A 60,948-nucleotide genomic window follows, 5' to 3' on the forward strand; every position below is an offset into this window, starting at 1 on the left:
CTGTGTGGGGCATGCAGGAGGCAGCTGATCAATGATTCTCTCTCATCATTGATGTTTCTATTTCTCTCTCCTTCTCCCTGCCTCACTGAAATCAATAAACACAAAAGCAAACAAAAACCACTGATGGAGGTTCTAGAACCTAAACCTGACAGAGTGCTTGGAAGACTACCAAATATTCAATAAATATTTGTTGCTGTAGGATATAGTAAGCTAGAAAAAGATTTTTCGTTGGGATATAATTTACATATGAAATTCACCATTTTAAAGGGTACATGGTTCAGTGGTTTTTAGTATATTCAGAGTTATAACCAGCACACTATATAATTCCAGAACATTTCTATCACCTCCACAGAGAGTCTCCATACCTATTAACAATCTATATCCCCTACTCCCCTAAGCTACTAGTTAACATTAATCTACTTCATGTCTTTATGGATTTTACCTATTCTGGACATTTCATATAAATGAAGGCATATTATATGTGGCCTTTTGTGCCGGGTTTTTTCCACTTAGCATAATGTTTTCAAGGTCCATCCATATTGTAGCATGTAATAGTAATTCATTGTTTATGGCTGAATAATATTCCATTGTATGGAAATACCACATCTTCTGTTCTTCCATTCACCAATTGATAGACATTTGCATTATTTCCACTTTTTGGCATTATGAATAATGCAGCTAGGAACATTCACATACAAGTTTTGTTGTGAATGTATAGTTTCATTTTTCTTGGATATATACCTAGGAATGGTATTGCTGGGTCACATGGTAATACTATACTTAACTTTTTAAGGAACTGCCAAACTCTTTCCCCAGTATTGTACCATTTTACACTAGCAAGTACATGAGGATTCCAATTTTTCCATATTCTTGCTAACCCTTGTTATTTTTTTTAATTTCTTTATTGAGTAAGGCATTACATATGTGTCCTTATCCCCCCATTGCCCTCCCCAACCCCCCACTCATGCCCTCACTCCCCTGCTGTCTGTGTCCATTGGTTAGGCTTACCTTGTTATTTTTATTGTTAAACTTTTTAATCAATTTTGAGAAAGAGAGAGAGAGAAGTGAGAGAGAAACATCAATCAGTTGCCTCCCACACACACCCAGACTGGGGATCAAACCTGCAACCTGGGTCTGTGCCCTTACCAGGAATTGAACCCACCACCTTTTGGTGTGCAGGACAGTGCTCCAACCAACTGAGCCACATTGGCCATGGTGTTATTTTTATTTTTTTAAAATACAGTGGGGCCCTGACCAGTTTGGCTCAGTGGATAGAGCGTCAGCCTGCTGACTGAAGGGTCCTGGGTTCGATTCTGGTCAAGGGCATGTACCTTGGTTGCGGGCTCGATCTCCAGTAGGGGGCGTGCAGAAGGCAGCTGATGGATGTTTCTCTCTCATCCATATTTCTAACTCTCTGTCCCTCTCCCTTCTGCTCTGTAAAAATTAATAAAATGTATTTTTAAAAAATAAAAATATAGTGTGTATGGAGTGGTACTCATTGTGATTTTCATTTGCATTTTCCTAAAGATTAATGATGTTGAACATCTTTTCATTTCTTTAGAGAAATGTCTATTTAAATCCTTTGCTTAAATTGGGTTATTTGTCTTTTTTTATTATTGAGTTGTAAGAGTTCTTTATGTATTCTGGATACTTGACCCTATCACATATATGGTTTGCAATTTTTTTCTCTCCCATTTTATGAGTTGTCTTTTCACTTTCTTGAGAGTATCCCTTGATACATAAACATCTTAATTTGATCAAGTCCAATTTACCTATTTTTCTTTGGTTGTTTATCTGTTGTCACATCTAGGTCATGCTAATTTTGATAACAAATACAACAGTCGCTTGTGTCTAGTTAGCTGTGGCAGGCAGCATCTAAGATGGCCCCCATGACCCCCACCATCTGACATTCATGCTCTTGTGGAATCCCCTCTCCTTGGTGGCTAGCCCCTATGACAAAAGGGATGGGAGGTCAATGCCAAGGTTAGGTTGCAAAAAGACCAAGCCTTCTATCTAGCTCTTTTGCTCACTCTCTTACTCATGCTGCGGGAGGCTGCTTCCATGCTGGGAGCTGGCCTATGGAGAGGGCCACATGCCAAAGGACTGAGGGAAGCCGCTGGCCAACAGCCAGCAAGGAGCTGAAAGCACCGCCTGGGCTGCACCTAGATTCCAGACCCACAAAAACCGAGTTTCAGGGTAGTTTGCTACAAAGCAATAGGTAACGTGTAGAATAACTTTTTGCAAAGGCAAAATGAGGCAATGTAATAAGCTAAACTAAAGCCTTGACAGCAAACCACTCTTGCCTCTAAAGGTAAATGACTAGAATTCATCTGGCTAACCAAATGGTATTTACTGAGCCATCACAGCACGAGTTGGTTTATTTACTAAAGGAATTTCCAATCAAATAAATGTAATATGTTTAATATGTAGTATATAAGTATACTTATATTTATTTAATACTTATATTTATTTAGAATGTAAATAAAATGGAAATAATATTATGAACTACATAATTAATATTAGATTAAAAACACCTGTGTTGCCCGGCCAGTGGGGGTCAGTGGATTGAGCGTTGTCCTGTACGCCAGAAGGTCAGGTTTCGATTCCTGGTCAGGGCACATGCCCGGGTTTCGGGCTCAATCCCCAATAGGGGGTGTGCAGGAGGCAGCCAATCAATGATTCTCTCTCATCATTGATGTTTCTCTCTCTCTCTCTCCCTCTCCCTTCCTCTGAAATCAATAAAAATATTTTTTAAATAGCTTAGTAGGCTGCAATTAATAAGCAAGTCATAAACTCTCTCTGAAGCCAAGAAAGTTCCAAAACAATGGCAGCAACCTAAGAGGTCCTGTTGGATTTTGCTGAGTCTAAACAAGGATAGTAATCAAAGCGCTTGCCTGACACTGTCTGGAGGAAAAGCCACAGCAGGGTCAAGTCTAGCACACATCCCAGACTGAGGGGTGTTTTGCTCCGAGGAGCTGAGCAGCTGACCGGAGGGAAGAGAGAACCTTTGGTATTCCTGCCCTGGCCAGCACTGTCATTCCTTTCATCTTCTCTCATAAGGCATCTGCTGTGTTGTCCAGTCCTGGTACAAAATACTTATTCCATAAAAGCACATGAGTGTCTGCAATGACAATAAGAAGGGGCCGTTCCCTTTACTTTTTTCTCCTCTGCACTATGCACTCCTTCATGCTTGGGGGTTGGGCCATGGAGAGCCACAAAGAAAAGCAAAGACAAAGAATTAGAGTCTTATGAGTCAATTAATACAATTAATTTACTGCTTTGAAGCCTGAGAGTTATTTAGGGATATTGAAAGGCTCGGTAATGTAGACACAAATTCCATAAATGTGGACTAAATGCAATTTCATTTCAATATGATAAATATTGGCTGGGTGGCTCCAAGGGGGCAGACAGTGCTGGGCACAGGCCTGGACTCACTCTCACTACATTGCTCAGCCTCCAGCCTCAGCGTCTCAGCTGAGCTCCACGTACTCCCGCTTTATACAGGACAGTTGCCCCCCACGTCAGCATGCATCTCCAGAATTAAACTCAGGTTAAGGCACATGGGGGTTGAATAAAGGTATTTGCTTTCCTTGCTTTAAAAAGGTGCAAAGACAGAAGAGTATCAGCTCACCCTGTTGTGAGATGTCCCAGCGGGGCCTCCTTAGGTGGTTTTTCACCCCATTTGAGATCAGGGCAAGACCTGTTTAAGTGGGAATTAAAGAGGAAAAGGTGATAACTCTGCCCCATTCTCCACTCCCAGTGGGCAATAGAAGGCTGAGTACTAAAATAGCTTATCTTAGTCCAGCTGTGAGGTGTGGCCCTTTCTGTAGAGAGGAAATGCTAGAGAAATAGAAAAGTTTAGAAAAGAAGAGTTAATGGCCTTGACAAGGTTTAGGGCTGTGAGGGTGGGTGGGGTAGGGTGGGGTGGGGTGGGTTGGGGATCTGTGAAGAGCACCTCCAGCCCTGGTTGGTTGAAACATTAGAGGAAGACTGGGCAGGTGGTACATAGAGCTTACCCTCCCTCCTTTACCAGCATAGCGCCTCCTAGTGGTGACCCTCCGCCCTGGGGCCCTGGCACTCCAGTCCAGAGGAATCCTGGGGAGCTAAATACTGCAGCTGCAGGCTCCTTACATTACTGAGTGGAGAATGCGTAAAGCTATCATAGACAACTCTCAAAAATGCAAGTGGACAAACTCACACCACCCCTTCCCACAAAAGCCTACCTATACTAGACAAAATTATAAACTTTTGGGTTGGTTTCTGAGACCCTTCATATTCCACTCCTGATTCCAATCTCCCATGGGAGACTATGGCCTTTTCCTTTCCCAGTCTCCACTTTCTTCCATCAAAACCTGCCTGTCCTGTGTCTCATTCCTTCCGGGTTTGCACCCTGCTGCGTAACTACTGAGGCCACCTCAGAGCATCACTAAATAGCACGCTTACATTTTGAGATAGGCCTTCAGTGCCTCCGCTCAAAGGAGTATTGGATGTCAGAATTTTGGATAAGCGCTGTGGCATTTAGGGGTAGGAGACGCAATGTATTAAGATTTGTACCCCCTTCCCTTTCCCCCATCATAATAATATGATCATTTATATTCACCACCCTCTTGAATAATTTGGATCAAAATCTTTCCATTTGACAAAAAACTTAAAATTCCATCCGTTCTGGTGAACGGTGTTCAAAGATATCCAATGTTCCTTAGCTGACCAAAAATGAAATAGTTGGCAGTGACTAGGAAAGGAAGTCTTATGATTTAGCAGCAGGGATGTGACCATCATGAACCCAGGGGATAACTCCAAAGCGTTCCTCAAAGCTGGCCAAGGCCTAAGGGAGAGCAACTAGAAATTGTCAGGGACACCCGTCTTCCTTCACAGGTGTCAGGTAGCTTTAACTATATGGGAGATCAGGCCTACATACAAGTTAAATATATGGCCAGATAATATTTGATACGTGAAGTTCTGCCTTTTTCTCTCTGTAGGGCCCTTTTCTCTTTTTCCATCCCAGCAGGCTCTGTCCTCATTGCTTTGAGGGAGGGATGGAGCAAAGGAGAAGACAGATACAGTTTCAAGCAATTTTGTTCTTTGATCCAAAAGCTTACGCTCTTAGGGAAACCTAGGGGTGGGCCATTGTGAAGGACATTAAAGACAGAAAACTGTGTCGTTCCAGACTGGAAAGAATTTTCCATGGATGGGTGTGAAAGGAGGGGGAAATGAGAGATCATGGATTCCAGGAGCAGAAGAGATCTGTGCTAAGGACAGATCACTACTAAGGACAGAAAATCCCAGAGCGAAAACAGCCGCGTCTAAGTAGATAAGATCAAAGGCAGCCCTGCCAGAGACTCCCACGTTCCAGTCACAGCAGAAAGCTAGAGGACCTGCCGGGAACAGGTCGAGAGAGATAACATGTCTTAGCAGTAACCTCTTCCCCACCCCACCCTCAAGCCCCACCACTCAACATCTTGGCACTTGGGAGGCTCCTGGAACCCCGGAAAGGTGTGAGGTTGTTTTTCCACTGGCTCAAGGTCAGAAAGCAAGCTGAGTTATAGAGAATAAAGACCTGTTTTTATAGACCTGAATTTATGCCCAGGATTCAACGCAGAGAAGCTGGTGAGTGGCATGAAGAAGAAGGTAAGTGGCCCCAGGGGTGGAAGAGAGTGAGGTGTGGCTGTGGAGAGTGAGCTGGAATTCTCCTGGGTCATCATATTTCCACTGCAGGGCTCTGTCTGAGCAAAAGCTATGTGTTCTGAAGAAGTTCAAGGGGTGATTGCGGATGAACGAGATACTAACAATAAGATACTTTGTTAAACACTTTCATATATGTTTGTTGTTGTGATGACCCTGTAGTGAGAACTGCTAAGATACAGTGTTTACTGACTAAATAAACTGAGGGAAATTTGGAACTTTTCCTATAAAGGGTAGAATGTATTCCTTTGAGTAGATTGATTTAAAGTTCATGAAAGTCAACCAAATAAGAAAGTGTATTTTGGCAATGAGTGTGAGACATTTTATTGCTCTCATTTGGTTCTTAATCTTTATGCCCTTGCAAAATAAATAATAAACCTTTAGCCCTGGCCAGTGGCTCAGTGGTTAGTGTCAGCCCCAGGACCAAAGGGTCCCAGGTTTGATTCCTGGTCAAGGGCACATACCTTGGTTGCAGGTTCCTCAGCCCTGGTAGGGGCATGTGCTGGAGGCAACCAATCGATGTGTCTCTCTCACATCGAAGTTTCTCTCTCCTCCCCTACGTCTCTCCCCCCACCTCCCTCTCTAGAAATCAATGGAAAAAATATCCTCGGGTGAGGACTAAATCCTATATAATAAAGAGGTAATATGCAAATTGATTGTCATGCCCGTGCACAAGATGGCCACCCCCATGTGGTTACAAGATGGCTGCCCCCATGTGGTCACATGATGACTGCCACAAGATGGCCAGCAGGGGAGGGCAGTTGTGGGTGATCAGGCCAGCAGGGGAGGGCAGTTAGGGGTGACCAGGTCAGCAGGGGAGGGCAGTTGGGGGCGACCAGGCTGGAAGGGGAGGGCTGTTGGGGGCAATCGGGCCAGCAGGGGAGCAGTTAGGTGTCAATCAGGCTGGCAGGGGAGTGGTTAGGGGGTGATCAGGCTGGCAGGCAGAAGCGATTAGGGGCAATCAGGCAGGCAGGCAGGCGAGCAGTTGGGAGCCAGCAGTCCTGGATTGTGAGAGGGATGTCTGACTGCCCGTTTAGGCCTGATCCTGGATTGGGCCTAAACCCGCAGTTGGACATCCCCCAAGGGGTCCCAGATTGGAGAAGGTGCAGGCTGGGCTGAGAGACACCCCCCCACTCCAGTGCACGATTTTTGTGCACCGGGCCTCTAGTCTATAATAATCTATAATAATAAAAGCATAATATGTAAATCAACTGAATGACCAAACAGCAGAACAACCGTCTGGACGACCACGCTATGACACTCACTGGTGCCAGGCCAGCCAAGGCGGGTGCAATGCAATTGGTCGGGGGCCTGGCCATTGCCCCATGATTGCCCTGCAGAGGGAAACCCAGGCCACCGGTCCTGTGGCAGGTGGGTGGGGCCTCCCTCTGCAGGGGGTGGTGGAGAGGGGTTTGATCCATCTAGGAGCCCTGGCCACGTGGGCAGGGCCTACCTCCTTGGGGCAATTGGACTCTAGTATAATAATAATAATGCACCTTCAGGCTAAATAAACAAGGAGTTAAAAGCCTATTTTAGCCTTATTTGTGTTGGATGATTCAAGGTTTCCCCAAGAATATATTGTGCAGCAATCTCCTCTTCCACCAATTTACTTTTTTTCTTTAATTAATAGACTTATTTTTTAGCAGTTTTATGTTTCTATAAAAATTAACTGGAAAGTAGAGTTCCCATATACCTTCTTACTCCCACCCTCACCCCATTCCCTTTATTACTAATAGCATGCATTAGTGTGGTGCATTTGTTTTCATTGATGAGCCAATACTGAGACATTATTATCAACTAAAGTCCACAATTTACATTAGGGTTCATTCTTTGTGTTGTGAAGCCCATAGGCTTTGACAAGTGTGTAATGACACATATCCACCAATACAGTATCATGCAGAACAGTGTCACTGCCCTTAAAATCCCCTGTGTTCCACCAACTCATCCTCCTCTTCTTTCTCCTCCCAAACCTGCCAGCCACTCCAATTTGCTCTTATTCTTCACACAACAACTCTGGAGAAAATGAGGGATCCAATGAATATAAGCATGATTTACATCAGTTTAAGTTAAGTCTCCATCTTATATCAGTAGACAAGTTTAGATTTTTTTCCCATAGCTATTATAATAACTGTGTGTACTATTTTGAATTCTAATTGTTTTCAATCAACATTATTTCATAGAGTTATTCCCATGTACAAGCAGAGTCCATAGACTTCTCATCTCTAATCTTGCCTTAGTTTTTAAGGCTAGATTACCTTATAGTTACCATAATATTTCAGAATGAATTGCCACTATTTGAGCTATTTACACATTCTAGCTCTTCTACACAAACAATTGCCATTGAATTGCAATTTGTTGTGAACTAAATGGTATCTAGCTTTCATCCACCCCATTCTACAGAGGGCTATATTTTACTTAAGAACAAGTTTTTAGAGATCTTGTATAATTCAAGATTCATTTTCCCATTGAACAAATAAAGAGTATAAGGGCCGCATTCCTGGAGTACAAAAATCCATAACTATTGAATAGAGCACAATTTTACTTTAAAATTGCTATTGATTTTTTAAGCATTATTTAAACATTTTCCCTTAGGGCTGTCTCCTAGATTAATAGCACAGTCTTAATGTGGTTGATTGGCCCTTATTTATACCACTTTTATCATATCTAACCATGGTGAGCAGTCAGACAGACTTGAGCAGAGGGAGGATGATGGGCCAGATACAGTTCATCCGGGTGGAAAGCCCTGGGTGCCCAGCAAAGGACAAAATGTCGGGTGGGGCCTTGACCCCAGGGTGACCTTTCCTCCCCTAGCACATCACTGGTCATGCGGTTTGGACCCTAGACCCTTCCTCCCTAGAGATGACATCTAAGCCTCAGTTGTATTTCAGCTCCAGGCCCAGAAGATCAATAAAACCAGCCATGGCTGACCTCAGGACCAGCTGCATTGAATAATGACGCCCTGCCCTGGTGCGGGCCAACCAATCAGTGGAGACCTAGACCCCGAAAGGACACACCTGGAAAACTGCTGGATATTCTACTGAGATCTTCCCCTGGGACCTGCCCTAAAATCTCCACCCTTAGGTAGGAGGACCCAGTGTTCTTCCCACAGGGAGCACGCCCCTGCCTTTCCCTCCCCTCCCCAACCCCCACACCGTACCATTAGCTCCCTCACTTCCAAGCTCCACGGGCCCTTCTTTTACCTCTATAACTTGTTTCCTAAGCCCATTTCTTCTAGGAATTACTTCCTCTACCTCGATGATTTACCCAATAAATGTTCTCTTCCAGTTTGGGTCTTGGCTCTGAATTCCTTCCTAGCCAGAACCCAAGTACTGAGATTGCTGAACCGGGTCCGGTCTGACCCCACCAGTGAGACCCTAGTGCTGTTCCCACCGCCTACAATATGACCTTTGTTCTGAACTTTTTGATTTATCGCTGCATTTTTCAGGCCTAGTTTTAGCCATATCACTTGAATAATATTTGTACACTATTCATAAAAATGTTTTAAATTACAGTAATACTAAATATTAGAATAGCCATGTAATAAATGCTGAAATCACTCATTGAATTTCAGATTCTTTAAATAATGATTATGCTCCTGTCACTGAGAATGAAGAGAATTACAGTTTGCCAGCAAAAGAAGCACTGCCATTGAAGATAACAATTTACAAGTCACTTCTTTATCCAGCAAGACTTAATATTTCTAGGTCATACTACCCTCGGGGACCCAGAGTTGGAAGATGATTTAAAGCTGAAGACAATTGAAATTCAACAGATGCAGAAAGAAGCCTCCTCAGAGCTTCCCTTATCTGACTAGAAGCAGCAACTCCTGGGAACTGAGGCTGCCATAAATCCCCTCTTCTGGGTGGCTTTTACTCCCAGCAAGGACTCAAAGAGTAAACCCACATAACCCCCTCTGCAGGGGAGTTTTATGGCCCCCAAGAAGCCGGAAAGACCACCGCACCTGCATAAACAAACATTATCACAAACACTTATCTCCCATTTGTTCTTGTGAAATCCCATCCTCCGTCTTTCCTAAAGAAAAAATTTGTTTTTCCCGTAGTCTTTTTCTTTTTCCTCCCTCTCATGTCCCTACAAAGTTAGGTCTGTAAGCCTCTAATATTAACCATTTAAAGAGGCAGCTACTTATTTTGTTGGCTTCCATAGGCATACGAATAAACCTTTTTTTCTCAGTCAATTCGGCCTTTGCCAGTTTAACTCGAAGTACCCAGACACTAGCAGGGTAAAGAGGGAAAGTGTTTCCTCCCTCACACTTGAAATTCACAAAAGTTGAATGTACTTCTAATGCATGTTCACAGCTGAAGGCAGCCCTCTGCACAGTCCCTTCGAATTTCATGTACCTTAGAAACACTAGTGTTAGATGTGTGTGTTTTTTTCTCCCATTAAGCTACAACTCATTTATCTTATCATCAATTATTTATTCTTTTGGAATGAATGTAAGCTGGGGGGAGGGGTTCTTTTTTTCTTTTTTAAATATTTTTATTGATTTCAGAGAGAAAGGGAGAGGAAGAGAGAGATAGAAACATCAATGAGAGAGAATCATTGCTCAGCGGCCTCCTGCCCGCCCCACACTGGCATGTGCCCTGACTGGGTTTATCAGTAAACCTCCTAGTTCATGACGCTCAACCACTGAGCCACGCCAGCCGGGAGGGGGTTTTATTTTTTTCAACATGAAAACTTCCAAGGAGCTGGACAACAGCAACTAGTTTAAGGAGGTTTTATCCTAGCTGTGCGAGAATCCCTCTGATTCTTGGGCGGTGACTTTCGTTTCCTGGAGAAGTTACTTGGTCATGGCCTACCACTCCCCCTGCAGGACTTAGGAAGTCACTGCAAGCTACAGAGCCCTGGCTGCTGGCTATTTCTCTGACCTCAGACTTCTTCCTCTGTTCTTGCTCACTTTGCTCCAGAGGGAAGGGCAAAGAGAACTCAGAGACCTCATTAATATCAAAAGAATATATAAAAGAGGGCCAGAGAGTTTAGTTAATTTATCCAAAGACACAGAGCTAGTAAGTGGTGGGTCCGGGGTTCAAATCCTGCCATTCTGATTCCAGAAAGTGCAAATATCTACAGTGCCTCCCTACACATTAAAATATATATACATATATATATCTTTATTTATTTTAGAGAGAGAAGGGAGAGAGACAGAGAGAGAGAGAGAGAGAGAGAGAGAGAGAGAGAGAGGACAATAGGGGACCAAACCTGAAACTTGGTCATGTGCCCTTGCTGGGAATCAAACCAGCGACCTTTCAGTGCACGGGATGATGCTCAACCAACTGAGCCACACTGTCCAGGGCTCCCTATCCATGTGAAGTCATACAATACAGTCACTTATTCTTTCTCCACCAATGATCAACCATGTGGTAACAATCCCAGAGAAGCTGAACCTTGGAATGGCTCCCTGCCCTACACTGTGCTTAAGGCCACTGAAGCCAGGTCTGCGGTGCTTTCAAACTCTCTAAGCCGCAGGGCACTCCTGCCCCCTTAGATCGTTGCACAGGAAGAGGTATGTTACCTGGTGGCTGCTATTGCTTTCTTTTGGTGCCCACCTGCCTGGCCCCAGCCCCACTTGCCTTTTTCCCAGAGCAGCGGCCTGCTCACCACCCGTGTCCCTAGTTTCCCAGGGTGACTTCACTCCTCACTTCACACACAGATCAGCTGCTTCTTCCTGCTCCCCCGGCCCCCATGGCCACCTTTCTCCATCCCCAGCCTTATGCCTGCCTGCCCTGTTTTGCAATTCAACCCAGGATGCCCAACACCCTGGAAGATCTAGCAGACCACACCCTGGCAACCAAGGGCGGGCAGGCAGGCAGATGCATGCGGCTATGGGTGGGGAAGTTTTGCCACCTGGCAGCCCTTCCAGTTGGAAACGAAAAATCAGTACAAAGTATGAGAGACCGTGCGTCTTCAGGCTCCTCTCTGACTGCTTGTGGTATGCCCCTGCTGCCACGCAAGGCCATGGGCCAGGCCCTCTCCAGGTAGGTCCTTAGGAAGCACAACCCTCTGACAACAGACGCCTGTGCCTCAATTCACGCGGGCTCTTACTGGCCAACCGTGGGGCACTTAAGTTTAGGTCTGCTGTGGGTGGGTTCACACAAGTTGATGAAAGGGCTTAAAACACCTACTGGAGGGAGAAGTATTTACCTGCTCATTTAGCAGACCAAACCAGGCACGTGCTCACTCGCCTACAGAAATCAGCCAGCAGAAGTCAGAACCCTGGCCCTGGCTGCCCTCTTTGCCCCTCAGTCGGTTGTTCCACCGGCTGAGTTCTGCTTCTGTTAACTCTGGCTAGGTACCAAACCAACCCCAAACCCAGTAGCTTACACAATACCATTTTCCTCTGCAGCCACGTGCCAGAGAGAGCAAGGCCAGCAGAAGAACGGCCCAGCTAACCCACAGATTGTCATTCAGCGGAGGGGGAGCGGGAGCTGGGCGCAGAGGCGAGGTCTGGAGGCCTGGGCCCCTTCCCCCGTGGTCTCTCGAGGAGGGTGGGTTTCTTCCCCACAGCAGGTTCTGAGCAGGCAAGCGCAGAAGAGCAAGGCTTCCTGAGGCCTGGGCTTGGAGGTCGGACAATGTCTCGTCTGCCTCCCTCCCTTGGCCTAAGCAAGTCGCAGGCCAGCCCAGGCTCAAGGAGTGGGACGTAGACTCCACCTCCTGACAGGAGGATTGCGCTTTCACTGGGACTGGAACTGGAGTCACCAGAGGAAACAAACGCCATTATCCAGACAGGGGCTGGAAGCTTCTCGCTATCACTCACAGGGAGAAGGCAAAGCCCACTCCTATGCACTGGATATGGTGCTGAGTGCGGGGCAAGAACCCAATGAGGCAGACGTTAGAGACAAACATTTATTTCTGGGCTCCTGCTTCATGTGGTGAGGAAGAATTTCCCAGAGAAGAACTTCCTGCCGTTCTCCCTCACCCACCCCTATGTCCTCCTTCCCATGGGAGCAGTGTTAAGCCATTAAAAGATTATGTTACCACTTTCCTTCCGTCAACCAAATCCAGGATAACAAACAAACCTTTAACACCTTCTCTGCTACCATTTATTCTTTATATATTGTGTCAAGCACTTGCAACCCAGAAATCAATAGGGACATGCTGACCTTTGAAAAGTCCATTAGAACTTATTTGAAACCCCTCCCCTGCCATATGTGGTGAGTTCTGAGTCCCTCCCATTCCCCTGGATTTGGGGTGGGAGCACCCCGCCATCTTATTTTACCTTATTCCTAGTGGGTTGTAACTCCACGGTCCTCCTTCCACCAAATTATAAATTATCTCAGCATCTTGTATGTGCTACTTCTCTCCACACTGTCCACAGACATGGATTACAGGCACGTTGCCTTGATTTCCTCCCTTCAACAGCCCTTACACCAAAGCTTACACCATCGGGAGTGAAGCAGCCCTGACCGAATGTGCAGGGGGGGAGTGCGTTGTTCAGGCCCCTGCAGCCGGTGCTGAGACTGCCGCTGTCCCTCCTCACTCCATCCCCACTTTGCACTCTGTTATGTCAAACATCCAACCTATCTAACGGAAGAGAGAATATTACACTGAACTGAACATTCCCACCCCTTAGTTTCAGCACTCACACTGAGTCCTTTCAGCTGTACCCTCATCCACTCCTCCTGTCGAGATTATTTATTGCAAAGCAAACTCCAGATATCACTGCATCCACAAATGCTGTGTGAAGTGCATTTCTAAAAGAAGGTCTTTTAGCCCTAGCTGGTTTGGCTCAGTGGATAGAGTGTCGGTCTGCAGACTGAAGGGTCCCAGGTTCGATTCTGGTCAAGGCTACATGCCCCGGTTGTGGGCTCGACTGCCAGTAGAGGGTGGCAGCCTATCAGTGATTCTCTGTCATCACTGATGTTTCTATCTCTCTCCTTCTCCCTTCCTCTCTGAAATCAATAAAAATATATTAAATAAAAATAAAAAGAATGTCTTTTAAAAGCATAATCACTATACCAATACCCTCTTAAATATGATTAACAGTAATCCCTCAATATCAGTAAATATCAAGCCAGTTTTCACACACGCATGGTCCTTCCTCTCTCACATCTCACCCTCCCAACCCCCCACCTCCACCCTTTGGGCTTCTTGTCACAGCGATGCAGACCCATATAACAACTGCCCCATTGGGCACAGTAGGCACAGTGCCTACAGCCCAGAATATTTTTAGGAGCTCACAAAAAGACGTTTCAGTTCTTTTTAAATGAGAAGAAAAAATGGACATTTCGTTAAAAATGCTTTCATATATAATGTGGATATGTCCATCTTTATACCAATGCAATCACAAAATACACTGAGTGGCCAGATTATTATGATCTCTGAATGCATAATAATCTGGCCACTCAATGTATATCCTATATAATAAAAGGCTAATATGCACATTGTCCCCTCAACCAGGAGTTTGACCAGCAGGCAGGCCGGCCAACCGCCCATGTCCCCTCCCCCTGGCCAGGCTGGCCGGACCCCACCCATGCACGAATTCATGCACCGGGCCTCTATTTGGCTTTTTGTTGGATCTGGGGGCAAAAAAAAAAAGGCACCAAGAAGGACCATTGACCAAATCCCGGCCATTGTGGGCTGACTGCTACAGAGGCTGTGAGTCAGAGTTCTACTGTCACGTGTGGCCTGGCCACTGTCCATTTATATATTCAAGCACGCAAAATCAATCCTGTTTCATAAGCTAGAAGTCAGGAATTATCCCTCCAATCCATCCCCAACTCCTGTAAACGTTTCCCTCGCACATATTTCTCAAGTCTGTCCCTATCCATCTGCACCATGGTGCCACCTAACTGCCTTCACCTTCCATCCGACCTGCCAAATAGCCTCCTACCTTGGTCTACCTACCTCCACTGCCTCCTTCCCAAGTATTTGTCAAAGCAGTTTTTTCAAAAGGCAACCCTGATCACACCATCCCTGTAATTACATCAACGACTCACAGTGGTTTGAAGATACAGACTAAAGTCTTTAAAGTGGCCTCCAGGGCCTCTCCTGGTCTGGCTCCCATCCTCCTGCCGCCTCCTGCATCACACAAGCCCTTTTGCCTTTCAGTTTGAGTCACACGGTCCATCTTCCAGTCTCCGACACATCCGCTCACCTGTCACAGGGGACTTACTGGAAGGCTGTGAGCAGCTCCAGCGACACAGGTAGTAGGAGCAATACGGGCACCACTGCTGGGTAACATCAGCTCCCACTACGCCCTGCCCTGGTGCCATGCTGCTTAAGACCCTAAGCCTTGGGGGACAGTTCAAAGGGCTTGGCTGGCTTGGGTCATATGCCCATCCCTTAGCCAGAACACCTTAAACGAAAGTCTCAATAAAGCATTAAACGATGAAGAGAAAGTAATTTCCCAAAATGAAAATGGGAGTTCTTAGCAGAAAGAGGAGGAATGAATGGGGGGTGGGCCCCCCAAATCAGCAAATTGTCCACTAAACACATGCTCCCAACTACCTGGACTGACTCCCTGCCCCCTCTTTGGTTAGTTAACCCTACTCCATTTTCAGATTCCAGTCCAACTGTCCCTTCATGAAAGATGCTTTCTCTCGCCTTCCCATGGGAGTCAAAGGCCTCTATTCTGTCCTTTCCTAGTACTATAGCCTCTCCTTTATAGCACTTGCCACTGTAGCAATTTTACATGTATTTGTTATTGTTTGAATCACATGCATCACTCCCAATTGTCTAAATCAGGGGTCCTCAAACTTTTTAAACAGGGGGCCAGTTCACTGTCCCTCAGACCGTTGGAGGGCCGGACTATAGTTTAAAAAAAACTATGAACAAGTTTCTATGCACACTGCACATATCTTATTTTGAAGTAAAAAAAAAAACAAAATGGCAAAAACACCCACATGTGGCCCGCGGGCCGTAGTTTGAGGATGCCTGGACTCTAAATAGTCCATGAGAGCTGAGTCCATGTTTGTTTGGCTCACTGTGGTATCTTCAGTGCCTAGCATAGTACCTGGCAAAGCAAACATACTCAACAAGCACTTATTTAATGTATGGATCAAGAGATTTGTTTTCCCAGTGAAATAAATTATGCCATTCCCTCCTTAAAAGGCAAATGTGGCTAAATGTTTAACAATTTTTTTTCTATTCATAGTTTAGTAGATAATGTTCTTAAATATAATTTAATCTATACAACAATGTTGTATAGATTAAATTATATTTATAAGGTTGTATGACCCACAAATGATGTTATAAAAATCTTATTTAATCTATAATAATGCAGTAGGAACCCACTTTATACGTAAAGAAAGTGAGGCACAAGGAGTTAGGGAATTTGTTCAAAATCACATCTCTGGTAAATGATCCATGGGGAATACAAACCCAGGTCTGTCTGATTCCAAAAGTCAAGTTCAAAACTATATAGTATTGTCTCTCCATAACACTAGTTATCTCCTTAACACAAAAGCCTTAGAGACAGAGCTCATTCATCTGCAAAATCCATTTTCAAATAAGTTCATTTTCATGTAAATCCAGATACCAGTATGTCATAAAAGTTAGCTTAATTTGTACAATACTGATCCATGGAGAGAATAAAATAAACTAAATAAAAAACTCTGGGCAGATGCAATTTGACAGAGAATTATAACACTTTTCCTGTGATTTATGATAAAGCATGAGCAAAGGAATGGAAATTGGTGGAGGTGTGATCAGTTAGCAGGGGAGGGGGAAGGGCCAGCCCTCAGGCCATGAAAGGCCGAGAAGTCATTTGGTCTGGCCCTGCCAGGGCATTAGGGGTGAGCTAATGAAGTGCTGGAATACAGCAGGCTAATTTTTAAGTCGATAAGGTTGTATGGCCCACAAATGATGTTATAAATATCCAAATGGCCTTTAGCAGAAAAAAAAGGTTTCCCATCCCTGATTTTAAGGTAACCTGTTCCCTCAATTTCATCTACAGATTATACAAAGCATTGAGACATCTTCAAAAAAGGTTCCACTATTTCAGTGTTATTTCTCAGAAACGAGGGGAGGTTGGACAAGTAACACAGACTGTTTTAATTCTTAGGACTCATGAGAGAAGGGACCCAGGCGAGGTCAGCTCCTGGGGAATGTGGATCTCACTGGAACGAGGAAAGCAAAACCGGCCAATGGAAGGAAGTGTTTCTTCAGGTCAGCCACCACAGCGAGGCAGCCACGGCGCTTGTGAGAAGGTGGTAAGGATAAGGCGGGCTGTCTCTTCCATTGCTGGAGTCCCCAAACCTGCGTGACATGTGGTCCCAGGCCCCGGCAGCAATTGCTCCTTGATGGTCCACGCGGTGTTCCCTGGAGGTCTCGTTTGTTTTTGAGGTTGTGGGGCGAATACAGACTGACAGTACCAGAGGAGGGAACTAAGTCATCTAATGTCTTCTAGATACACAGCTAGAGAGGAGGAGATGTAGGTGTCCATGTTTAACGGGTAAGAGGTTCTGCCAACTCCTGGACCCGCGGAGAACATTGTGCTTTCAGAGCAGCTGGCTTGACGTTGAAAACCGATGGGTCGTAGTACACAATGTGCATGGGAGTCCTGGAATGGGGAAGAAAGAACCCAACCTGAGGCCACAGAAAGTGGAGCTCACATTTCTCACACATCCCCTCTATGCTTGGCACGGTGATCCAGTCCCGTTTTGATGTCCATAAGCCTCCCATGAAACAGGCATCATGACCCCCACTACACAGATGAGGAAGTGAAGGCTTGGGGAAGTTGTGAGAATGATCTGTGGTCAAATCCAGATTAGTGTACCCGGTCAGATTCCAAAGCCTTTGCTCTTCCCACAAAAAGTAAATTCTGGAAATTTCTTTGGCAATGTTAGACAGTCCTCTGGTGGGCTTAAATCAAAATTTTGAAGTTTCCACCCTTTGCACCTTCCCACCGAGTAATAACTTTAGAGAAGGGACCTAGAGCACTTGGTCTAACTCCTCCCTTCCCTTTGTCAAAGGAGCAGGGAATAAGCTTCATTTCATTTGGTGTTGAACTTTATTTTTTAAGGCAAAACACCTATAAAAATTTTAAAATATTATGTTATACTAGAAGCCTGGTGCACAAAATTCATGCACGGGCGGGGGGGGGGGTGTCCCTCAGCCCGGCCTGCATCATCCTGCAATCCGGGACCCCTCTGGGGATGTCCTACTGCTGGCTTAGGCCTGATCCCACAGGAATCCCGCAGGGATCGGGCCTAAACTGGCAGTCGGACATCCCGCTCGCAATCCAGGACCGCTGGCTCCTAACTGCTTGCCTGCCTGCCTGCCTGATGCCCCTAACAGCTCACCTGTTCACCTGCCTGCCTGATTGCCCCTAACCATTCACCTGCCTGCCCCTAACCACTCACCTGCCTGCCTGATGCCCCTAACCACTCACCTGCCTGCCTGATCGCCCCTAACCACTCGCCTGCCTGTCTGATCACCCCTAACTGCCTCTGCCTTCCTGCCTGATCACCCCTAACTGCCTCTGCCTTCCTGCCTGATCGTCCCTAACCACCTCTGCCTGCCTGCCTGATGCCCCTAATCACTCTCCGCTGCTGGCCTGATCGCCCCTAACTTCCTCTGCCTCAGCCCCCACCATGTGGCTTTGTCCAGAAGGATGTCCGGAAGACGTCCGGTCTATCCGGTCTAATTAGCATATTACCTTTTTATTAGTATAGATAAGAACTAACATATTTCCTGTTCCCTGGGCTCAGGAGTTCTACAACTTTCTTCAGTGCCTCCAGATTTTCCTGACAATGCTTAAAAAGGAGATCAAGTATTATCACTTGAATGCAACAAAGTGAATTGAGGTTCAGGCAAGTTAGAGGTCTTCTAAAAAATAAAAGAGCTCAGTCAGCATGGCTCAGTGGTTGAGTGTTGATCTATGAACCAGGAGGTCATGGTTCAATACCCAGTCAGAGCACATGCCCGGGTTGGGGTCTCGATCCCCAATGTGGGACGTGAAGAAGGCAGCTGATCAATGATGTTCTTTCATCATTGATGTTTCTATCTCTCTCTCTCTCTCCCACTCTGAAACCAATAAAAATACGTTAAAAAATAAAAATAAAACTGGAATTAGAGACAATTTCTTCTTTGTTGAAGTATTTTCTCATTTATTTGAAACTAGTAGCCCTGCGCACAAATCCATGCACCAGTAGCTCATCAGTAGCTCGCTGCCCCGCCCTCCTGTGGCTTCCCCTGCCCCCCTCCCCACCGCCCCCCATCATAGCTTGCTGCCCTGCCCCCTCCTATAGCTCTCTGCCGCCCGCTTGTAGCTCACTGCCCCACCCTCCTTCTGATTCGTGATCCAGTTGTTACATGGTCAGTTGTTACACTTCACGGCATAATGACCATTTGCATATTACATCTTTATTATATAGGATAGGTCATATATGTACATGGTACAAAAGCATTGAAAAATACCAAAGTCTATTTAATGAAAAATAATTCTTCCTCCCACCCCAGATCCCCAGATCCCCCAAAATAACCTTTGTTACTACCTCCTTATCTACCCTTCTGAGATATTGTAGGCATATGCAAGCAAAAATATGGCACACATGTATATTTCCTTGCACAAAACTGTAATATATTATATACTCTGTTTTTATAATTTGTTTCACTTTGACAACATGTGTTAGATAAATAACCCCATATTCATAATTACAGAGTTGTCTCTTAGATCTATGTTGCAATACTAGCCCACTAACCTTTTTATTATAGCCTTATATTTATGGTAAGAAGACCATAGGTTTGCCACAATAAATGTAACAAATAAATGAGATGTTTTTAAAATTTTCTCAGCCCAGTTGGGGTGGCTCACTGGTTGAACATCAACCTATGAACCAGGAGGTCATAGTTTGATTCCCAGTCAGGGCACAAACCCATGTCTGGGTTGCAGGCTCAATCCTCAGTGCAGGATGTGCAGGAGGCAGCCGATCAATGATTCCCTCTCAACATTGATGTTTCTATCTCTCTCCCACTCCCTTCCTCTCTGAAATTTAAAAAAAAAAAAATTCTCACATTTCTACAGTTCTCTTCCTTTTCTGTCCCATCTTAGCCTTAAGTTGACATACCTTGCACTTGGATTAGCTAGTTCTTCAATTCTGGGAGATATTTTGGAATGTGCAGCAGCATAAGAGACTGGCCAGTAGGGATCACGGTCAGGTAAATAATCCTGATGAAGAGTTTTGGCCTTAGCTAGAGATACTGTTCGAGGGCTAGGTACGTTTAGCAAGGCAGCTTGGGTTATCTACAGTGGAAACAAAAAGACACAAAAATATATTCCCAAACTTACCACATACCCCCTCCTTACAACTATATCCCCGATGCAGTCATCACCATTTCTTTCCTGGGTTCCTACAATAGACTCCTCACTGGTTTCCCTGTTTTCATTCTTACCCCCTGGACAATCCAGCATTCACATGGCAGTTACTGAGGAGAGAATGAATGTTTTAATGAGTGCATCCAGGAACCAGACGGTGTTCTAAGTCATTGACCTGTGTCATTGCTACTTAATCATCATAACAACTCCATGAGGTAAGTACTTTCTGAAGCTCAAGTCAGATCATGCCACTCCCGGGGTTAAAAACCTTTAGTGGATCCCCAATTTGCTAAAAATAATATTTGGGCTTCTTCCTATGGCCTAGAAGGCCCTAGCAGATGGGCTTCGACCCCACTCCCTACCTTGATTATTATGAGGCCCCTCCCATGATCACACAAGGCCCCTCCGGCCTAGCCCTTTCCACCTCAGGGCCTTTGCACTTGATAGTTCTGCTTGAATTCCTCTTTCCTCAGTCTTGTCATGGCTGCCTCTTCATCACTCAAGTCTCTGACTCAAACATGTATGGTTAGGACTTCTCCCCTAGCCATACAAATAAGTCAGTCTTACTGATTACCCTCTTCCACAGTACTAATTTTCCTCACGGCACTTACCAACACCTGACTTAGTTCACTTATCTCGTTGACATGTTTATTGTGTGCTGAGTCCCCTTAGAATATAAGCTGCTTGAGAGACGTACAGCAGGTCCTCAAATAATGTTTCGTCATAGCATTGATGACATGCCTAGGAAGTTAACGCTTGTTTATGCCAATTAGCCTACGGTAAAATTGGTTTGGTTATATGTCATTTTGCTTAAGGTCACAGAAACTGTCAAAATGATAAGTGAGAACTTACTATACTTGTTTGTCGAAAGCTGGAATGGGCTTTGGTGCCTAATTGGTGCTGAACCAATTCCCTCTGGTCTTACTTTGAAAGTCCCATTTGCCAGGTTGCCTTCTTATTATGTTGCTTTATCGGTAAAATAGGAAGAATGTTATATAATCTCTTTCTTAAGTGCTCATTGAAAAGAACTGGGATGGACAGCAAACACCGCTCAGTCCCCCTGAAAAGTGTTCTATGTTACAGTGGGACAGATTTGTTTTGGGTTCTACGTGTATGATTGTCTGCAGCAGTATCACTTGTTAAAAAGATTTTTTTAACACTCCTTCAAACAGTTCTAGCAATTAAAGAAAGATGCCTATAAGTCTCATTTTACATCCCCCAAAACTGAGCATAAAGTGATTTGCCTGAGGGTCAGAAGGTCACTTTAGCAAACTTAAGACATTCTCCCAAGTGTTTTCAATTCCCAGATTCGTTTTTTTCCCCAAATAGAATTCCATATCAAATCCTCAGATTCTGAGAAAGAGGGTGAAATTGGCCCCACACCCTTGAATGACATAATCATTAGGTATTTATTGAAAACTCAGCTGGGATTGGGCACCAAGTCGCCGCTGCAATGAATGGAGAAGGGTGTCCAGGAGGAAGAGCAAGGGAAACTCCTGGGCGTGCCAGGCTCCGTGCTGAGCGCGGGCCTTCGCTATGTTTGCAGGGAACTGTTATCTTTACAGCCCCCTGGTTCCCCTTGCCGCACCCAGCTTCAAGGTCATCCCAGCGTTGGGACCCAGCTTTAGTACTCTTCCCTTTCCTAAAATGTTCTCTTTTTGGATCTTCACTCAGCTAACGCCATCTCATCATTCAGGTTTCACCTCAAATATTCCTTCCTCAGAGAGCCTTTCCCTGACTACCATCTGCAAAGCAGCTTGTCCCCATAATCACTCATTTTACAAAGGTATGCCCTAATCCCTTCTTGTGTTGTTTAACTTTATTTTTACTTTTTTTTTTTCATTGCACTTTTCACTATCCGACCTTATCTTATTTGTTTACTTATTTTTCCTTTGTTTGTTTGTTTCTCTCCATCTTGTTCACTGGGAACAGTGTCTGGCACACAGTAGGCATTCAAATACTTGAATGAACAAGGCTCAGAGAGCTTGTCACACATCATAGAGCTAGAGTGGCAAGGCTGTAATTTGAACCCAGCTCTTACTGGCTCCAAAGTTCATGCGCACCACCCTTTACCCCCCAGGCCCTCTCCATATCTGGCAGGTAGGTCTTCCTGCCACAGATTTCTCTTTCAAGGTTCCCTTTAGCAATGACTTTGGACAGTGCCCTGTTGGGGGGAAATAGCACCATAGGAACAACCAGAAAATGAGCTGAAGGATGCCAAGGCAGTGATGGCTTACGGGACGGATGGGCATGTCAGTTCTTTCTCTTGGATAGCACAGACCCTCTATCTTGATCTTTGGACAGGCAAGGTCTACAATTCTTGGAGTTGCGACAGCATGCAGGGCAGAAGCTACAATCTTGGTTTCAACCTAGAGGAGAAAAATAAAACAGTGCCTGTAAGCATAAAATAATAAACACCATCTCGATCAAGATTACAGAGTAGGTCTGACCTCTGGACCAGACTTCTCGGCAAATTCAGCAGAAAGAATAACCACAATCATAGCTGAAGGATCAATGCCCAACTTTCTCAAACTATTTGTATGGATTCCAACTCAAATTTTCAGGAACTTAAAGATGTGGAGGAAATGGCCGTGTTGCATATTGTCTAAGAAATAGATGGTAATGCTGATGAATGGCGTGGTAAACTCAGCCAAGAGGGAAGGCCCAGCCCCACCACACACATGAGAACACTGTTAAGGGGCACGGTAAGCTTGTTCTTAGCTACTTTTGCCCTTTGGAAATTGGGACTCACACTATCATAGATCCCCATGTTAGTGGCTCTCTTCTACGTCAAACAGATGCGAAAGAGAAACCAAAGCCAGGAGGAAGGAGGCAGAACTGCATTATCTCCATAGAGAATGCTGTTCTGGTCTTAATTGTGGAAATATGGTTTTCTATTTAAATTACTTGTATTCAAACTAAAAATTTAGCACAAGACTTTGAGGTGGAATATAATTATTAACTGGAAATAAAATGCAGTTTTATCTTTTCACTGTGGGTGGAAAAATAATACAAAGGTATGCCCTAATCCCTTCTTGTGTTGTTTAAAATGAGGATACTAACACTGACAGTACTCTACACATATTAATTAATTTATTCTTCACCTGGGGTATCATTTTTATTTCATTTCACTGAAATACTTAGAGAAACCAAGGTACTTTGAAGCTCAGCAGTTTATTTAAGTTTATATACTTAGTAAGTGGCAGAGCTGGGATTCAAACTGAAGATCCTATCTGTCATTACAACACCATGAAATACTAATTAAGCATTGTAAATATTTCCTATGAATTAAGCTTTGTCGCCTATCAAGCTCTGGGAAAATCAGGGAAATATATGATAACCACTGCTTTCAGTTAAGGCCTACAGTTGAAAAACAACAACAATTATTTATTAATTTAATTCATTAGACAAATATCTCTTAATTATATTATGTAAGATACAACAAGGAATAATAAAACAATCGCTTTCTCTTTTTTCTAATCTTTATTGTTGGAAGTATTACATAGGTCCTCCTTTTTCCCCCGTTAGAAACAATCCCTTTCTTAAAGTAATTTTCCATTGCTTTTTTTTTTTTTTCAGAGAGAGTGGAAGGGAGAGGGAGAGACAGAGAGAAATATCGATGTGAGAGAGACACATCGATTGGTTGCCTCCCGCACACCCTCAACCAGGGCAGGGAGCCTGCAACTGAAATATGTGCCCTTGACCTGAATCGAACCCGGGGCCCTTTAGTCTGCAGGCTGATGCTCTATCCATTGAGCCAAACTGGCTAGGGCATCTTAAAGTAATTTTCAACTTAGAAGAAACTATGTCCTACAGGCAAATCCTCTCTAATAAAATGGTAATATGCAAATTAACCATCACTCCGCTACATAAGCCACGCCCACTAGCCAAGCCATGCCCACCAGCCAATCAGGGCGAGTATGCAAATTAACCCCAATCCAAGATGGCTACAGCCACAGAGAGCAAGGTTTCCCAGGTAACAGAGTAAGCCAAGCTTTCCATAGCCGTTGCAGGCCTAAGCCTCCACTCAAGCTACAAAGTTTAAATTATAGAAGGTAAACAAATTCAAACAAATGGCGGCAGAATGGAGCTTGAGAGAGCAGGCCAGGGTTGCCGGCGGCAACAGGGGAAGCAAAGCTTTCTGCACACCCTGGCCGGGCTCACCCGCTTAAGGCTACAAAGTTTCAATTGTAGAAGGTGAATTAACTGCCACAGAAATGGCTGCCGGAGCCCCAGGCTTGGCTCCGCTCCAGGGTACAAAGTTTCAATTGTAGAAGGAAAATAAATTCCAGATACCAGGGCCTCTGCTTGGGTTGCCGGGGGCGTGGCCAGCCAGCAAACCTCCACAGGCCCCTCGCTCAGGCCGCCCCACACCCCAAGGGAACCCCCACCCTTATCTGTGACACCCTTCAGGGCAAACCAGCTGGCCCCCACCCGTGCACCAAGCCTCTATCCTATCTAATAAAAGAGTAATATACAGATTGATCATCACTGCAACACACAATATAGCTGCCCCCGTGTGGTCAAAGATCCTGCCCCCATGTGGACACAAGATGGCCACCACAAGATGGCCAGCAGGAGAGGGCAGTTGGGAGGCATCCGGCCTGCAAGGGAGAGCAGTTGTGAGGGACCAGGCCTGCAAGGGAGGGCAGTTGGAGGTGATCAACCCTGCAGGAGAGGGCAGTTAAGGGTGACCAGGCTGGCAGAGGAGGGAAGTTGGGGGCAAACAGGCTGGCAGGGGAGCAGTTAAGCATCAACCAGGCTGGCAGCAGAGTGGTTAGGGGGTGATCAGGCTGGCAGGCAGAAGCAGTTAGGGGCAATCAGGAAGGCAGGCAGGCAAGCAGTTGGGAGCCAGCAGTCCTGGATTGTGAGAGGGATGTCCGACTGCCCGTTTAGGCCCGATCCCACCAGGATCGGGCCTAAACGGGCAGTCGGACATCCCTCCAGGAGTCCCAAATTGGAGAGGGTACAGGCTGGGCTGAGGGACAACCCCCTGCCGTGCACGAATTTCGTGCACCGGGCTTCTAGTCATTTGATAACAGTAAAAGAAAATAAATAAAACTTTGAGAGGTATCAGAGGAAGAGTGGGAAAAGCCAAGGAGGATTTCCTTGTTAGGGATAAAGAAACATTAGATTGGACCTTGAAGGAAGTAGAGAGAGGAGGAAAGATAGGGAGATACAGAAAAGATAATGGGAAGGAAAATCTGAGCATAAAGGCAAGGAAGCACGGAGCAGATGGTCTCTGGTTATGCAGGGAGACCAGGCTTATGAATGCATTTGTAACAGATTAGATGTGGGGGAGGGAGCATTCTTCATAGCCAGAAGAGAACCATCAAGTCAATTATTATTATTATTATTATTATTATTATTATTATTATTATTAATTTTAGAGAGGAGGGAAGGGAGAGAGAAATCTCAATTTGTTGTTCCACTTATTTATGCATTCATTGGTTGATTCTTGTGTGTGCCCTGACCGTGTATTGAACCCACGACTTTGGCATATTGAGACGATGCTCTAATCAACTAAGCTATCTGGCCAGGGCCATCAAATATTTATATTAGAAAGTAAGCATGATCAGAGCTGGAAATTAATCTATTAGGCATGTGTGAGAAGGTAACTGCTAAATACCAAAATAAGAGTTTTAAAAGTCAAAATCTATCCAAGTCAACGATTTAAAAAATTCAAACAGGTTGATTAGTCTGAGTAGGAGCTTCTGACATCTGTAAACAGAGAATAAGTGAGCTGTGAAATCAACCCCTTTTCTAAGCTCTATGGTCCTGACAACGTTGCTATAGAAAGAGATTTGGGATGACAGTCATAGAGGTGACAGGACTTCCCACAGCTCATCCATCCCAAGTCTGGTGGCAAGGAACCTCGGACGCCTGTGATAGTTCCTTGGCTTTCTTTGTGGGCATGTATTATTTTTATTTATTTATTTATATTATTTTTATTGATTTCAGAGAGAGATAGAAACATCGATGATGAGAGAGAATCATTGATTGGCTGCCTCCTGCATGCCCCCTACTGGGGATTGAACCCACAATCCGGGCATGTGCCCTTGACCAGAATAGAACCTGGGACCTTTCAGTCTGCAGGCTAACGCTCTATCCATTGAGCCAAACTGGCTAGGGCAGGCATGTATTATTTTTAAACTCTGGGAAGATTTAGAATTAACTGTAAAAATCCTAAGAGAATCAAAATGATAAAATTAATACTTGTGTTAAGAATAAGTATGTATAAGAATTGATGAAATTTGAACATGGACCATGAAGTAAGTATATCAATGTGAAATTTCCTGATCTTGATATTAGCATTATAGTTATACTAGGAGCGCAGTGCATGAATTCGTGCACCTTGAAAGGAACTGTGGGCCGCGAGGCTGCGGTGGGCACAGGGGCGGGTCTCGGCCCATTCTCCGTGCCCCCGCCTGGCCCCTCCCACCGTGGTCCCAGTCCCCTGTCTGCCAGCAACCCCACTCCGGCTGCCACCACTCCCATGTGCTGACTGCACCGCTTGCACCCGCTGATGGCGCAGAGCGATTGGGGACTGCGCCAGCAGCGGATGGAGTGGGGCCAGCACTGTTAGCAGGTGTGAGTGGTGACTGCTGCCCCGATAGCTCCTCAGGAGCAGGGGGAGATGGAGAAGCCCTCAGCAGCCGCCGCTCGCAACCACGGACAGTGCGGACAGTGCCGAGTGATCCAAACCGGTGCAGGGCACCAGCAGCGGGTGCGAGCGGCAGCTCTGGCACCAGCTGTGGGTGCGAGCAGGGCCGTCGCCCGCAGCAGTGCGAGAGGCAGCTGCCAGCCCCAATCGCCCCTCAAGAGCAGGGGGAGGGGGAGAAGTCCTGAGGGGTGACTGGGCAGGCAGCTGCCGCTTGCACTCACAGACAGCACCGAGTGATCTGGACTGGTGGGCGCCAGCAGTGGGTGCGAGCGGCGGCTCTGGTGCCGGCAACAGGTGTGAGCAGGGCTGTCGCCAGCAGCAGTGTAAGAGGCAGCTGCCAGCTCCAATCGCCCCTCAGGAGCAGGGGGAGGTGGATAAGCCACCTGCTTACGGCGCCGAGCGATCAGGGTCAGCGCTGGCACTGGCAGTGGGTGCAAGCAGCAGGTCCAGTGCTAGCAATGGGTGCGAGTGCCCAGCGGGACTGCAGCACGCAGGAGCAAAGAATTTTCAGTAACCACAAGAGGCTCACCCCAATGACAGCAACTAACACCCCCCCTTGTTCTGGCGCCCCCACTCACCTGCTCCACCATCCCGCCACCACTGACACCTGCCATGTTCCATGCGCACCCCTGGTGGTCAGCGCATGTCATAGCAACCGGTTGTTCGGTTGTTCCACCAGTCGGTCTATTTGCATATTTGCCTTTTATTATATAGGATAAGATAATGTCCTTGCTCTTAGGAAATATACAGAAGTATTACAGAAGTATTTAGGGCAGTGGTCGGCAAACTGCAGCTCGTGAGCCACATGCGGCTCGCGAGCCACGGTTTGCTGTTCTGTTGACTAATGAGTTTGCCGACCACTAGGATAGGGGCTTAATCACAAGGAACCACAACAGCCTGTAATTATTGGAATCGAGAGTCTAGGTCAGTGGTCGGCAAACTCATTAGTCAACAGAGCCGCAGTTTGCTGACCACTGATTTAGGGAATTAATGTCTGTAACTCACTCTTAAAAAAATGATTCAGATAAAAACACACTCACACACACAAAAAAAACACACCATGAAGGAGAGAAAATGATAAAGCCAATGGAGCTAATTGTGAGTTTTTCCAGCTTTTTAGTAAAATTGAAATTATTATTAAAACAAAAGTATGTGTATACTATTAAAGTAAAAATGTTTAAGAGAAATTGGCCTGTTAGAGTGATAACCTTACAATTGCAATTTGAAATGTATAATTGAGTAACTGTTCTAAAATTATGACATTAAGTTGAAATCTTAAATCTATGTCATTCTTACAACATTAAAAACTACAGGCTCTGGCCGGTGTTTTCAGTGGTTGGAGTGTCAGCCCACACATTGGAGGGTGAAGGGTTTGATTACCCATCAAGGGCAGGTACCTGGGTTTCAGGTTCTATCTCTGGCCCCAGTCAGGGTTCACTGGGGAGGCAACCAGTCAATATGTCTTTCTCACATCAATGTTTCTCTCTCTCTCCCCCTCCCGCCCTCCCTTCTCCCTTCCACTCTCTTTAAAAATCAGTGGGAAAAAATCCTTGGGTGAGGATTAACAAAACAAAACAACCAAAAAACTTCAGGTTCACCAAAATTATAAGTTTAATGTGTTAGATTTTTAAATAATCATTTGATTCTTGAGAAGGTTTTGTTTGCTAATGCAGATGATTGAAATAAAATATTTTTTAAAAAATCAAATTTAGTGTACTTATAAGTATAAAGTATTTGACAGTATTTAATTCAGTTTGAAACCAAATCAAATACTCAGGCCTCTTAAAGTAATTGTTAAAAAATGCTAGAATTATAAACAGAATAATAAAACTTCCCAGCTAAACTTAACTGTATAGCCTAAGAAAGAAACAGATTTTTTTAAAAATATGGAATTTTTAAAATTAACTATTAATTATTTAAGTCAAGAGCATACCTCTGAACAGTCTTTTCTGCATACACAAACCATGTTCGAGGTACCAGAAGACTCACATCATTGGGTGTGGCAGGGTTTTTCCTACCAAGCTATACATTCCTTGCCACCTCTCTCATGGAAAGGTGGGGTTGGTGTCCCTGCCCCCTTGAATCTGGCCAGACTTGTAACTGCATCAATCAACAGAGTTTGAGGGCAGTGACATCATGTTACTTGCAAGGCCAAATCATTAAAAAAAAAAACAAAACATGCAGCTTCCACCTGGTTCCTTTGGAATGCTCACCCTTGGGAATTCCAAGTTAGGCTATTCCTTCTCAGAATGTAGCTGCTGTGCTGAGAGGCCTGAGCCACATGGAGACACCATAGGAAGGTGCTTCTGTATATATTCCCAACTGAGTCTAGCCTTCAAGTCATCCCAGCCTAGGGACCACAAATAGGTATTCTTTTTTTTTCTTTCATTTTTTAAATTGATTTCAGAGAGAAAGGGAGAGGGAGAGAGAGATAGAAACATCAATGAGAGAGAATCACCGATCAGCTGCCTCCTGCACGCCCCCTACAGGGGATCAAGTCCGCATCCCGGGCATGTTCCCTGACTGGGAAATGAACTGTGACCTTCTGGTTGATGGGATGATGTTCAACCAACTGAGCCACGCGGGCTGGGCCAAATATGTATTCTCTATGGACTAAATGTTTATGTCCTCCCCGCTATCCTGAATTCAATTGAAACCTTACCCTCAAATGTGATGCTACTAGGAGTGGGGTCTTTAGAAGATAATTAGGTTTAGATAAGGTCTTGAAGGTAGAACCCTCATAATGGGTTTAGGGTCCTTCTAAGAGGAAGAAGAGAGATCAGAACTCTCCGTGTGCTCACAAGGTGGCTGCTACACCTGGGAGAGGGCCCTCGTCAAGAAGAGAATCCACTGGCACCTTGATCTTGGATTTCTCAGCCTCCAGAACTGTTGTTTAAGCCACCCAGTTTGGGCAGCTTGAGATGACTAAGACAGGTGTGAAGGAGCCTTCGGATGATTCCAGCCCCTACCATTTTAGGCACTTGAGCCATTAAAAATATCCCAGCTGAGTCCTAACCGGTTTGGCTCAGTGGATAGAACATTGGCCTGCGGACTGAAGGGTCCCAGGTTCGATTCCGGTCAAAGGCATGTACCTTGGTTGCGGGCACATCCCCAGTAGGGAGTGTGCAGGAGGCAGCTGAATCGATGTTTCTCTCTCATCGATGTTTCTAACTCTCTATCCCTCTCCCTTCCTCTCTGTAAAAAATCAATAAAATATATTTTTTTAAAAAAAGAAAAAAGAAATATCCCAGCTGAGACCCCAGACATCACGGAGCAGAGATGAGCCTGCTTGCCCTGTCAGAACTTCTGACCCATCAAATCCTTGAGTGCAATGAAATGGTGGTGGTCTTCTGTCACGAAGTTTTTGGGGTGGTTTGGTACGAAGGTAACCCGATCGGAACTTTAAAGATGGGTTCTCTGCATCAGCTTTAGATAATCTGTCATTTGTTTTCTGAGCTGGTTAGTGATTAATTGCTTAAGGCCTAATTCTGTATTACTCATAGTGGTTCTGCTTCTCTGATCAAATCCAACTGATGCATAAGGCACAGGGAGGCCTAGTCAGAAAAGTTTATTTGATGAGAGGAGAATATGAAATCACACACCTAGAAATAAAAGGGGAGCGTGTTACAGTTACAAACACATTTCTTGTAACTAAGTCAATCAGGAAATGGTTCTTTCTCATGGACCCACTTACATCTTTTGGAGGAACATAGTCTGGACTTAGGCCTTTGGCTATTGAGAGTCGTAATATCCGGGGAGAAGGAGCACAGTATGAAAGAGAATCTCTTGTTATGTAATCACTGAGGGACCTATATGCAGATGGAATGTAAAATATTATCGTTAGAGGAACAATAACTGCATTTTTCATTGCTATAATCAACCTCCACACAATTATATATATTGTTTCTACCTTTGGAGCATCTTTTCCATAATCCTTAGTGCTCTTTCTACCAGACTAGTGTTTCTAGAAATTTTTTACTTTAATCTACAGTAAGAAGTACATTTTATATTGTGATACAGTATATGTAAATCTCTATGTCTGAAACAATGCTTGTCCTAGGAAATGTATTCTGATTTTTAAAATTTCATTTGATTTCATTTAAAAAAAAAAGCTGGGATTAATTTCATGATCCACTGCTTGCTTGAGACTTGCAGTTTTAAAATTATTATTCGTTGTAATAGTATTATGTGGATTCCTTAAGATTTCCTCTGTGTTTTCACTAAGCATTTGCTTTCCTTCCCTCACACAATTCTGACAAGCTTGCTTATCTGTTTGCTGTGCACAGGATCTCAGAAAAGAGCCTGGTTAAAGACTCTTCCGCCAGTAAACAGAGAAATGACAGGAAAGCTCTGAGAGGCAAATATCTCCTAAGCTAAAAGCACAGAGGTCAGACTCCTTCACTTAAAGCAAAACTGTGCTTCATACTCAGACAGTTCCTAAGAGGCTTTCTGTGTTAAAGTATTATGTCCTAGTTGATGTTCATAATAAAGATCTTAAGCCAGTGAACAATGCTTACATATTGTTCAGTAGCAGAAGAATCTGCTTAGGAGAGTGGGGAGACATAAACTTTTTTTTAATCTATTTTTTTTTATTGGTTTCAGAGAGGAAGGGAGAGGGAGAGAGAGATAGAAACATCAATGATGAGAGAGAGATTATCATTGATCGGCTGCCTCCTGCACGTCCCCTCCTGGGGATTAAGCCAGCAACCCTGGCATGTGCCCTTAACTGGAATCAAACCAAGAACGCTTCAGTCTGCAGGCCAATATTGTATCCACTGAGCCAATCCAGCTAGGGCCATAAATGTTTTTAAATACAGGAAGTTTTAACACTCAAGGAGGCTTTACTTATATGAAACATCAAACTCAGGGGTCTCAAAAAGCAGTGACAGCCCAGCCGGTGTGGTTCAGTGGTTGAGCATTGACCTATGAACCAGGAGGTACTGTCTCAATTCCCTTCCTTCCTGAAATCAATGTATATATATTGATGGCCTGTGGACTGAAGGGTCTCAGGTTTGATTCCAGTCAAGGGTATATGCCTGGGTTGCGGGCTCAATCCCCAGCAGGGGACAGGCAGGAGGCAGCTGATCAATGATTCTCTCTCACTGTTGATGTTTCTATCTCCCTCTCCCTCCTCTCCCTTCCTCTCTGAAATCAAATATATATATATATATATATATATATATATATATATATATATATATATATTTTATTTTTTTTTAAAGTGGTGACAGATAAAGGAAATATTCCTCTGGTTTATAAATGTAGATCTATAACTACAGATTCACATATATATTTTAACTAAATTAGCAGATTTTGTCAAATGCACTGATAAATAAGCAAATAAAGAAATTTTGTGGGAGGACTTGAACCTCTTTTTCTGGATTCTATGACGGAAAAAGATTTAAGTTGTCCACTTCAACCTCTCTGACTGCAGGAATCTTGACTAAAACCGACATAGAGTGATCATTCTAGTCTATGCTTGAACACGTTCAGGAATCGGAGTGGAGATGACAGTTGAGTTTTCCAGATAAAACTTTCCACTACTGGATCGCTAGTCAGGAAGAGTTTCCTACACTTAGCTGACGTCTGCTACTCTGTAAACACCTTGTTCAATTTCTAGTTCCAGGATCAGCAGAAAGTAATGTTACTTCCACCTCCTCTGCCTCCTTCAGTGCTGACCTTTTACCCGGAACTTTCACTGCTTCCTTGGTCTCTTCTCTAAGCTAAACATGCCACTTCTCTGAACTATTTTTCATATAACATAGTTTTCAGAAGCTCAACATCTCATTTATCTCCTTCTGAACAGTCTAAAATGTATTATGTTTCTTTTTCAATTACAGTTTACATTCAATATTATTATTAGTTTCGGGTGTACAGCATAGTGGCTAGACAACCATATACTTTGCAAGGTGGTCCCTCTGATATTTCAAGTACCCACCTGGCACCATACACAGTTATTGCAGTGTTATTGATTATACTCCCTAGGCTGTATTTTACATCCCCAGGACTATTTTGTGACTACCAATTAGTATCCCTTCACCTTTTTACCCAGCCCCCCACCCTAAGGCATAGCATCCATAATTGGACACATATACTTAATGTGCTCTGACACAGTAGTGCACATTAGTTCTATCACCTTCCTGTAATTATGCACTGTACATATGGCACTAATGTAACCTAGAATTTCCCCCAAAACCACGTCACAACCTTAGCTCCCTTGTGGAAGATATCGCTAAGCTGTCTTTTAAAGACAGGAGAAAGTCAGCATTCAAAGCAAACGGGGGATCATGTGCCAAATCCCAGAGGCATAAGAGAATACCAAGTTTTAAAAACTGCAAAAACCTATAATGTTTCATTTGCATCTTTCCTTTTAATTGGCAGACAGTGATTACGTTAAGTGTGAATTTTAGCTTCACCATATTTGAGTCAGATGTAATTATTGATGGAGATCTTCTGATTACCTACAGTTGCTGAAAATGTTTGATTTTTGTACCCTGGTCCTTTGAAACACAAGGGACCTGCACACACTAAAAGAACAACAACGTTTAACCAAGTGAGGTTAGAATATACAGAGGGTCTCAGGTACTCTACCTATTCATTATCTGTATTTTCCTGAATCTGTTAGGCTGTGACAGCCTCTGGATCCTTCTGGAAGGTTTTCTTATCAGGACGAAAGAAGGGATATCCCAGATTGCAGACCCTCTACCGCAGTTGTAGTAATATTGAGCCCTGCACGTTGTGGAGAGAAAAGAAGTGAGTGAAGTAAGCATGAATTCAAATTATCACTTGAATTCAAACATTGATACCCCCAGGTCTAGGGGAGTGGGTATGACAGTTTATCCCTTTACTGCTGAGCTATTATCTACATGGGAAGAAATTAGGAATGGTTACAGCCAATGAGCTTTCAGCTGCCTTCTAATACCCTATTCCTAGCAGACAATTCCTAGCAGACACTAAATAAATTGCAGCTTTTAAATAGACCCAAATATAAACTAATTAAAAGAGAAAATTTGCTGCTTTAAAACAAAACAATTTATTTAACATCTATATAGATAATTTAAATATTTTTTTTACTATATTTTCAGTTAGTAGAATGAATTGCATTGATGATTTTCTTTGTGAAAAAAGAACTCTGCGTTTAGGAATAAATTCTACTTGATCATGGTATGTAGATTATTTCATCAGTATTGGGTTTTGTAAACTAAGGTTGTATTTGGGAGAAATAATAATATTGTTCTTCATCCGTGGAAAAGGAGGTGACGTTGGCTACTTTGGACCTGCTGTTAACTCAGATTGCGGTCCCACTTCTGCTTCTGTCATTTTCCCAAAGGCCTCTGCTTCTTTAACTTATTCATGGATGTGGATCTGCCCCCTCTGCCCAGGCTGCCTGCTGGTTGCTAATGTAGGCCTGGGTATGTGTGTACGCTTGTCGCTCCCTCCTTTGCTTGTGACCATCCATCCAGCCTTGAGGCCTGTCCATACACCTCACTTCTGCGTTCAGAGGGCTTGAGACTGCCCTGCCCACGCTCCACTGCCTGGCTGCACCGACTCAGCCACCCTCACCACATGCATGCCCAGCCAAACTCACACAGGAGGGAACCTCCTGCACTTACCTGGGACTAGCCTTTTGCAGGAAATGGCAGTTCTGTTTAGGAATTGGAGCTAGAGAAGGAAGGGGTGGTTTTGAACAACGGGGCACTTCAGAGAGATCAGAGTCAGAAAAGGAGTGGAAGGAAGGAGTTATTAGGTAGCCAATGAGCACACAAAAGCAAGATGTTTTGCAGAGGAGGGCAAAGGGCAGAGGCCCAGGTGGCGGATGAGAGATACAAAAAGGAAGATGAGAGGACACCAGAGACATAACTCAATTATTCAACATTCTTGTATATCAAAGCATTATAAGATATAATACACGTCTGCAATAGCTAAATATTAGATCCTGCTCTGGAAAAGTTGTACTGTGGCATCAGATTGGAAAGATATAAAATCCCTACTCCTCAGTAAATTTTGATTACAAGACTATTTATGGCTTTAGATAAAAGGGCTGGGTTCGGTGTTTATTTTCCTAGAGACTCCTGATGAAATAAACCGCTATCGTGCAATACTAACCTGTTAGGTACATATTTGTGGGAGACCTCCTTGGGCTGGGCAAGGCTCTCGAGTCTTTTGGTCAGCTGACTCTTCAAAGCACCACGGCAAATAGGGCGAATAGGATCTTGATTTCCCCAAGACAGCTTTCTGTTAAAAAGCAGAAAAATAAAATGGAAAGAAACTCACTGCTAATGACATCTTAGGCTGCCTCTCTATTGATGTTACTTCAGTTTAAGAACTATCCCGGGCATCAGAAGTGGACAAACTACTCATGTCAGTTGAAATAAAAATAAAATGAGACTGTTTTATCTGCTGTCTTAAAATGTAGTGACCAAAAATGAGCCTGTTGGAGGTAGACAGCTCTGTTTCTGCCGTCATGTGATTAAGACTGCAATTTATCGTCAGGTCGACATGAAATGGTCATGCCACTTCTCTACACTGTGCCCTCACTCTGGGTGATGAACTGTACCAGGTAGTGAAAAAAATAAGAGTAATGCCCGGCTGGCATGGCTCAGTGATTGAACATCATTGACCTATGAACCAGGAGGTCACGGTTCAATTCCCGATCAGAGCACATGCTCAGGTTGCCTGCACAATCCCCAGTGTGGGGCGTGCAGGAGGCACCACTGCCAGAGTGATCTTCCTCAACTCCCATCTGACCAAGTCATCCTCTTGTTTGAGATACCTCAAAGGTTTCCATTTGCTTTAGAATCAAGTCCCAACTCCTTACAGTGGCCTACATGGCCCTCCACAATTTTGACAAGGAGCACCTTCTTCTCCATATCGCTATATCTTTTTCCAGCAGAGAGATTGTGGAAATCTTTTGGAGATTTCCCCTTGCATAGTTTAGTGCTGAACACAGTAGATGCTCAATCCTGGTTTGATGAATGAACAAACGGTGAAAACTGGAAACTCACCTGATGGTGATGTGAAACAGATTAGAGAGGAGAGAATGACGTGGGGGAGATGAGAGGCTGAAGCAGAAGCTTGTGTTCTCACTTGGTGGAAGCGGTGAGGGACCTCTCTGGAACCTCTTTTATAAGGGCACTAACGCCATTCATGAGGACTCCACCCTCATGATTTAATCACTTCTTGAAGACCCTCACCTCCAAATACTATCACATTGGGGATTAGATTTCAAAATATGAATTTTGAGAGGACATAAACATTCAGTCAATAGCATCTGATAAAAGAACTTGTATTCAAGAAATACAAAAGAACTCTCAAAATTCAGCAATAGAAAACAAACATCCCAATTAAGAAGTGGGCAAGCCCTGGCCAGTGTGGCTCAGTTGGTTGAGCGTCATCCAATGCACCCAGAAGGTGCTGGTTTGATTCCCAGTCAGGACACGTGCCCAGGTTTCAGGATCGCCAGTAGGAGGTGTGCATTGTGCATGAGGCAGCCAGTAGGTATTTCTCTCTCACATCAATGCTTCTCTCTCCCTCTCCCTTCCTCTCTCTATAAGAGAAGAATCAATAAAAACATATTTTTAAAAAGTGGGCAAAAGATATGAACAGACACTTTACCAAAGAAGATATAAAGATGGCAAATAAACATATGAAGTATGCTAACATCTCATTATGAATTGCAAATAAAACAATGAGATGTTATTACCCACCTATTAGAAGTGCTAAAATACAAGAGACTAACAACACCAAATACTGGTGAAGATATGGAGGGACAGGAACTCTCACTGATTGCTGGAGGACATGGCACAGACATATAGGAAGGAAGTTTGGCAGTTTCTCATGAAGCTGAAGATATTCTTACCATGTGATCCAGCAGTTGCACTCCTAGGCATTTAGCTAAATGAGTTGAAAACATATATATACACAAAAGCCTGCACACAAATGTTTATAGCAGCTTTATTCATAATTGCCAAAAATTGGAAGTAACCAATATGTCCTTCAATAGATGAATGGATATGTTTTGGTACATCAAAACAATGGAATATTAGCACTAAAAATAAATATTAAGGCATAAAAAGACATGGAAGAACTTTAAATGCCCTTTGCTAAGTGAAAGAAGCCAGTCAGAAAAGGTTACACACTGTTTGATTATAACTATAACATTCTGGAAAAGGCAAAACTATACATACAGGAAACACGATCAGTGTTTACCAGGGGTTTGGAGAGGGGAGAGAGAATGAAAGAAATGAATAGGTGGAGCACAGATAATTCTTAGGGCAGTGAAACTGTCTATACTAATAAAAGGCTAATATGCAAATTGGTCAGGACGCCCTCACAGTAACGACTGAACAGCAGGCTGCGTGGGGCGACAAGGCTGGCAAGAGGGGCAGTTGAGGGTGACCAGGCCAGCGGGGGGGGGGGGGGAGAGAGCAGATTTTAGGTCCGATTCCCGGGATCAGGCCTAAATCAGCAGTCGGACATCCCTCAAGGGGTTCCAGATTGGAGAGGGTACAGGCTGGGCTGAGGGACCGCCCCCCCGCACCCCGCACAAATTTTGTGCACCGGGCCTCTAGTTCTGTATAATACTGTAATGGTGGGTACATGACAATATGCACTGTCAAAACCCATAGAACTATACAACTTAAAAGTGAACCCTAAGATTATTAGTTAATAATAATGTCAACATTTGTTTATCAGTTGTAACAAATGTACCACACTAACGCAAGATGTTAATAATAGTGGAAACTAGACGAATAGGTGATAATATAAAAACTCTCTCTGTACTTTTGCTCAATTTTTCTGTATACCTAAAACTAATTTTAAAATAAAGTCTATTAATTTTTCAAAAGCAATAGGAGATCAGAAAAAAAAGGAGGGGGTGGAATTCAGGCTTTCTTCAGAGTCAATGAGGGAAAGGAGGAGTCATATGGCCAAGGCTGGAAAGACAGTGGGTTCAGCCTGTTGGGGATCCAGAGAACAGGTGTGCTCTGGACAAAGGTGTAGAGATAGCAGGACCAGCTGTTAGAGCAGCAACCTGGAGGATGGGCACAAGAGTTTCAAAGGCGTGTGCAGTAGCACCCAGGGATGGTAGTTCTCAAGCCTGTTTGCCCATGAGAATTATCTGAGAGCTCTTGACAGTTCCGACACCTATGTGGCACCCCAGTCCAAGCAAATCTGGGACCCAAACATCAATTCACTTTATTTTTTTTTAAAGTTTTATTTGCTTTATTTCTCTAGGAAATAGCAAAAAATAACAATAATGATAGCAGCTCAAGATATTGAAATATCATTCCTTTGTCATTTGAAAAGTATCATTTCACCGAGTTATGCAGATCTTCCAAATATTTATACATTTCATTATACAATATCAAACAATCACATTGGTTAATATCATCTCCATCCACAATGTTGTATGTGTTGTGAGTTTATTTTTATCATTACTTTTCTATTGTAAAAATATGCCACAAATTCTTTGTCTTTTCACTTATTGAAGGACATTTGAGTTGTTTTGAGATTGATGCTATTATGAAGTGGCTGTGACCATTCACGTAGAAGTCTTTGTGCAGATATGTGTATATATATATATATATATATATATATATATATGTATATATATATATATATAGTATATATATATATACTTTCGTCCCTTTAGTAATCACATCTCTCCAAAACTTCTTATTTTCAGTCTTTTTTACTTTAGCCATTGCAGTTCATGTGAAATGTTATGATTGTGGTGATTTGCATTTCCTGGGTAACTAATAATATTGACCATCTTTTCATGTGCTTATTGGCTATTAGCCTATCGTCTTTTGTCTAAGTCTTTTGTCTACAGGTGATTCTAATGTGCAGACAAGTCTGAAAACCACTGATTTAGGGGTTTGCCTTCCACATGTTGACTCAACTGAGATGATAGTATTGGTTCAATGGATCCAATTGAGAAGAGAGGTGGATACACCTAGAATGCAGGGTTATTGGGCAGGTAAGAATACTTACTCTTTAATGTAAGGAATACATCATCACAAACAAAACTATATAATATTTCCTTACCTATCTGGGGTTCCCCACTGTTTTTTAGGCTTAGAAAGTTCTTGAATTCTCTTCCTAGAAAAAGAACTAACAAATACCAGCTGATTAATTCAAAGAGAATACTTAATAAATATGGTTACATTAGATTACTTCTACTCAAACAAATCCCATCTGAGGCGGGAGAGAACAAAACAATATCCTATTTGATGTAATTTTAAAAAATATTTTTTATTGATTTTAGAGAGAGGAAGGGAGAGGGATAGATAGAAAGACTGATGAGAGAAAAACATCAACATCGATCAGCTGCCTCCTGCATGCCCCCTTCTGGGGATTGAACCCCAAACCCAGGCATGTGCTCCAACTGGGAATCAAACCATGACATCCTGGTTCATGGGCTGATGCTCAACCACTGAGCCACAATGGCCAGGCCTATTTAATGTAACTTGAAGAATACTAAAGAGCTCAAAGTATTTCAAAATATTGTGAGCCCAAAATTCTTACTTACAGAATTATTAATAATACTAGAGGCCCGGTGCACGAAATTCGTGCACGGGGTGGGGGGGCAGGTCTCCCTCAGCCAAGCCTGCACCCTCTCCAATCTGAGACCCCTCGAGGGATGTCTGACTGCCCGTTTAGACCCGATCCCACTGGGCAGTCGGACATCCCTCTCACAATCCAGGACTGCTGGCTCCCAACTGCTCGCCTGCCTGCCTTCCTGATTGCCCCTAACCGCTTCTGCCTGCCAGCCTGATCACCCCCTAACCACTCCCATGCCAGCCTGATTGATGTCTAACTGCTCCCCTGCCAGCCTGTTTGCCCCCAACTTCCCTCCTCTGCTGGCCTGGTGACCCCTAACTGCCCTCCCCTACAGGCCTGGTCCCCCCCAACTGCTTCCCACTGCAGGCCTGGGTCCCCCCCATCTGCCCTTCCCTGCATGCCCGGTCACCCCCAACTTCCCTCCTCTGCTGGCCTGGTCCCTCCCAACTGCCCACCCCTGCTGGCCATCTTGTGGTGGCCATCTTGTGTCCACATGGGGGCAGGATCTTTGACCACATGGGGGCAGCAATCTTGTGTGTTGGAGTGATGGTCAATCTGCATATTACTCTTTTATTAGATAGGATAGAGGCCTGGTGCATGGGTGGGGGCCAGCTGGTTTGACCTGAAGGGTGTCCTGGATCAAGGTGGGGGTTCCCTTGGGGCATGGGGCGGCCTGGACGAGGGGCCTGTGGTGGTTTGCAGGCTAGCCACGCCCCCTGGCGACCCAAGCAGAGGCCCTGGTATCTGGGGTTTATTTATCTTCTACAATTGAAACTTTGTAGCCTGGAGCGGAGTCAAGCCTTCTGCTTGCTCCGTGGCAGCAGCCATTTCTGTTGGGGTTTATGTATCTTCTATAATTGAAACTTTGGAGCCTTAAGCGGAGGCCTGGGCAGGCCAGGGTGTGCGGAAAGCTTTGCTTCCTCCATTGCCGGGGGCAACCCTAGCCTCCCGCTCTTTCCAGCTCTGTGGCTGCCACCATTTCTGTTTGGATTTGTTTACCTTCTATAATTGAAACTTTGTAGCCTTGAGTGGAGGCCTAGGCCGGCAAGGGCAGGCGAAAAGCTTGGCTTCCTCCATTGCCTGGGAAACCCAAGCCTCCCTCCTGCTCTCTGTGGCTGTAGCCATCTTGGTTGGGTTTATTTGCATATTCGCTCCTGATTGGCTGGTGGGTGTGGCTTGTGGGCATGGCTTGTGGGTGTAGTTGAGTGATGGTTAATTTACATATTACTATTTTATTAGATAGGATAGTACATAATGAGACAAAGACAATAAATATGTAATAAAACCAAGAGCATACTGTCTCCAAAAGACCCCAGGTAAAATAATTGCACACTTGTTAATGGGAAAAAGCCTCAATTCACATATTAAAGTAATTTGTAAATGGCTTTATGGTGTTGGATTCTGAAGAGATTGTGCAGATAAATTTCAGATTGATTGTCTGACTTTGGGAAAACTATGAAATAGGCAAAATATACTTTTGGTACCACTTCTCTCCCCTCCCCCACTTTCTTCCTTATGCAGCTGCCTTGGACCTTCCTGATTGTTCTGAATCCACCTATAGAAGAGATAGTTTATGTTCCCCAAATACCCATGTGTTCCTGTACATTTCCCAGCCTCCCTTGCAGCTTAGAGCCATGTGCCTAGTTATGTCTTACTTCAGCACAAGTGTTGTGGGCGTGGCTTATGGGTGTAGCGGAGTGATGGCTAATTTGCATATTACTCTTTTATTAGATAGAATAGTACATAATGAGACAAAGACAATAAATATGTAATAAAACCAAGAGCATACTGTCTCCAAAAGACCCCAGGTAAAATAATTGCACACTTGTTAATGGGAAAAAGCCTCAATTCACATATTAAAGTAATTTGTAAATGACTTTATGGTCCAACAATTGAGTACTTACTATGTACAAAGTTGGATTGGGCCTAAACCGGCAGTTGGATCGGGCCTAAACCGGCAGTCGGACATCCCTCTCGCAATCCGGGACCGCTGGCTCCTAACCACTCACCTGCCTGCCTGCCTGATAGCCCCTAACCACTCTGCCTGCCAGCCTTCTCGCCCCTAACTGCCCCCCCTTGCCAACCTGATCATCCCCAACTGCCCCCACCCGCTGGCCTGCTCACCCCCAACTGCCCCCCCCCCGCCGACCTGCTCACCCCCAACTGCCCGCCCCCACCCCCCGCCAGCCTGCTCACCCCCAACTGCCCCCCGTGCCGGCCTGCTTGCACCCAACTGCCCACCCCTGCCGTCCTGCTTGCCCCTAACTGCCTATGCTTCAGCCCTGCCACCATGGCTTTGTCCAGAAAGTCTCCCGGTCTAATTAGCATATTACCCTTTTATTAGCATAGATCTTTTCAAGCAAGTTAGACTCTGGCTTCCATCATCACCTCCAAGCCAAGATTCCCCTTGCAACCTTTTCTTCACCCGCTAAAAATGTTTTTTAATGTGTCATTTTATACAAGAGCATTAAAAGTTTTCTAATTTATTCCTATAAATACTTAAATGGGGTTCTTATTTCAATTGGAAACAATCTCATTAACATTCGCCAATTCCATTGAAGATCTAACACCTCTCCTTTCCTTCACTTATTGTGCATTATGTCACCATAGCTACATCTCTAGCCTACATCGCCTCATCTTAACACAGGCTTCCCTTGTCTCGGGAGTATTGCATAACCTCACAATGTTTAGTCATGATCTTTCGCAGAAACAAAAGAATGTGGTTGAAGAATTTTAACTCTCAAAGGCAGATTTTTTTTTTAAATGAGGACTACATTGCTGTCCCGTGTTTTCATTGATAATTAGTCTCCTAGGGTTTCCCAATAGCTAAAAATGTTTTTGAAATCTTTACCTTCGGTGCAAAGTAATAAATATATGTTTATATAGCAACAATTGTGGAAAAGATTTCAGGTCTGAATTGATGGGGTAATTCAGATAATTTTTTCTTTCATTAAAAATACTCTTTTACACTCAACTATTTTGCTTTATAGTCAGAAAATATTTTCTTTCATTACAATCAGGCACAGCACACTTTCCTAAGAAAAATCTTTTAGAGCCTGGGGACAGAATAGATAAAGGGAGATAGCATGATTTCCTCATCAAATCAAACCAAATTAACCCAAACAAAAGCAAGAAACAGTATAATAATCATAATCAAAATTATAACAAAAACATTAAAAAACACTCTCTACACAGTCTTTTTTTTTTAAGTATAAACACTTAGTAGGTAAACTATTTCACTGTCTATGTAGTAGCCACAGGAGTTTGCTCACTTGCATACATTTATTTGAGTAATGTGCTATTTTGAGTGCACACTCCGTCACACTCAGTAAATGTTCGTTACACCAGCTCTTCTACTTAGCCACCATACAACCTTGGGAAAGTGGCATAATTTCTCTCAATGTAATCTAGCTGATTATATCTACACTATCGACTTCTCAGGATTCTTATGGAAAAAAATTTTTTAACTGCAAAGTGTTACAAAAGAATAAAGTAGCAGTGTTTACTGCCTACAAGAGGTGATAAAAACAATAACTAGAATGCATAAAACATAGAAAATACAAAATAAGTCTAAATAATGACAACAAATATGAATGGTTTAACTCACTTATTAAAAGAATGGATAGAAATAAAATCTGATGTTATTTATTTCTCATCTATATGAACCATTGATATGAACCCTTGCTTTTCCTCTTTAATGATTCTATTCTGATACCTCTTCTAACTATATCTTAGCGAAACCAAGAGTAAACATCTATTTTCAAGAGGCATCTATTTTATATGTTGTATATATATATACACACACTTCATTTAAAAAAAATAGAGGACATTTTCTTGAAATTTCACTAGTTATTGTGCTTGAATTAGGGGTTAGGGGAGTGGAATACATTGACCTGGAGCTTCACAAAATCTATGATATGAAATTGTCAATGCAGAATCCCAAGTCCCTCAAAGGTTTAGACCTGGCATGTAACACCTAGTATTTAGCAAACAAGCAAAACACTGACTAGAAGGAGAGTTCTCCTGCATCTCAATATTCTTCCCCATTCTTACTTCTTAATCACTTTCTTCCTCTGCTTTTTGTTTCCCACAGGAATTGTCATTAGAAAGGGGCTTTATGCCCTGACCAGTTTGGCTCAGTGGATAGAGCATCGGGCCGTGGACTGAAGGGTCCCAGGTTCGATTCCCGTCAAAGGCATGTACCTTGGTTGCAGGCTCGATCCCCAGTAGGGGGCGTGCAGGAGGCAGCTGATTGATGTTTCTCTCTCATCTATGTTTCTAACTCTCTATCTCTCTCCCTTTCTCTCTGTAAAAAATCAATTAAAATATATTTTAAAAAGAAAAGAAAAGGGCTTATGACAAAGGGAAAACACAGGAATCCTCTCAAAAACCACAAGCTAGCTTCTCACTTCAGATGCCCCTGAGTGAGTTTGCCCCATCCCGCTAGGCTGGCCCACTAGTTCGAGTCTGGAAAAATAGTACTGTAACCGTAGTCTTACCTTTTCCTTGCAAAGTCATAGGAACTATGCTCTGCAAAAAAGAAAAGTAAAAGCAAAAATTAGATTCAATAAAAATCAAAGATATAAAGATACCATCACAAATCTATAGGAAAAGGAGCTAGGAAAATATAACTATTTAGGGAAGCAGTCAAATTAAATATGACACAGTATGTACCAAAATAAACCACATCAGCTAATAAATCACAATCGACAAGTTAAATATATTTTTAATTGAATTACAGCAAAAATAAGAGACTATCTACTTAATCCCTGGATTTTTATCTGAGTGAAAGGTGACCTAAGACACAGAGGAAACTATAAATAGATTAAAATATTTTAAACTTCTGTATGCCAAAAAGTAAAACTTGAAGAGGCAATAAAAATTTGGAGAAATATTTGGCAACAAATATGATAAAGGCTTAACAATTTTAATATATGAGGAGTATAAAAGTATAGATGAATAAGAAAAACACTAAGGTAGATGTTAAAAGTTAAATGGACAAAGTATAAAATTGAATTCATATATGAATTCATATATAAAGGGCTAATAAACATAAGACAGTTCAAACTTGTCATCAAAACAGTGCAAATGAAAAATGAGGTGTGTTTTTTAAACTATCAAATTAGCAAATTTTTTGCAAAGGATAACAATGCTGGAAGGATGAGATGAAGTGAGCACTCTTGTGGATTGCAGATGGAAATTTAAATTAGTACACTTCATAAAAAATAACTTGGCATGGCCGAAACCGGTTTGGCTCGGTGGATAGAGCGTCGGCCTGCAGACTGAAGGGTCCCGGGTTCGATTCCAGTCAGGGGCATGTACCTTGGTTGCGGGCACATCCCCAGTGGGGGGTGTGCAGGAGGCAGCTGATCGATGTTTCTCTCTCATCGATGTTTCTAACTCTCTATCTCTCTCTCTTTCTCTCTGTAAAAAATCAATAAAATATATTTTAAAAAATAAATAAATAACTTGGCATGCCCTAACTGGTTTGGCTCAGTGGGTAGAGCATCAGCCTGCGGACTGAAGGGTCCCATGTTCGATTCCAAGTCAAGGGCACATGCCCTGGTTGTGGGCTCGATCCCCAGTAGCGGGTGTGCAGGAGGCAGCCAATCAATGGTTCTCTCTCATCATTGATGTTTCTATCTCTCTCTCCCTCTTCCTTCCTCTCTGAAATCAATAAAAAAATATTTTTTTAAAAAAATAAATAACTTGGCAAAAGGAGTCAGTGATGCTTATATTTCTTAATCCAATTCTACTTCTAGAAATGTACCCTAAAGAAATAATGTCCAGTGTGAACAAAGATTTATGCACAAAAATGCTCATTGAGGTATCTTTAGCAACAGCAAATTGGATACACCTGTAATGTCCCAAACAGAGTATATGTTTACGCAAATTAAAAATCATGGTTAGAAGGAGGGATTTTTTTAATGTCGGAAAACGTATTAAATCATACAGGCCACGTTATGTAAATGCTTATTCTAACAGGCCTCATGATGACAGATTGTTCCAGATGGCTTCCACTTGGGAGCTTTTAATTGCACCTGAGAGTTCTGAAATCACATTTTCTGCCTTCTGGAGTGTTCTGGGTAAAGGAAAGTGGGTGCCCCCTGGCATCAAACAGACATGGCTCAAACTCCAGTTTTGTTAGTTACTCAGCTAGCTGTACAATCTTGGACAAATTATCTAACTTCTCTGAGACTCGGCTTCCCTTTCTCAGATAGAGGCTCAGAGGTAGGTCTGTGTAAAGCTCCGTGGTGCCTGTGTAAAGCACCTCCCATAGAGTAGACCCAGAGAGGAGAGGAATGGTAGTGAAAAATATTAGTTACAACTTCAGCGTATCAATGGCTTCACTACAGCAGGTAGGATACACAGCAAGTACTGATTGGGCTTCTAGTGTGTGCAACATGGTGTCAAGTGCTGAGAGAATGAAAATGTGGCCCTAGCCGGTTTGGCTCAGTGGAGTCCCGGTTTTGATTCTGGTCAAGGGCACATGCCTGGGTTTGATGGGGGGGACTTGTAATCTGATAGATAGCACCTGAATTAATCTGAAAAGTAAGTAATTACATTATTTTAAATCTTAGAACACATATACTTATGTGAATACGGAGTTAAGTTTGTTATATATGAATAGGGGGTTACGTTTTTTTTTTTAAAGTTTCCTTTTCAAGGCCTTTGTGAAGCGACTGAGGAGGTGACTCAGCTCTGAATCCAGCAAGCAGAACCGATACGCACGGTCAGACCAACCCTCCAGGAGTCAAACCATTATCTCATCAACACCATCTCTTCGCCTGATGACAAGGACAGTAACTGACGTCGGCAGACCTCCAGGCCTGCACGTAGCTGCATTCCGTTTCCCAGCCCACTCCCCTTTATAGCCCTGTCCCCTGCACCTTGATGGGAGACAGGGATTTGAATGCTTATAAGTGCCCTGTCTTCTTGGTTGGCTAGCCTTCTCAATAAACGCCTAATATGATTCAACCCTGCCTTCATTATAGGACAGAGCAGACAGGCAACGGGAACCCAACCGGGCTCGATCCCCAGTAGGGGAGCGTGCAGGAGGCAGCCAATCAATGGTTCTCTCTCATCATTGATATTTCTGTCTCTCTCCCTCTCCCTTCTTCTCTGAAATCAATAAAAATATATATTTTAAAAATGAGTTAGATGTGGTCTCTCCTCTCAAGGAGTTTACAGCCTAGCAGGAGATAGGCTATGAACTTTTAAAAGAATGAACTGAATTTTTGAATTCCATATTTTCTATTGCTCTCTTTTTAAAGGCTAAACTTGCCAGAACCGGTTTGGCTCAATGGATAGAGCGTCGGCCTGCGGACTCAAGGGTCCCAGGTTCGATTCCGGTCAAGGGCATGTACCTTGGTTGCGGGCACATCCCCAGTAGGGGGTGTGCAAGAGGCAGCTGATCGATGTTTCTCTCTCATCGATGTTTCTAACTCTCTATCCCTCTCTCTTTCCTCTCTGTAAAAAATCAATAAAATATATTTTAAAATAAAAAAAATAAAAAAAAATAAAGGCTAAACTTACTCAGACTAAGGAACATGGCCCTGGTGCCCAGTCTTGCTATCATCCATGAAAGACATACACTTGTTTTGTGGATTTTTCACGTATCATTACCACACGTGCCTTCCAGCTTTGTACATACAGGTCAGAGAGAGAGTCAGTATAACACTGAATCAGTCCTTAGAAAACCTCCCCAAATACTGATGATATGAATGAACAATGCTCTTTCCTACTGCCCTTTCATGCTACCATTTCTCCCACAGGTAGAGCTTTCGTTATTTATCTTAGAAACATACTTGTGAGTTATCTCTCCAACTAGGAGGATGGAATAGCTCTCACAGGGCCATTGTTAGCTATGTTCCAAGAAAAGCTGTGTTACAATGATTTCCAGACTTGTCTGCACATCAGAATCACCTGGGGCTCTTTTTAAATCTGCAGATCTCACCCTCGCTGATTTGGCTGTGTTTCAAGGGAAACATATTTGCCTAAAACAACTTCAATAAATGAGAACAAAAAAATTACAGAGCTCTCCCTACAAAAAAATTAGTACTTAAAAAGAGGGAACAGCCCTAGCCGGTTAGGCTCACTGGATAGAGCGTCGGCCTGGGGACTGAAGGGTTCCAGGTTCGATTCTGGTCAAGGGCATGTACCTTGGTTGCAGGCACATCCCCAGTAGGGGGTGTGCAGGAGGCAGCTGATCGATGCTTCTCTCTCATCGATGTTTCTCTCTATCCCTCTCCCTTCCTTTCTGTAAAAAAAATCAATAAAATATATATTTTTTTTAAATAAATAAAAAGAGGGAACAGGTGAAGAAATGTATAACAGATTAAGTAATTGTTCTTCTCTAATAAAATGGTAATATGCAAATTAACCATCACTCTGCTACATAAGCCACGCCCACTAGCCAAGCCAAGCCCACCAGCCAATCAGGGCGAGTATGCAAATTAACCCAAACCAAGATGGCTACAGCCACAGAGAGCATGTTTCTCTCTCATCGATGTTTCTAACTCTCTATCCCTCTCTCTTCCTCTCTGTAAAAAATCAATAAAATATATATATTTTTAAAAAGACACCCCCCCACCCCCCACCCCGTCAATGGTGTCCCGCTTTACCAATGTTAAAATCTGGTCACCTTACCCAAGTGGGACACAGGCCCCACCACCACCCCGGAGCGACAGCTCACCAAATCATAGCAGACGCTGCCAAGACCCCATGGTGCAAAATACGGCCCACAGCCCAGCCCAGCCTGGAAACAGTTGCTGTGGGCACCAGGTAATGATGTCACAGTAGCAACGCCCGGCTTCCTCTCCCTAGCAATGACTAGCCTCCTTGCAGTTTCTTCAGCCCAGGAACACGACTTGCTTTATAACCAGGTGCAAACATTTCACACTTTAACCAAATGTCTGTGAAACGTTTTCCTGTGCCTCATCTCATTTGATCCTCACAGAAGTCCTGGAGGAGGTAGATAGGAGATTCAATAGAATCCTATTTTCTTTTCCTTAGCTGGAAAACGAAGATTTAGAAAGTTTAGAAACTTGACCTGACTGAAAAGAAGTAAAAAATGGTGGACCTTGAAAATGACTTCAGGTTTTTGCACTGTGCAGAACATAGTCAAACACTGCTGCAGTTAAATATTTTACCCTTTGTTCTTCCTGCGTGATCTACAATAATAATCTGCTTCATGTTGATATTTACTGCTGTGTTGCTGACAATTACCTGTAAGAGCACTTGGGGTGCTTCACTGGGCTAAAGTTTAGCTACATCAGAAAGCAGGTCTAATTAACCAAGTTTATTCTATATCTATAAAAGGCTAAGTTGACTTGCGCATGCACGAAACATATAAAGCTCTTGCTGGCGCCAATCACATGCATATGTTTCGATCTGTCATTGTCGACTGTGAATTTAGTTGACACTTCTATTATAGAGAAAGGGTGAATAGCGATATTAAAATATTTCTTCTAATTAATTTATTTTTAATGTGCATGAATTTGTGTACCGGGCTACTGGTTATCTTATAATCCTAAGTACTGGATGTAGCTCTAAACAAGCTTTGATCTTTTTTTTCTTTCTTTTTTTGTTTTGTTAATCCTCACCTTAGAATATTTTTTCCATTGATTTTAGAGTGGAAGAGAGGGAGAGAGATGATGTGAGACCAGGAATAAACCTGCAACCCCGATGCATGCCCTTGACTGGGAATCAAACTCGCGACCCTTGGGCTAATGCTCTAAGCACTGAGAACACTGTCCAGGGCTGAACATCATTTTAAAAAGCAAAATAGAAACAAAAAATATAGTGATTGTATTGTGAAGATAAAAGTACACTTATAGCATGAATTTTTTAAGTACTTATTATTACATGAATGAGTCCTGATGACTTGTAACATAAGTGACAGCATCAAACTTAGGTTCTAACGGGGCCTTATCTTACCCCCAATAGTGGAATTTAGGTAATGAATGAGACTGGTTGCTAAAACCATTCAATGAAAGGTGAATGAGGAACTTTATAATAGAGGGATCAAGTCAACCTCACTTGAACCTACTCATCAATCTTAGAACCACCGCAAATGGGAGACATCATGTGCCTCAAGTGGTGAGGCAAGAGGCACAGCACCAACTCTGAAAAATTCTTACTCAAAACATTTCACTCTGAATCTAAGCAAGCCTCTTAATCTCTATAGTCTGCAAAGGGGGGTGGGAGAGGGCAATGGGGAGAAAAGGGGGACATATGTAATACTTTCAACAATTAAGATTTATTCAAAAAAAGGAAAGAAATACTGCTTAAATATATAGAAAGATCTTACAAATCAACAAGAGAATGATGGATACTTTCAATAAAAAATGATCAAAGATCACTAACAGGTAATTAATGAAAAAATAAAACTGGCCAATAAACATATGGAAAATATTCAAGCTCACTTCTAAATACATATGGACATTAAATGGAAAAAAATATATAGGAGCTAGAAGAACAAGTTAAAGACATCACAAAGAACAAATCAAATTCAGAATATGGGATATTTTACACAATTTTTCTAAGAAGAAAAGATAAGTGTTAGTGATAAAGAAGAGGAGAGAAGGGACATAACTCAGAAATGCAATGTAAGGCTCTTTTTTGAGGCCTAATTCAAATGATCCAACTGTAAAAAATATATTTTTGAGATAATAAGGAAGCTTAAATATTTAGTGGGTCAACAAGAAGAAGCCACCCTAAAATTTTTTTAACATAATGATTGATAGCATCTCCCTTTAAGAGACAGAACATTATGGCTCTATGATGACCTCTTTTTCTTTTAAAATTTTTTTAAATTGAATTTATTGGGTTGACATCGGTGAATAAGATTGTATAGGTTTCAAGTGTACATTTCTATGATACGTGATCTGTATATTGCATTATGTGCCCACCACCCAAAATCAAGTCATCTTCCATCACCATATATTTGGCCCCCTTTACCCTTCACTTACCCCTTCTGGTAACCACCGTACTATTGTCTGTGCCTTTGAGTTTCAGTTTCATATGGTTCTTAGCTTTGTCTGACTGACTTATTTTGCTCAGCATAATATTCTTAAGGTCTATCCATGTTGTCACAAATGGCAGTATTTCATATTTTCTTATACCTGAGTAGTCTTCCATTGTATATATGTGCCACATCTTCTTTATACAATCATCTATCAAAGGACACTTAGGTTGTTGTGGCCATGTTTTGAATAATGCTGCAATGAACATAGGGGTGCATATATCTTTGGGAGTAAATTCTTCAGGTAGATACCCAGAAGAGGGGTTACTGATCATATGGTAATTCTATTCTTAATTTTTTAAGGAACCTCCATACTGTTTTCCGTAGTAGCTATACCAGTTTACACTCCCACAAGCAGTGAATGAGAGTTGCCTTTTCTCCACAACCTCTCCAACACTTGTTATTACCTGTCTTGTTGATAATGGCCATTCTAATAGGTGTGAGGTGGTATCTCATTGCAGTTTTGATTTGCATTTCCCTAATAGCTAGTGAAGTTGAGCATCTTTTTATATATCTGTTGGCCATTTGTATGTCCTCTGCCAACGTTTTAATTGGATTGCTTGTTTGATGTTAAGTTGTATGTGTTCTTTATATATTTTGGATATTAACCCCTGATAGAGCTATTGTTTGCAAATATCTTCTCCCATTTAGTTTGTTGCCTTTTTGTTTTGTTGGCAGTTTCTTTTGCTGTACAGAAGCTTTTTAGTTTGATATAGTACCATTTATTTATTTTTCCCTTTATTTACCTTACCTTTGGGGTCAAATTCATAAAATCTCTAAGATCCTGTGCCCCTGGAATGAACTCCACTTGGTAGTGATATATATATTTTTTAATGTACTGTTGTATTCGATTTGCTAGGATTTTGTTTAGGATTTTTGCATCCGTATTCAACAGAGATATTGGCCTGTACTTTTCTTTTTTGTGTGTTCTATTATGCTCTTTGAGTGTTTGTATTTTATTCTATAGCACATAAACCACATTGCTCATCATGCTGCCTTCTCTAGCTAGCAAATGGGATGATCAGGGCTGTGCTCCAAGCCACCTGCTGGAGAAGGCTGCCATCTGCTGGGAGAAAGCAGATTCCAAAGCTGTTCGTTCTGAGGCACTCCTACCCTGGAGGGCCCACTGCATGTAGAAGGAAAGCATTTTGTAACGTCATAGGGATGACTCTCAAAGTTAATTCTCCACCTTGCCCTCTGCCCTGCCTCCTAAGGAGCCCACATTCAGCTGCTCAGCCTCTAGACCTTGGTTGTACCGAATGGGGTACCAGTGATCTACAAGGAAAAGGCAGGGAGCACCTCTCAGAACAGATCTAAAGGGGACAGGAGGAGCGGAGAAGAGAGAGGCAGGCCGAAACCGGTTTGGCTCAGTGGATATAGCGTCGGCCTGCGGACTCAAGGGTCCCAGGTTCGATTCCGGTCAAGGGCATGTACCTTGGTTGCGGGCACATCCCCAGTAGGGGGTGTGCAAGAGGCAGCTGATCGATGTTTCTCTCTATCCCTCTCTCTTCCTCTCTGTAAAAAATCAATAAAATATATTTTAAAAAAAAGAGAGAGAGAGAGAGGCAGGCTGGAGCTGGAGAGAAACAAAAAGGAATGTTTGGGGAATTGCTGTCTTGGTGACAGGGACTTGAGAAGAAAGATGCCTCAAGAACATCAAAGCAGGTTTTGCTCTGTTAGATGATATTTCTTTGAAGATACTTCAGTAAGACCTGTATTACTTTTCAAAGCTTTTTGAGGTGGAATTCATGCTTGTTTTAGGTGTGCTATTGAAGATTGGTCTCAAAGCAGTCCAGTTCTATATTTGGTATGGCTATGTAGGCAAACCTTGAGATGTTCTTTGATATGATATATTCAGCTCTATGATCTGATATTACTATTCATTCTTCTTTGCTCAACTCCCTAGCTAGGCACAGCTCCCTAGCACTGTGCTAGGCACAGCTCCCTAGCACTGTGCTCCCCAGTGCTGTAGCTCAGGGTCATGTGGGCAAGAGATGGGAGAATGTAGGAAACGGTGAGAAGCAGAGACAGGGAGAGGGCAAGCCCTTCCATCTGATGAAACAACAGCAAAAAAAACCCTTGTATTTCTATGCAAATTAAAGCTCAAAAATATCACACCCCCAAGTCTGCACTTTTGTGTGTGTTTTTTTCTAATTTCAAATCTTGTTTTCATGTTCATTCTCTCCCGATTTCACCTGTGTAAAGATGGCACTGGCAACTGGGTAGCCACTTAGAATTGGATTTATAACTCACACCATGCCCAGGGTAAATTCCAAATGGAGCAAAGATTTAAATGTTTTTTTAAAAAGGTTATAAAACACCTGGGTGAATTCCCTTTTAACCTAGGAGTATAAAAAGGCTTTTCTGCCCTGACCGGTTTGGCTCAGTGGATAGAGCATCGGCCTGCGGACTGGAGGGTCCTGGGTTTGATTCCGGTCAAGGGCATGTACCCTGGTTGCGGGCATATCCCCGGTGGGGGGTGTGCAGGAGGCAGCTGGTCAATGTTTCTCTCTCATTGATATTTTTGGCTCTCTATCCTTTTCCCTTCCTCTCTGTAAAAAATCAGTAAAATATATTTTTTTAAAAAAAGGCTTTTCCAATGATGATTCAATACAAAAGCCGTGAAAGAGATGATTGGTAAGTTTTACTATGAAATGTTTTTATGGCAAAACAAAAAATAAATAAGCGAAGACAAAGAGACTGCCAACAAAGTGAAGAAAATATGTCATACATAACCCACAGGGCCAATCTTTCTGTGTACAAGAGAAAAACCTAGGGAAAGGAAAATAGGCAAAAGGCATGAAAAAAGATATATACCCAAAAAGATGCTTAATATCACCCATATAATAAGATAAATACAAATTAAAACTTAATTGACATACTACTAGTTTTTTGTCTCTTAGATTTTCAAAAAACCAAAAGTTTGAACACACAATGCAGTGGTAAGGCTACGGAGAAATAGAAGCTTCCATTGCTAGTGGGTGTACAAAGTGAATCAACTCCCATGTAGGCCAATTTTGCTAAATCGAAGTTGCACGTATATTTACCCTCCAGTAATCCCACTTCCAGAAATTTACTCTACAGTGATACCAGCATATGTACAAAATGACACGATGTATGGGTTTATCTACTACATCAACTACCTATTGCTTGTGACAGAAACACCCTGGAAAGAGCCAAGAGCTGTTAAATTAGTGGTGGCACAACTAGGTAATGGAACATGAGGCAGCTGCTGTTTTTTAAAATGAGGAAACAACATGTTTTTATAAGGAAAGATACACTGTCAAGTGAAAAGTACAGTATAGTATATGCTACCTTTTGAGTAAGAAAGAGGGAACACACAGACAAGCTTGTACAGTAGTTTCTTGTATTTACATAAAGATATATAGAAACTAATAAACCTATAAAAGACAAGAGAGGGGAGAGGGTGGGAAAAGAGACATTTCCTTGTGGTTGTTTAATATTGTTTTGTCTTTTTAATCATGTGAATAGCTTACAAATTTTAAAAAGTTTTTAAATTAATTTTTTTTCACTCAATATAATTTCCTTCCGTTCTCCCACACTTGCCTGAGATTCTGTTTCTTTTAAATCACATCCTTAATCCCTTGTGAATCCAGATCAATTACTCTGGGTTCTGTATACTTGAGATTACATATGTAGGCTCTATTAAATATTTAGGCATATATATATAAAAGCCTAAGCGACCATTAGAACTGGTCACTATGATGTGCACTGACCACCAGGGGCAGATGCTCAATGCAGGAGCTGCCCCTGATGGTCAGTGCACTCCTACAGCCAACCTCCTGTGGCTGGCCAACCTCCTGCGGTCCTTCCCCCCAGTCAGCCGGCCCTGATCGGTCCCAATTGGGGCTGAACAAGATGGCCCCAATCAGCCCCGATTGCCTGTCAGGCTGAAGGACCCCACCTGTGCACGAATTTGTGCACCAGGCCTCTAGTTTTAGATAAGTAGCTTTAATGAGCACTTTGGGTCTTTTTTTTTTTTTTCTTAGCTTTTCTTCTCTTTAAAAAAAGAAGTTAGTACTGCCATTTAACTCAGAAAAAGGAAGTGAATGTCATATAGGATACTCAGTCAAGTTGACTTTGTATGCTATGGATGTGTTATTGCTATGGAAGTGTTCAGCCTCCCCAACCACACTGACATTCCTTCAAAGATGAGATCCATGCCTTACTCATCTATAGCTCTGGGCCTACAACCTGAACATAGTAAGCGCTCAATAAAGTTTAACAGCGACAGTGATTAGGTGATGATACACCTCTAAGGTGATAGAATGGTGACACCTAGTCTACAATATAAATTTCAAAACTTTGCATGCAGCCAAACTGCCATTTCTCAGGCATCTTTCCACCCCACAGGACACAGAAGCGTGCCGTCCTTAGTAGATGCTCAGGAAACTTTCGCTGGGGAAGAAATGTTTATTGAGTCAGCAGGGGCATGGTGACATGTTGACTAAATATTGCTTAATGTTCACACTGTTTTATGTAAATGTTACATAAATGTGCCTGATGCTTATTTGAGCTTTATTAAGGGAATTAACATAAAGACTTACTGGAATTTTTAACAAGGAAAATCTGGAAGACAAGTTGAGAGGATAGAAAACTTTAAAGTGGTGTTTTCTAAAACAGATCTGAAAACTTCTCTTTTAAAAAATATCTTTTTTTTTAATTGATTTCAGAGAGGAAAGGAGAGGGAGAGCGAGACAGAAACATCAATGATGAGAGAATCATTGAGCTGCCTCCTGCACACCCCCTATTGGGGATCAAGCCTGTAACCCCAGCATGTGCCCTGATGGGGAATTGAACTGTGACCTCCTGGTTCATAAATCAATGCTCAACCACTGAGCCACGCCAGCCAGGCTGAAAAATTTTTAGAGTGAGTCTCATCAAGCTACTTTAGGGGGGGCCACTTTAGGCAGCATGACACTGAAGGCCCGTTAAATGGTAGGCTTGCCCACCTTTTAAAAATATGGGCTGAGGAAGTAACCATGAGATGGTCCTGGGAAAGCAATACGCAGCTAGGGAGAGAAACACACGTGCTGATTGTGAAGCAGGAGCAAAAATCAGATTAGTCTTTCAGAGGAACAGAAAAGAAGTCAGTTACGATTGGGGCAGAGTGAGCAGAACTATGCCTCTTAGGATAAACCCAAACTCTTTGCAGAGGAATGGGAAACCATAGGAAAGGCTATATACTGAGTGAAAGGTGTGATCTGATTATTTTTAAAATACCCACCCTGGCTCCAGTAGCAAAGAGATTGCATATGACAAGAGTAGCAGCAGGGAGACGGCTCAGGAAGCTAATGTAGAAATCCAGGAGAGAAATGACCGCAAATGGGAGGCAAGAATTAGCCGTGGAAATGAATGAATCTGGGAGATATTCTAGAGAGGAAACGAACAGAACTTGCATTGGATACATTGGGTTTGAGGGTGAAGAAAGAGAAATTGGGGAGAAATAGCAGTGTGTTTTTTTCTTTTTCTTTTTGGCTTAAGCAACTGGATGCCCTTTTCTGAAAGCACCTAGCTAGAAGACTGAGCAGGAAACAAGAATAGGAGGAAAATCAAGACTTCTGTCTCAAAATACATTACATTTGAGATGCCTATGATATATCTTAATGGAGATGTCCAATAGGCAGTTGAATATATAAGTGTAGGACTCAGAAGCGAGATACAGCAAGAACATATATTTAAGAGGCAGCAGCATAAACATGCTATTTAAAGCCATAGTTATAGATATGACCACCTAAGGGGGGAAAGTGAAAGTACAAAGGAAAAGGGTCAGGATCCAGCCCTTTAGAGTTCAGGAGAACAGGGAGGGCTCCGTCAATGAGAGAAGCAGCAACCAGTCAGGTCAGTGACAAACTGGGAGATTGTGATGTCATAGAGGCCAAGAGAAAGAGGTAGATGGTCAATTGTATTAAATGCTGCCAAGAGGTCCAATAAGATAATAACACTGCTAATACTAATGGCTAACATCTGCTGAGCACTTGCCATGTACCACAGTCTGTTCTAAATGCTTTACAGGTATTAGTGCATTTAATCTTAACAACCCTAATGATAGAGAAGGAACCATTGGATTTGGTAACCCAGAAGCTGAATGAAGAGAACTTTCATTCAACAATAATTGCTAAGTCCTTACTTGTTCCAGGGACAGTAGGAAAAATAAAAGTCCTGCCCTCTGAGAGCTTAATGTAGGCAGTAAACAAATACATTTGTAAGTGGAAACAAATAAGTGCTTTAAAGAAAATGAACAGAGAGGGCTGGTGTGGCTCAGTGACTGAGTGTCAACCTATGAACCAGGAGGTCACGGTTCGATTCCCGGTCAGGGCAGATGCCCGGGATGTGGGCTTGATCCCCAGTAGGGAGCATACAGGAGGCAGCCAATCGATGATTCTCATTGATGTTTCTATCTCTCCCTCTCCCTTCCTCTCTCTGAAATCAATAAAAATATATTTTTTAAGTCACAAGCATAAAAAGAAAGAAAATGAACAGAGTGATCTGATACAGCTTTATAGGGAGGTGACAAATATTTGAGGAAAGTGTGTCCTGGCAGAAGGAAAAGCAAATGAAATGATTGTGAGGTGGAAGCAAGGAGGCCCACGTGGCTGAAGAGCAGTGATGGTGGGAGAGTGATGGCATATGAGGTTGGGGAGGCAGGCAGAAGCCAGATCATGTGGGGCCTTGTAGGCCTGCTAAGAATTTTAGATAAACTATGTGAGATGAGAAACCCCTCTGGAGAGTATAAAGCAGGGAAGTTGCATATAATTTATGTTCTAAGGGATCCCTGTGACCACTATATGAGCAATAAACTGGGATGGAAGGTGGAGGGAGAATGGGGCAAGAGTAGAAGCTATTGCAGTGGACCAAGGAAAAGATAGTGGCTTACAAAAATGATAAAGATTTGCCCTGGTTGGTATGGTTCAGTTGGTTGGAGTGTCGTCCCATACACCAAAAGGCATATACCCAGATTGCGGGTATCGGATGTTTTTCTCTCTCCCTCTTCCTCTCTCTGAAATCAATAAAAAGAAATTGTTTTAAAATGACATGGGTTTAAAATGTTAAGACATGGCCATAGTCATGATATATTTCAAAATTAGGGTTTGCTAATGATTTGGAGGCAGGCTGTAAGAGTAAAACAGGTGTCAAGAATGACTTCAAGGCTTTCAACCTGAACACCTGGATGAATGAATGGGGGTGACATTTGCTAAAATGGGGAACAATGGGGGAAGAGCAAATTTGGGTGCAAAAATAAGAGTTTCAGATATGGACACATTAAATTTTACATGCCTACTAGGTATGTTAAACAATTGGTTATAAAACTCTGGAGTTTAAGGAAGAATTGAGGCTAGAGATAATTTGGGAACTTACCAAGCATATAATTAAAGAAATGAAACTGATGGCATAACTCAGGGAACAAGGAAAGTTCTAAAGACTCTGAAAAAAAAACTGATCCCTCACTCACTTTCGCCTAAAGGCTGGGAAGAGAAGCAAAGGAAACTGAATCAGGAACAATCAATGAGGTCTGAGGACAATGAAAGCAGTGGTTAACCCCAAAGTCAAAGAAAGAAAGACTTCCCAGAAAGAGGTAATGTGTGTCAAATGAGTAAGATGAGGATGAATGATGAACCATTGAATTTGGCAAAGCAGAGGTCATTGTGACTTCAACAAGAGCAACTTCCGCTAAATAGAGGAGATGAAAGCTTCAGGCTGTTCTCAAGAAAATGGGAAGAGCCAAAGCCGGTTTGGCTCAGTGGATAGAGCGTCAGCCTGCGGACTGAAAGGTCCCAGGTTCGATTCTGGTCAAGGGCACATACCTTGGTTGCGGGCACATCCCCAGTAGGGGGTGTGCAGGAGGCAGCTGATGGATGTTTCTAACTCTCTATCTCTCTCCCTTCCTCTCTGTAAGAAATCAATAAAATAAAATAAAAAAGAAAAAGTAGGAAGAGAGGATATGGAAATAATGACTTATAGACAACTATTTTGAGAAATTTTTCTCTAAAGAAGTGGTACCTGGAGGGGTACATGGGATTAAGGGAGTTTTTTTGTTTCATTTTTTGTTTTCTTGCTTAAGATAGGAGTTATTACTACATGTACATGTGCTGATAGCAATGATCCAGTAGAGAGAGGAATAAAAGGATGCATGAGAGAGAGGGCTCATTTTAGGAGAAAAGCAGCTTAAAGTTGGATGGAATGGGATCCAACATATAGGTTGGGAGATTGGCCTTTAATAGGAACAAAGACCATTCATCCATTATTAACAGGAGAAAAGATAGAGTACATAGACAGGTGCTGGTAGTTTGATAGCTTCTGTGTTGGAAAATGAGCTGACTAGGGACGTGCAGTATGATTGCCAAGCAGCACTGAGAGCCTCCCTCTAAGTTCGAGATCATGAATTTAAAGATCAGAATAGTTGTTTGTTTTTTTGTTGTCATCACCTGTTTTTGCAAGTGCAGACAAGAATTGGCAAGGGCGTTAGGGATATTTGCAAAGGAATAAGTAATTCCATTGGCGACCATGGACTATAAAATGACATATGTCTCTCCTTCGAGATCTTCAGCTGTTTGGGAGTCAAAGGTATGAAGGATGGAGGAGTGAGAAGTAACTAGGTGAATACAGTGGGTTTGCTAGGTAGTGCCAAGTGACCACTTGAGATTAGTGGTCATGAAACGGAAATAGAAGCACGCAATATGATTATGGAATTTTGTACTGCAGTGGTCACCTGCTCAGGTGTAGACGGAAGGTAGGTGGTTGGGGTTAACCGGGGTTGGGGTTTTGCCAGGAAAAGTATGGTGGTTTGCCAAAGAGCCAGTGGGGTGGCAGATTATGTGAGCAAGTGGAACAATAGACCATAAACTCCAGGCTGGCAAAGAGGAGTCAAGGAGAATATGAGATTTAATTGCTTTGGGTGGGGTCATCACGGAGAGGTCAGACGTGAGCTGGTGTGGTCAGAGCAAAGGATGTTCACACCCAAGTCCCATCAGCCCTGCGACCCCGTGAACTTGGTGAGGACTGAGCATACAGTAAGCACTTGGTGAATGTACTCTTTGTCTACTTGCTTCGCGAGTATTTTGTTACTGCAACTCTCACAATATCATAGCTGGCATTTCTTGATTGCCACCAGGTGCCAAACACTGACCAAAAATATCCTCTCTTTAACCATCCCTCTAGCTGGGGGGAAACATAATGACGACGTACAAGTTCTCAAGTGCTATATAACAGAGGTAATGTTCCCAGTGGCAGCCCGGAGGAATGCAGTAGCTAACTGTAGGGGAGAATTACGAAGGGGTTCCAAAAGAAGTGACGATGGATAATCAAGACAGCTAGGAGGTCATCGGGCGGAGGGAGGAGAGACGGAAGACATTCCCTTTCTCTCGCTCCTAGTCTCAGTTTCCCCCCAGGAACCAAAGGAGGTGACTGCGAGGCAGCCGGTGAATGGCACAAAGGTCATCTTCCTTTAAAACAAAAGGAGCCTTCACACTTTTCACATTAGGACCCCCCAGTTTTAGGTGGGGCCTTGGAGGGGCCCCGACACCTACCGCTCCGGGAAGACAGGGAAGTCCGCGGCGGGTTTCTGGTCACCGGAGACGGAGCGATGGTCATGGTGGCGCTGTGCGGCAGCTCGGCTTTGTGGGCCTTGTGGGCCTCGTGGGACACTTGGGACCCCTGGGACTTACGGGGCGCACGGAGCTTTTGGGGATCGTAGAGCGCATGGTGCTCCTGGGACTGGTGAGGCCCCTGGGGCTTACGGTGCTTACGGTGCTTGTGGGGCTGATGGGGTGCATGGGGCTCCTGGGGCTCGTAGGGCTCGTAGGGCTCGTAGGGTTCGTAGGGTTCGTAGGGTTCGTAGGGAGCGTTGAGGTCCGAGGGCCCAGGGGGCTCAGAGTGTTTGTGGGGTTCACAGATTATGTATGGCTCATAGGACTCGGAGATCTCCTCTAGCTGGCCTTGCTCAGTGGCTGCCTCCGACACCTTGGCCTCCAGCTCCAGCTCCAGCTCCGGCTCCTGTTCGTCCAGCACGTTCAGGATGCCTTGTACTAAGGGTGCCCGGGGAGCTCTCGAGCTGGCGGATATTTCTGTCGTTTCATGCCCATCGGATAGCTCTGATGAACCCAAAAACTCCTGGTTCTTCATGGGGGCCCAGGAAGCTCCGGTGGCGCGGGGCGCCGACCCCTCGCTGGGTCGCTGTTGGCCTTGGCAGAAGGATGAGTTACCGCCCGCGCCCTGCCCCAGCCCACCCGCACCGGGCACCAGACGCAGAGGCCGGGCGAGGGGCCCTGTCCTGGCCTCCTCCCTGCAGGTTCTCTGGTTGCCACGGCGACGTGACGCACCCCAGGGGCGCACAAGAACGCTCCACCCAGAGAAAGAAGCCAGAGACCCTTGTGCGCCCAAACTCCACCCAGAGAAAGAAGCCAGAGACCCTTGTGCGCCCAGACTCAGCGCGCTCCTGACCAGCTGTCCTGTGTGCCAAGGGCGAGTACTTTCGCTTGCTCTCGGTTGCGGAGACCCTGATGCAGAACGTACCAGCTTCCAGACCACTTACAGCGCCACTCAGACAGCCGAGCCAAGTCTCTGTTAGGCTCCCTGGCACGGCTTCTCCGTAGGCACGGAGGGGATGCTGAGATTGACAGGCCAGGCCACCACTCTCTCTATGGATTCTGCAATGCCTTCCAGACTGGTGTTCTGAGTTGGCCGACCTCCAATCAGGACACTCCAACCCGTTTAGAA

General features: G+C 43.4%; 1 protein-coding gene and 1 long non-coding RNA gene across 3 annotated transcripts; one reads left to right on the plus strand and one right to left on the minus strand.

Annotated features, from left to right (window-relative positions):
- Positions 1-5,408: 5,408 nt before the first annotated feature.
- On the plus strand, positions 5,409-9,766 carry LOC307101620. Of its 2 annotated transcripts, none has more exons than XR_013813697.1 (3): positions 5,409-5,628; positions 8,571-8,763; positions 9,254-9,766. It is a non-coding gene; the product is annotated as an uncharacterized lncRNA (long non-coding RNA). The 2 variants fall into 2 exon arrangements; XR_013813698.1 differs by having other exon boundaries at positions 8,577-8,763.
- A 7,319-nt stretch (positions 9,767-17,085) lies between these two features.
- Positions 17,086-60,354, minus strand: SPMAP2L (sperm microtubule associated protein 2 like; the record flags this gene model as incomplete). The annotated part of the gene is made up of 9 exons (XM_079763670.1): positions 17,086-17,200; positions 19,710-19,885; positions 22,195-22,326; positions 30,316-30,430; positions 33,213-33,350; positions 34,728-34,856; positions 38,670-38,749; positions 51,434-51,486; positions 59,760-60,354. 9 exons carry the CDS (start codon positions 60,352-60,354, stop codon positions 17,086-17,088), a joined length of 1,533 nt encoding a protein of 510 aa, XP_079619796.1.
- Positions 60,355-60,948: the final 594 nt, after the last annotated feature.

Source organism: Cnephaeus nilssonii (genome assembly GCF_951640355.1).
Source record: "Cnephaeus nilssonii genome assembly, chromosome: 1".
NCBI lineage: Eukaryota > Metazoa > Chordata > Mammalia > Chiroptera > Vespertilionidae > Cnephaeus > Cnephaeus nilssonii.